General features: G+C 36.8%; 1 protein-coding gene and 1 long non-coding RNA gene across 3 annotated transcripts; both read right to left on the bottom strand.

The window, feature by feature from the left end:
- Nucleotides 1-36,546: 36,546 nt before the first annotated feature.
- On the bottom strand, nucleotides 36,547-55,936 carry LOC127073359 (chromatin structure-remodeling complex protein SYD). Of its 2 annotated transcripts, none has more exons than XM_051014511.1 (35): nucleotides 55,758-55,936; nucleotides 55,160-55,274; nucleotides 55,002-55,063; nucleotides 54,351-54,439; nucleotides 53,622-54,266; nucleotides 52,862-53,016; nucleotides 52,531-52,700; nucleotides 52,371-52,435; nucleotides 51,586-52,290; nucleotides 50,845-51,020; nucleotides 50,597-50,694; nucleotides 50,337-50,522; nucleotides 50,011-50,191; nucleotides 49,286-49,480; nucleotides 49,153-49,196; nucleotides 48,829-48,885; nucleotides 48,435-48,531; nucleotides 47,978-48,150; nucleotides 47,678-47,891; nucleotides 47,310-47,435; nucleotides 47,110-47,199; nucleotides 46,323-46,439; nucleotides 46,082-46,162; nucleotides 45,353-45,460; nucleotides 44,924-45,093; nucleotides 43,924-44,002; nucleotides 43,755-43,829; nucleotides 42,793-42,890; nucleotides 42,600-42,707; nucleotides 42,039-42,096; nucleotides 41,699-41,929; nucleotides 39,925-41,353; nucleotides 37,337-39,837; nucleotides 37,055-37,258; nucleotides 36,547-36,949 (listed from the first exon to the last, which is right to left on the bottom strand). In XM_051014511.1, the coding sequence occupies exons 2-35, from the start codon at nucleotides 55,262-55,264 to the stop codon at nucleotides 36,809-36,811; spliced, it is 9,033 nt and encodes a 3,010-aa protein (XP_050870468.1). In that variant the 5' UTR covers nucleotides 55,265-55,274; nucleotides 55,758-55,936; the 3' UTR covers nucleotides 36,547-36,808. The 2 variants fall into 2 exon arrangements, with proteins under 2 accessions (XP_050870468.1, XP_050870469.1); XM_051014512.1 differs by having other exon boundaries at nucleotides 55,160-55,313; nucleotides 55,758-55,912.
- Nucleotides 55,937-58,442: 2,506 nt separating this feature from the next.
- Nucleotides 58,443-62,051, bottom strand: LOC127073358 (uncharacterized). Its single transcript, XR_007785729.1, has 2 exons — nucleotides 61,583-62,051; nucleotides 58,443-58,805 (listed from the first exon to the last, which is right to left on the bottom strand). It is a non-coding gene; the product is annotated as an uncharacterized LOC127073358 (long non-coding RNA).
- Between the last annotated feature and the right edge of the window lie 10,038 nt (nucleotides 62,052-72,089).

Here is a 72,089-nt window from a genome sequence, read left to right as displayed (position 1 = left end):
TTCGTCGTCTAACAAAGGGGCACCCAATAATTCATTGCAGATATTGTTGTCTTTGTTAACTCTACCATTCACGGTCTTTCCATCTATACGGAGACCCAACAACATGTACATGTCCTCAAGTGTGACGGTACACTCACCAATCAGAAGGTGAAATGTGTGGGTCTCGGGTCTCCACCTCTCCAACAAAGCAAGAATGAACTTGTAGTCCACCGAGTACGAAACAATGTTAAGTAGATTTCCAAATCCACATCCTTTAATATATGGTTCTATTAAAGGATTGTGGGATACATATTCATGTACACGGCATCTAAAACGCTTCGGATCCTAATAACAAAAAAGTAAGAAAATACAATAAGAAGAAGAAATACATAATCAATAAACACAACTCTATAAGAAGTAAGAAAAACATAGATAACAAAGGTATAAGACTAAAAACAAAAAAAAAGTAAAAAGAGAGAGATAACATACAAATGCCGAGATATTCTCGAGTGGGCCTCTATGTTCATCACCCATAGTCAACAAAGACATGATTTGATTTTACAGAGCCTGAGTGTGGTAGAGGATTAGTATGACAAAGAAGAATATAATTGAGTATTGATGAAGATGATTTGATATTGTTGATATGAGAGGCTATTTATAGATGAATGAGTGAGCAGGTTTGCAACCTAAGAAGAATGGGATTGGTTGCATGCCATGGCAAAAGAAGACAATGGAATGACAAAATGCAGAAACCATGTGAAGAATCTTTGTTCTAGGCGCTTGTGAAGAATACACATGCAAAGGAAGAGGTGCCCTTCCTCTTAGCGCCTGCATGTGATTTTTCACACGCAAGGAAGATGCGCCCTTCCTCTTGGCGCCTTAGTGTAGGGCAATGGGAAGGGGTGCCCTTCCTAGTGGCGCCTTGGTACAATTTTTTTGAAGGGGCGCCCTTCCTCTTGGCGCCCAAGTTACTTTATAACGCCTAGGGAATTGGCGTCTGTTGGGAATATTAGGGCACATAGATTCCTTGGTTCAGAGATTCCTGGATTCCCTGGGCGCATATGTGTTCTTGTCACTCTTGTCACTACATGTTAGATTCTTTTTACTGCATGCATGGTTAAGTCTATACAGACAATGACCAAGTGATCAATGCAACGCTTTTTATGTTGTCCAGATGAACAACTTACCAATGCATTCAATTCTAGTAAAGAAATGTACATATTTAATATTTGAACAAAATGTCTTCCACACAACATTACATGATCAGTCCCCAATGTTGAAGGTGAAATATTTGATCATCAGTTGTTCGGTTTTTGTTTTCGAAAAACAAAGGTAACTCGGTTTACAATAAATCGACGATCAAATTTTTCAAATCTTAAACAAAGAATAGAAAAGAAATTGCAGTGCAGTAATGTGGGCTAAATCATCTATAAAAATTCGATTTGGTTTGCAGAAAACCAGGTAAAATTTTATCAGAAGAAGATTCGAGATGATGATGATGTTCAACATATGTTTGTCAGTCACGAACAATCCGGTTACAATATAGAGTTGTATATATTACCATATCAACAACAGGTGTCTCAGTATATTGATTAGTCACAAGTGTTTTGTGAGACTGATGACGAACAAGTTGAGGTGAATGTTCCAGATGACGAAGAAGAAGAAGCCGAGATCATGGTTAATTCAATGGTGAACGCTGATGAGGAAGAGGAGCTAATACCAGCAAGTCATGTATACTGCCCACCCCAACACATGACAAGGTTGAGTTTAGATTCAGATGAACCTTCAGCAGATGTATGATACAATCCTTACGTGCAGATGCAAGGATATTTGAAACAAGGAGACACATTTCGCACAAAAGAGGAACGTGTAAAAGCCATTAAGAAATTCCACATGCAACTATCAGCTGATTTCAGAGTTGACAGAACTGATGCATCGTGGTATAAGGTTTATTGTCCGAATGAGCACTGCCTTTTTAGGTTGTCAGCTTCGTACCGGAAGAGGAGCGAGTCTTTGGAGATTGGATAAATGGGTCCAGATCACACATGCATGCTGACAAACTCAATGCATGATCATCGTAAATTAAGCTCTCAGCTAGTATGCGATGAAATAATGTCTGTCATTGGCGACAATCCGTCGTTAAAGGTGAGTACAATAATCTCGCATATTAGGGCAAAGTACGAGTACACTCCATCATATAGGAAAGCATGGATAGCTAGGACAAAGGCTGTTGAAAAAGTGTTTGGAAATTGGGAGGAGTCTTACAAACAACTTCCAAAATACCTGTTGGCTCTAAAACAATATGCTCCCCAGACAATTGTCAAGTTGGAAACATTGCCCGCATATACACCAAATGGTACGTGTGCTGTTGGAAATAGAATATTTCATCGTCTCTTCTGGGCGTATCAACCATGTATCATAGGTTTTTCTTTCTGTAAACCAATTATACAAATTGATGGTACATGGTTGTACGGAAAATACAAAGGACCGTAGATGGCAGTGGCATAAGATGGGAACAACAATATTTTTCCAATCGCCTTTGCCCTAGTTGAAGGGGAGACTGCTGAGGGATGAAGTTTTTCCTAAGAAATCTCCGATTGCACGTCTCACCTCAGCCCAAGTTATGTTTGATCTCCGACAGACACCCTTCAATCATCAGTGCATATAATAACATTGATAACGGATGGCAAAATCCTCCTTCGACGCATGTGTTATGTATTAGACATATTGCTCAGAATTTCATGCGGGAAATCAAAGATAAGATGTTGGGGAAGAAGGTTGTCAATGCAGGTTACGCATTATCAGAATCTTCTTTCAAACACTACCGCGAGGAAATAAGATTGTAAAATGAAGATGCAATACAACAGATCGATAGTATTCCATTGGAGAAGTGGACTAGGGCATATGACAACAGTCAGCATTGGGGCCACATTATAATAAATCTTGTGGAATCAATGAACTATGTCTTCAAAAGAATTTGTAACCTACCAATAACCGCTTTGGTGCATGCAACATATTTCAGGCTAGGAGCGTTGTTTGAAACCAGACGCTCAAAATGGAGTTCAGTGTTACAATCTGGACAGATGTTCAATGATGCTTCAATGAAATTCATCAGACATGAAGTTGTCAAAGCAAACACACACGTGGTTACGGTCTTTGGTCGAACTAAAGGTTGGTATAGTGTTGCCAAGTCCATGGATCACAATGAGGGCATGCCGATGGAACAGTACAGAGTTGAACTAGATAGAGGTTGGTGCGACTGCGAAAAGTTCCAAGCCTTTCGTACCCCTTGCTCCCATGTAATTGCGGCATGCTCAAAGGTTCGAAGAGATCCATCCTACTTGCTATCTGAAGTTTACAAAGTTGTCAGTCTTTCAAATATTTATAAAATTAGTTTTTCTGTAGTGGCAAAAGAGGATTATTGGCCAGAATATCAAGGGGACATCGTCTGGCACAACGAAGTTATGTGAAGGAAGAAAAAGGGTCGCCCAAACAGCACCTGGATTCGAATCGAAATGGATACGGCGAACAAAATGGTTAGACTATGTAGTTCATGCCGTCAGCCAGGTCAGAATCGTAATAACTGTCCTAGTGTTGGAACGAGCACAACCAGATAAATTTACATGTACCTCTATTGCAATATATGAAAAACTAAATTTATTTCATATTAGACGTCTATGACGAAAGTACCATTACATAAACAGTAACACAAATAATTATAACAAATACAATACAAGAACTATGTAATTACAACCATTAAAACAATTTTGAACATGTAATGCATCATCCTACGAGCGTCTTGGTCGGTCTTAATATCCACCCACTTGCACACTTCTCCGTTTTGGTTGAACGTGGACACAAGCCATTGTATTCTTCTAATCCGTTCACCCTCTCCAATTTCTCCCTCTAATCAACTGTACAAAGTCCGATTAAGACGTTCAAACGTATATGTGTTCCAAAGTCGAATCTGTATCGGAGCCGCAACAGCGGAAAATATTACATCAGCATTTCATTTCTGAATGTATGCAGACATTCTTGAAATAGAGAAAATTGAAATTGATGGTGGTTGAACTAGAAAAATTATGGTATTAGGAGATAAGTTTGAGTGAAAAATATTGCATCCAAGACGTGGTATTTGTAGAGATGGAACATCAATTATACATAACATGTGGGTGCCTGAGGGATTGACGCCCACATGAAAGAACATGCAGGCGCCAGATGAATTGGCGCCCACCAACCAAATGCACCTACGCGCCACTAGCATTGGCGCCTCCTCATAAGGGCAAATGCATGCGCCACTAGCATTGGCGCCTCCTCATGAAGAGTCCAATACATGCGCCATGTTATTGGCGCCTCCTCTTAATACATTTGGGATGCGTCAATTCATCTGGCACATCATCTTCAAAACCTGATTATTTTGGTAATTTTTTTGAATTATTAGTTATTTTTGATTTTTTTTAAATGATTATTTTTAAAAAAAATCGTTTTTGTTTATATAACTTTTCCAAAAACTGTTTATCATCTTTAATTTTGAAGTCTCTGCCGTCTCTCACATAAACATCAATGAATAATTAAAATTTTAATTACAGAAATTTGTATTAATATTTTATAATATAGGTTAATGAATATGCGTTTTGTGTTTCAATGAATTTGTATTAATTTTTTTTATCTTCATATGTGCAAATTAAAATTAAAACTTTATACTCTAGATAGATTACTACGTCCAAATTAATCAATTATTTGAATTATGTATATTTACATTTAAATTTGAATGTTAAAAATCGATTAATTATTAATATGGTTGAAACCAAAATTATATTTCATATATTTTATTAATATAAAATATGATTTTAATCAAATCTATATTTTAAATATTATATTTAAAATAAAAAATCAAATAAATTTTTTTAAGACTATGACAAAGGTTTTAATTGGAAAAGAAAAATTGCAAGGAGAAGATGGTAACTATATAAAAATGTAGTTTTTAAACAAATTCTTTTATCACAGTCATAAGTATTAATTAATATAAAGACAAATTAGAATACTACGAAATCTTTTAATAATATAAGGAGTTTAGAAGAAAGAAGGTTAAAATTTGCTTCGACATAAAAGGAAGTTACACTTAATCATTTCATTTATGCTTTTATATTATATCAATTGGGTCATATCTCTATTCACTATTTTTTACTCATTATCTTGTGTAATAAATTTTAGATTGGAGACTTTGAAGATAAATAGAACACATAGAAGCATTAGGACCCGACTTTGAGCAAGGGCAAGACGGTCTTTAGCTCAGGCCTCAAAATTAAGGAGCTTCATTTTGTTTTAAAATAAATAAAAATATAATTAATATTATATTAACTAAATTATAAAATAAAAAATAAATATGAATTTATCAAAGTTCAGTTGAAATAGAGCAAATTTGAAACATACATGATAGTAAAGGATATGAGTTCAATCCTCTCGAGTTTATTTTTTTCTAATTAAAGTTGCATCCATTTTTCTAATTAGGTTGCAGATTTGATCCTCCTATTTCGTTTTATTTCTAATTACTATTCCATCTATTTTTTCTATGTCGCATCCATATTTTTTAATTACTGTTGCATAGTTTTTTTATTATGATAAATATTAATGTATTAAATTATTTAAAGATGAATAGAAAATATAAAAATTAAATGTAATTGAAGACTTAATATTTTTTCTTTTATTTTTTAATTACTGATTCTTTTTATTTTTTAATTGTTAATTTTTCATTTTTCATTTTTTATTTATAATTTTATTTATTAATTATTTAATATTCTTTTGGAGACATTAAAATATAAAGACTTAGTTGATGAATTTGTTTCAAAATAATATTTTGAGAAAAAAAGTTAAGTAATTAGAAAATATAACTTGTATGAGTTTTTTTTATAGTTTAAATAATACTTTGAATTTTCTATTGCTTGATTTTGTTAAACAATAATTTGCCCTAGGCCTCTAAAAAGTCGAGACCGGTCCTGGGAAGGATGAACACACAATATTTCATTCATCGACAAACTCGATAATAAGGTGTATTTACCTATTCTGCTTTATGTATTAAAAAAAATATTTGTTGCATTTTCATCACTCTTTCACTAATACTTTTATCATCTTTATTAATACAGGTTAAACGTCTAAAAATTTACTTTGTCAATTGGAGCTCCACAATAATAACAGATAAAATACAACTTTGGAAAATGGTAAAATGAGAAATAATTTCTCAAAGGATGGAGATGTTTTTATTTTATTCATTTAAAAATATTTATCCCTAGAGTATTTTTAAGGCATGAATTTAACTTTTAATATTAGTCCACTTCTGTAAATAAAACTATATATATTTACTAAGTCAATTGTTTTCTTTTTTATCAGAAATCTACGTAGTTCAAAAATAAGTCAGGGTTGTTGTTCTACAAAATCTAAACTAAAACAAAGTATATTTATTCTCCATGTGTACATTTATTTATGTCATTATAAACCATATTATATTCTACGAGTTACATGTTTTTAATGTATTTGTTTGTTAATATGACATTCCGTGATGTATTTGTAGTTTCTTAAAACTCTAAGAATTTGTTGATAAAAAAAATGTATGAATAATTGATTCAAATCTTTACAAGATAAAAAATACTATATTACACTAATTACTATTAATTTCACTATCTTTTTCTATTAAAAAAATTCTATTATGAGAGTCTTAGATTTTTTTCTTTACTACCTAAAAAATTACAGAGAAAAAGAATTTTTTTAAAATAAAGATTTAATGTTCGCCCTTCCTCTTAAAGAATGTCATTGATTAGGTTGACATAAATGTTGAATTGTAATTTCTTGTATTGAAGCAGGTTGCTCGACAAAGTAAGGAAGTGTCAAACCACCTATGCCTATTTTAGTAGTGTTAGCTATTTTGGGCTTTTATAGTTTTGGGCTTTGGCTTGAGGTCCAAGTTAACCTAAATCTATAAATAGAGTGAGTAACCCTTATTTTTGTAATAGAGGTGTAGAGTATTCATAACACTTGTAATTCACAGTATTTTACAGTTGCAAAGTGAATAAGAAGTTTTCCACAGTTTGTGGGCAGAGAGAAACTCTGCAGAATTTTATACTCTTCTCCTTCATCGTTCTTCACTTTCTTTCTTTCTCCATTGTTCTTTCTTTTCATTGCTATTGTGTGGGTAATAACAATCTTGTTCATCAAGATTGATTGAAATTCTCCATAGGTTTTAGGGGATTTCCAACATCTGGTATCAAGAGCTTCAGTTTAATCGATTCATGGGAAGAAAATCACCATGGCAACGAATCATCCAAACGGGCATTTTCCAGCAAATCTTCTGATTCTCAAGAAGAACAATTATGAGAATTGGTGCAAGCAGATAAAGGTTGTGTTATGTTATCAAGATCTTTGGGATCTTGTGAAAGAAGGAGTAGCAACACTTGTAGAAGTCGCGGTGGATCAAGAAAAGGCTGCATATAAAGAATTGAAGAAGAAAAATTATAAAGCTCTCTTTATAATCCACAAATATGTTGATGCAGATAACTTTGAAAAGGTTAGTGATGCAGAGTCAGCGAAAGAAGCATGGGAAATTCTGGAGAAAACGTTTGGAGGCGCGGAGAAGGTGAAAGAGGTGGGGTTATAAACTCACAAAAAAACGTATGAATTGCTTCAGATGGAAGACAATGAAAGCGTAACTTATTTTTTCACTAAGGTTACGAAACTGGTGAATCAAATCAAGGTATATGGAGAAGTGTTGACATCAAGATCTGTTGTTGGAAAGATCTTGAGGTCATTGGCTCCAAAGTTCGACCACGTGGTAGTAGCCATAGAAGAGTCGAAAGATTTGTCAAAACTTATAAAGGAAGAGCTTCAAGGGACGCTTGAATCTCATGAACAAAGAATGGCTGAAAGAGCTGCAGGAAAGTTGAAGAGTGATATGACTTTGCAGGCTCAATCAGAAAAAGAAAGAAAAGGAAAAGATAGTGGAATGGTAACAAAGGCAGAGGAGGTCACAATAATTCAACTGGTCGAAATCGGCAAGAAGGAAACTGGTCGAATCAGAGAAAACCCTGGAACCAAGGAAACCAAAGAGGTGGTGTTACAGGTAGAGGAAGAGGTGGTGGTCAAAAGCCAGACAAGAGTCACATTCAATGTTACAATTGTCAAGGTATGGTCATTATTTTAGTGATTGTCCAAAAAAGCAGAAGAATAAAGAAACTTATGCAAAGCTGGAGAAACATGAAGAAGAAGAGACGTTGCTGATGGTTACAACAAGAGAAGAAGAGAGCTTCAAGGACCAATGGTACTTGGACTCAGGATGCTCATCACACATGTCTGGAAGAAAAGATTGGTTTGTCAACATAAAACCCTCAATGAAGAAAATGGTGAAATTTGAAAATGACAACACTCTAGCAGCTGAAGGTGTTGGTGATGTTCTGATCATGAGGAAAGATGGCAAGAGGTCAGTAATTTCAAATGTGGTGTACATACCCGGCATGAAGAGCAATTTGCTCAACATAGGGCAGTTAGTCTAAAAGAACTACAAGGTGTCGATCGAAGACAAGATGATGAGAGTTCTCGACTCAAATGGAAGGTTGATCATGAAGGCTCCAATGTCTCAGAATAGAACCTTCAAGATTGAGCTTAATGTGATGGAGCATAAGTGCCTTACAGTAGCAGCCAGAAGAGATGAATGGATATGGCATTACAGACTTGGTCATCTCAATTTCAAAGACATCAGAGACTTGAAGAGAAAAAATATGGTTTCAGGATTACCAGAAATAGACATTCCAAACGAAGTGTGTGAAGAATGCGTGCAGGCGAAGCAGCATAAGAATAGCTTCAGTAAAGATGTAGGAAACAGGTCGAAGGCAATTCTTGAAGTCATATACTCTGATGTATGTGGCCCTCTCCAGGTGGATTCGATTGGAGGTAACAAATACTTTGTTACATTCATAAATGATTTCAGTCGAAAATTATGGTGTTACCTTATCCATAAGAAAAGTGAAGTGATTGAGGTATTTGCCAAGTTTAAATCTATGGTCGAAAGACAGAGCGTTCGAAAGATTAAGATTTTGAGAACTGATGGTGGTGGAGAATATGTGTCGAAAGATTTCGATGCATTATGTATGAAAGAAGGGATTGTGCATGAGGTGATTCCACCCTACACTCCATATCAGAATGGAGTCGCATAAAGGAAGAATAGAACCATTATGAATATGGTTAGAAGTATGTTGAAAGGCAAGCATCTACCCAAAGAATTATGGGGAGAAGATGTGTCGACTGCGACATATATCCTGAAGAGATGTCCGACGAAGAAGTTAGAAGGAATCACGCCAGAAGAATGTTGGTCTGGTGTCAAGCCTAGCTTGAGTCATCTGAGGATGTTTGGATCTATAGCACATAAACATGTGCCAAATCAGTTGAGAAGAAAACTTGATGACAAGTCGAGTCATATGATCCTGATAGGATATCATTCGACTGGAGGATACAAGTTGTTCGACTCAATGAATAAGCAAGTGGTGATCAGCAGGGACGTGATCATAGATGAGCTTAAGGAGTGGGATTGGACTGAGAATGTCAAGAAAGATTCAGTGATAATCTTTTATGATGAACCATCTAGTGAAGTCGAAAGAGAAGTTCGACAGGAAGAAGTCAGAGGTGAAGCAAGCACAACCAGACCTTAAAGAACAAGACACATGTTTGCAAGGTTGCAAGAATGTGTGATTACATCAGATGACGTGGTCAATGATGAAGGTGAGTTGGTATATTATGCTTTCTACGCAGATGTAGAACCTGTCAATGCAGCTGAGGCATTGAAAGATTCAAAATGGATGAAAGCAATGGATGAAGAGCTGAAGTCAATCAAAGTCAACAACACTTGGTCACTTGTCGAATTTCCCCAAGACAAGAAGGCAATCGATGTGAAGTGGGTATACAAAGTGAAGTTGAATCCTAGAGGAGAAGTGACACGACACAAGGCGAGACGTGTGACAAAAGGATTTCTTCAGAAAGAAGGAATCAACTTCGATGAAGTTTTTGCACCTATTGCTAGGATCGAAACAATCAAGTTGGTTGTTGGTCTAGCAAACAGGAACAACTGGCAGATGTGTCAGATGGACGTGAAATATGCATTTCTTAATGGCCCCTTAGAAGAAGAAGTTTATGTTGCACAACCAGCTGGGTTTGTGAAACACGGCGAAGAAAGAAAGGTGTGCAGGCTGCATAAAGCCCTGTGCGGACTTAAACAAGCTCCAAGAGCTTGGAACAAGAAGATAAATGGTTTTCTAAGGGAGAAGGAATTTGTGAAGTGCACAAGTGAACATGGAGTATATGTAAGAAGAAGCAAGAGTGAATTGATTATACTATGTCTTTATGTTGATGACCTGTTGATAACAGGTAGCTGCAAAAAAGAGATCGAAGACTTCAAAGGTGATCTCAACAAGGAATTTGAAATGTCATATCTGGGTGACATTTCATATTTCCTTGGCATCAAGTTATACAAGAGTGGTAGAGGTTTGATGATGCACCAAAGAAGGTATGCAGGAGAAATTCTCAAGAGATTTGAAATGCAAGATTGAAAACCAACTTCGACTCCAATTGAGCCCAGATTACTACTGTCGAAATATTCAGATGAAGATGATGTCGACCCAACCCAATATAGAAGACTTATTGGGTCACTTAGATACCTTTGTCATACAAGACCTGACTTAGCATACATTGTACGTTTGGTGAGTAGGTTCATGCAGAAGCCAAAGGTATCACATCTAGCAGCGACGAAGAGGATACTAAGGTATCTGAAAGGAACTCTCGACTATGGAATTTTGTTTCCTGCAGCTGATGAAGGAAAAGAATGCAAATTAGTGGGATACACCGACTCAAGTTGGTGTAGTGATGCTGAGGATCGAAAATCCACAGTTGGCTATGTGTTTATGCTAGGTGGTGCAGCGGTTGCTTGGAGTTCGAGAAAAGAGCCAGTAGTGACATTATCTTCGTGCAAAGCAGAATACATAGTTGTTTCTATTTGTGCATGTCAAGCAACATGGATGGTGAATCTGGTCGAAGAGATAACAGTGAAGAATCATGGAGCAATTACCATGAAGATCGACAGCATGTCAGCTATCAATCTAGAGAAGAATCTGATAGCACATGGTCGAAGAAAGCACATCAAAATGAGGTTCCATTATCTTCAAGAGCATGTAGCAGATGGGAGGATGAACGTGGAACACTGCAGAACTGAGAATCAGATTGTTGATATCATGACGAATGGAGTACAGGTCGAAGTGTTCAGAAGACTAAGAGTTATGATGAATGTAGATAGCTTAGACACAATGAATTAGGTGGTGTGTTGAATTGTAATTCCTTGTGTAGAAGAAGGTTGCTCGACAAAGTAAAGAAGTGTCAAACCACCTATGCCTATTTTGTAGTGTTAGCTATTTTGGGCTTTTATGGTTTTGGGCTTTAGCTTGAGGTCCAAGTTAACCTAAATCTATAAATAGAGTGAGTAACCCTTATTTTTGTAATAGAGGTGTGGAGTATTCATAAAACTTGTAATTCACAGTATTTTGCAGTTGCAAAGTGAATAAGAAGTTTTCCACAGTTTATGGGCAGAGAGAAACTTTGCAGAATTTTATTACCCTTCTCCTTCATCGTTCTTTACTTTCTTTCTTTCTCCATTGTTCTTTCTTTTCATTGCTATTGTGTGGGTAATAATAATATTATTCATCAAGATTGATTGAAATTCTTCATAGGTTTTTGGGGATTTCCAACAATAAATAGTATTTTATATGCTTGAGTTCTTGAATATAATTTTGAATATTTTTGTTTACTATTTTCAAAATGTAATAATATTATTAGCATGTTTAGACAAAATAAGTTTATTTTTATCTTATATTTATTTAATCTATAATAATTGTGTCTAAGTATAATTATTTTTAGCATGACATATATCAAAGAGAGGTTATGGTTTTATACTAATCATGTTTAAATAATATTATTTTTAATAGAACGTATAACAAAAACTTCATAAAATAGATATTCTTTCAATCACACTCTATTAGTTTAATTCAATGTTTTAAAAAGCAGACCAGATATTAAACCGATGAAATTTATGATTTAAGGTTTAGTTGATTCAATCGGTTGAACCTCCGGTCGAACCGTTTATTAAATGAACTAATAATATGAAACTAAATTTGATAGATATGTCACACATAATCATACGTTTACAAATTAATAAAATAAATATTTCAAAAATCTATTATAAAGTTAATACAACAATATCGATAATACATATAATAACATAACATAGTTATACACTTCATTTCAACCTTCATTTAAGAATAATTTGACCAACTTAAAGAATTATAATAAAAAAGTTAAACTAATTCAAACCAAAATTAAAATAATAGAATATAATAACTAAAGTAAAGTTCAAATAATTAAGAATACCTAAATTAAATAAGATAGAATACCAAAAATTAATAATACAATATACTTCATTAAACAACAAAAAAAATTGAATTTGAATTGAATCACGACAAAAAAATCTTAATTGACAACAAACAATATTGACTTGAACGACAATCAATATTGAGTTAGATATCGTGACTATGTTTAAAAGAGACGGCGTGATGATGATGAAGTGTGGTTGAAAGAAAAAATATAATAGAGTGACAAAATTTAGAAGTTTGTATGGTTGTAAAAAAAAAATATGAAATTCTTTTTTGTGATTGGGGAATGTATGTTAAGTTTTGATATTGATATATTAAATTTAAAATAAAAAAATGGTTAATTTTATGCATTTTTTTGAACCGGACGGTTTTACAAAATCGACTTTGATTCTTTTGTTCGAATGGTTTTAGACGGTTCAACCCATACTTTTGGTTTTACTCCGGTTTTGATCCACTAACGGTTTTAAAAGGTTGACTCAACCGGATTCATCTCGAATTCTCGATCCAACTGGTTGAATCGGCTTATTCGGTCTGATTTTTAAAATATTGGTTTAATTTTATTTGAGGGTTTCTAAATAATATTAATTAGTGCAACATACAATATAAACCTCATAAAAAGATATACACACATTTATCTTTCTCTATTGTGCGTATTAAAAAGAGCGGACAGACGAGCACGGGAGTGCCCGTCTAAACACTGGTGGATATAAATAGTTTATAACTGTTTTAAGATAATAAAAATCGATAATAGTAATTAATTTTAATAACCGATTATAATATATGAATTATATAAGTTTATGAATTGGTTATGAAAATTAATCTTCTGTGAGCATCCATAGTTAGTGCAACTATGACTTATTTACTCTACAAGTAATCTTATGAACATGCAATGATAGGAATGATAGGTAAAAATAATGGTGTTATAATCGATGTTTAAAAATTAGATCAGTTATCAAACTGATAAGGGTACTTGATCATTGGTTTATTGATCGAACTACATGGTTATGGTTACTGGTCAAAACACATGAGTAAATTGGATTAAATTGGATAATTCAATTTAATAAATTGATCTCTATAATAAAACTATTATTATTAAGCGAGTCGGGCCGAATGAATTTGTCTCTAAAAAAATTATGACATCTACAAAATTTCAGAAGTTCATTCTTTAAATTCATATTTTAAACATAATCATCACACACAACAAAATAATAAAAAATACAATTTTAAATAAATTTTGAACAAAGTTTAATTGCAACATAAATTGAATAACAAAATAATTGTAATGTCTAATAAATTTAATTCTAAAGAGGGAAAGTTATTCAAAATAAGTTTTGAATAAAGTCTACTTATATTTTGATTTTTTTTTTAATTATCAAAACGACATCATTTTGTCTGAGGAAAAAAGGCAAGCATTTTTGTTATAGAGATCAATTTATTAAACCGAATCATTTGATTTAATTTGATTTAGTCATGTAGTTTGACCAAAAACTCGATGGTTTGATCAATAAACCAATGATCCAGTATCCTAATCAGTTTGATTACCGATCCAATTTTTTAATATTGATTACAACACCATCATCTTTACCTATCATTATGTGTTCATGATGGTTTTGGCTAATTATAGTCGGTTCACACTGGTTCATTAACTTACTCGGTCTAGCAATTAGACCATACTGATGACCCCTCTGATTCCTGATACGACCGGGCGGTCCGATACAATTTTTAAAGTTGGTTGTAATTAATTGAATTGTGTTAATACTCAAATTGAAGTTACAAGACTTGTTAGTTAAGTGACAAGCTTAACTAACTTAACAAATTAACTAACAAGTTAGTTATACAACTAGAAACCTATGAACAAGCTCAACCAATGGATTAACTAATTAACACACCCATTAATACATAGTTCTAAATGAATATCAATCCTAATAGTTCCTTTAAAAATTCAAATTTGTCAATCTTCAATGTCTTTGTAAAACTATGTGAATGTTGCACTTTGGTTGGACAATACGTGACCTCAAGCATTCTCTATATACTTGCTCCTTCCATGTGAGATTGGATTATTTGTTAGATTTATAGCTAATCTATTGTTAATCATGAGCTTCAATGACTTTGCACTTCACATTTTAGCTCGTTCATCAAAGACTCTACTCAAATTGCTTGACAAGAAACAAATGTCCCAACAACATGCTTGGTTTCACAAGAGGATAATACATTTACATGTTGTTTCTTATTGCACAAAAATATGGTTTTTGCTTCATCGCATAGCTTAAAGTGATCCTTCTATCAATTATGTATGCATACCATTCAGAATATGAATATCCTATTAAGCATGCATTCTTCTCATTCATCAAAGGTAAAAATAGCAAGCCAATCTTCATTTTTTTTCTTTAGGATACCTCGGTATCCTCTTTGCATCCATTAAATGAGGTTTCATAGGCTCAATCCTAAATAAGTCGATGATGTTTATTGCATAGCAGATGCCATATGTGTTATTGCATAAGTATCTCAATGAACCTACACTTTGCTTGAACATGGTTTCCTCTACCCTCACTTCATCACTATATTCATCAAGTTTTGCATTTGTTTCTAATGGAAATCTGACTATGTTGTAACTTGTCCTTTCAAATATGTCTTATGTTGATGCACACCATGTCTTCCTTGACTTAACTACTACAAAATAAACCTTTTGTAACACCAATATTACAACGGTCTTCTGTTAATTGTGGTAATAGTTCTTTTTTGGACGCTTTTTTTTTGTATTTACTAAAGGACATTTGACAAAGGTCATAAGTACCAACCATAGTGAAATGAATCTATAGTGAAATGGTTTGAATCTCAGCACTAATAATTTTCCATTTATTGTGACATAATGGGTTTGACCTTGTATATCACCACGGTTTATATAATCAACCGTGGTGTAAATTGCAATTATTTCATCACAGTTTGTATTGTCAACCATGGTGAAAGGTGTTACTTATTTATATATAAGAAAAGTTCCAGCTTCAGTACATTACAGTTGTCTCTCTCAAAACAAAACCTTAACATCTCTTTCACCCGTCTCTCTCAAAATATGATCGTAACATTTATGTCACTCGTCTCTCTCATATGGAAACCCCAAACATATGCAGCCAACTCCTATTCTTTGAAGGATCCCTTTGTTGCATCAAATCTTAGCAAATGGCTACTTTACAGGTTCATCTTCACTATAGTTTTTTGTTTCAAAATATGTATCTATTATTATTTATGTTTCTATATCTTGTTTCATAATGTTTGAACTTTCTGCTTGTTTTGACTTGTGGGTAGGGATGTTTGTTTTAATAACGAAGACGAAGCTAAAGTGAGCATTGCAAACTTGTGAGAAAGACCCAGAATTACATAGACACGAGTTTGCAACTTTAACTTCAACTTCATCCTTCTTTCATTATGGATGTCATTATATGTATGTTTCTGAAACATTTTATAAGTTGATATGTTTATTTTATCGTGTTTGTTGTTCAAGGTTTGTTGTTGATGAATATTATTTTTAATCTTTGTTTAAAAGATGAGTTTATTATATCTTATATGTTTTTAGTATTTTTGCAATTCCTTACTGAATATATAACTTTTCATAATGCATTAGAAAATTACAATATTATAGATAAAATTATATAAGAAAACAAGTACACATTCAATTCTTGAAAAAAATTCTTCATCCTGTTATCTGCATTTAGTTCTTTAACAGTTATAACTTTATTTAATGCTTGTAGTTCTTCCATCACCCCTTTCTCCACCTATAATTTTGTTTATAAAGTAAATAATATTTTTCAAAATGAATTAGAGGTGAAGGAAGGGGAGATGGAAGAACTAGAAGCATTAAATAAAGTTTTAACTGTTAAAGAGAAAAATATGGATAACTTAGTTGAATAACTTTTGTCAAACATTAAACGTGAACTTATTCTTCTAATATATCTTAATTTGTCATGTTATAATGTTCTATATCAGATTGAAAGGTTATATGTTTAATGAGCATTGGTAAAATAAGAATTTTACATAATTTATAATAAACTCAGGTGTATATATCACAATAGTTGTTTATACAACAGTTGTTAAATATTATGAATTAAAGAATATCTCAGCGGTTGTTTAAAGTAATTGTTGTGGTAGGTAGCGCACTACATAGCTTATAATCATGGTCGTATGACTGTGGTAGAAAGCATCATACATACAATCATATCTTAACTCACAACGGTTGGTCCGTGTGGTGGTATCATTTTTTCAACTGTTGTGATAGGTGTTTTCCGTAGTAGTGCTTTCACAAATTTCATGCCAATAAAGCATGAGAGTTTACCTAAATAACTCATCTCAGATTCAACCTTCATTTTGACTTTTATGTTCTTAATCTTAAATTAATTGTTGTCAATGATGAGCAAGTCATCCACACACAAACATATCATCATGATGCTTGAGTTGTTGGAACTCTTCAGATATACACCATACTCAACCGTGCATTTTTTTAATCCAAGTTGGATAAAACAATTGGTCAGTTTTTTTGTTCCATGTTCTGGGACTTGCTTTATTTCATACAAATCTCTGTGCATCTTGTACACTATATGTGTATTGCCTTTCACTTCAATTTCAAGTGGTTCAGTGAAAAACATTGTTTCTTCCAAAGGATCATTTAGGAAGGAAGACTTGACATCCAAGTAATAAAGAGACCAGTTTTTGCTACTATCTTTTTGCACAACTAGTCACATTGTCTCAAGTCTTGCTACAAGAGCTATTGTGAAATTGATAGAATAATTAAAACCACTTCAGAAGAATTATTCAAAATTCAATCATACTAAGAAATTTGATGGATGGAACAAAGAACAATGGAAATCAGACAAATGGCCTCAAGCAATAAGAATAATAATAGGCGAGAACACAAGAAATTTCTTTACCCATATCCATCAAATCGATATACGTTTTAGGGAAATAGCGGCTCTCAAATTCACTATACTTCAAAAGTTGTTACAAGAGATTACAATGAGTTACAAGAAAATAGTATTTGCAATTTCCAAGAGCAAACCTTATTTTCTACCCCCAAGTGTTTCTCACTCTCCATATAAAGTGTTTATCAATCCTTATGATAACCCCAAAAGGCTTCCAAATCCCTCGGATATAGTTCTAAATAATTTTACCTTTTGCTTGTCACTAGGATTTCTACCTTATACAACTTCGGTAACTTGTTTTACAACGAATTAGAGAAATTCATATTTATAACTACCAAATCCTTAGCAAGTCCAAGCCCAAAAATATGTCAATACCAAAATATGTTTATTTTATTTTATTTCTCACTTAGGTTTTAAGGTGTCATACGGTGAACTGGACTTTTTGTGGTTTTAATCGCAATGTCGCGGTTAGCAAGAGTCGCCACCGACTTTTCTTTTATCCAATAAGGAAAGGTGGAAAAGAACAGGAAAAACCTTAATTTAGATTTTGGGTTCGGGAGGTACATTATACAAAGGGAAGGTGTTAGCACCCTTTGTATCCATGGTTATCCATGGGCTCTTAATTGCTCGATCACTTATATTATTTTTGTCTAAAAAAGTGTTTGTGAATTGTTTGGAAAATTGTTTTGAAAAGAGAATTTAACTTTGTAATGATTCTTGTATGAATGTATACAAAGTGGTTATCCCGTTTTAGTTTTGAAAATTGTTTAGAAAAATATAACTCGGTAATGATTCTAGTATGAATGTATACCAAGTGGTGATTTTCTAAAGGCATTTTGAAAGGTGTGAGGTGCAAAAAAAAAAATGTTTTAAGTTGTGAGCCAGCAATTAAGAGTTATACCGACCCAAGGTCTTTACGGGCATTTCCTATCCTTATGAGGGTAAAACTGTCCTTATTATTGAGAAATAAGTAGTTTTATCCTTTGGATGTAAAAGGGTCATCGTAGGGTCATCGATTGGTCATTGAAGGCAACAGTTATGAGGATACCTTAGCATTCGAAGGGACTATCATCATTTAACCGTAGGCAACATCGGAGGGTCATCGAGGGACAAAGTTGTATATTCGAAGGCAACATCCGAGGGACTATAATTTATTTTATGATGATTTAACCGAAGGGTCTTTGCTAAGGGTATCCCCACGTTCGCGGGACATGACCGTAATATCGTAATCGTAAGGCAACAAAGAGAGGTCCAAGATCACTTATTCAAAGGCAAAGTTTTACAATTAATTATATAATTAGGATGAAACTCCACATTAAAATTATTAAAAATAATTGATCTCACCTGATCAGGAGGGCCTTCCAGGGTCTTGGTGAATGGGTCGGAGAATGAAATGAGAGGGGGGTGTACCTGCAAGGTGCTCCAACGCTTAAGTCAGAAAAGGTACAGAATGAGATTATCAGAGTGTGAGTTAGAATACCTGCCCCTTTGCCATGAAAGGGGTATTTATATTGAGCCCCCAGCGCTGGGCCAAGGCTCCTAATGGGCTGGATTAGCTAGGCCCAAGGAGGAGCTGCCAGGGGACGCGTAAGAAGCGTTAAGACCTAGACCAAGGTCTGCCCCCTGGTCCAACCGCCCCTATCCCTAAGGAGACAATATAGGGGAGTTGGGTGACGTGGTGAGTGAGATGCCGTTATGGCTCTGCCCGACACAACTTAGGTGCCCGCGGCGTGGGTTGACGATGAGTGGATGGAGATCATACGAGGAGGACCCGCTCGTTGTCCGACACGTATTTAAGGGGCCGGGGAGACAATCTCCGGGCGGACGGTCGTTCACCTGACGTGTCCTCGCGGTCGCTTGGATACGGTCGTTTGGACGTGGGCTTGGCGAGCATTGGGCCGTGCCGTGCTAAGTGTCGCGGCCCAGTCCAGAACAGGAGCCCCCCAAGTCGAGTCTCTGAGCCAGAGAGATGACTTATGTTTCAACTAAGGGTTCCCCGAGACGAGGGGGAAGCTTGATCGTTAGACAGGTGAGGTCGTAACAGACCTATTCGTGACCGATCCTTTCTTCGGGAATGTCGGGGATGGAGGTGATCGGTTGATCTGCACCTTCCTCGTAGTACACGTGGGTATGGCGCGGGGAGGAGGCGTCTTGGTGAGTCGAGGAGACGGACAGGTGCTCGGGTCGTTTCAGCTTCTTATCTTTGATAGACGTGTCTCACGATTAGTGGCGTCGCTTCGTTTCGCGCGCAAAGACGGCGTAGGCAGGCTAGGCAATGATGACCTAGCGTGTTGGTCCACGTGCCAAGCCCTATAAAAAGGGGTTGAGTAATTTCATTTCTACCTTTTTTTCTCGCTCATACGTTCACCGGAGTTCTCCACCTTCTCTCTCGTTTGCTTGCTCAACCGTCTGGACCGCCGTCTCCGCCCGTCCTCCTATCTGAACCACCGTCTTCTGCTCGGACACCACCGTACCCTTTCAACTTAACTATGTCAGGTATGATTTTCCACTGTGACCCATTCTTTTTCCTTGTTGTTTTCTGTCAAACGCATGATAATGTTGTAGAAATGTGGTTAGGTTTAACTTGGGAACAGTGTAGTGGACTGTAGGTGTATATTAGATGGTAGAAAATAGGGTTGGGATCCTACTGTACCGGGCATAAACTTCATATGCTGGGCAATACTTGCATAGGCTGTATGAAGTTTATGCCCGGTCTCCATAGAATGCGCGCGCCGCCGAGTTGAGCGCGATTAGTGTCCGTCGCCGCTACGCCCTTTCACTTGACCTGCGGTGGAAGGGTGGATTTGATATGACGTCGAATTCACTCTTTCTGTCTGCGTTTCAGGTGCTACCGGGCGCTTACGACCGAGGAAGGAAGATTCTGGGTCCTCCACCGAAGACGCGACAATCGCTCGTCTCCCTGTCGGGGATGGGAGTGTCCGAGATGGTACCGAACACGCCTCCTCTTCCGGGCAGGTCGACTTCTCCTGGGTTGCGGACGAGCCCTTGGAGGAGGAATCAGACTTCTGTGACGAGGCCATCACTGCTCACGCTATGGTCGAGACCATAAGCCGGGAGGACCCACCAAACTGGTATTGCTGCGCCCCCAAGGAAGAAGACCGCATTTGTCATCATTTCCCGGGGAAGCAGTTCACCATGTATGAATTTGCTTTTCGTGAGGCGGGGATTAGACTGCCCTTCAACTCCTTCCAAATGTCGGTCTTCAAATGGCTCCGGCTGGCGCCGTCCCAACTGCATCCTAATGCTCTCGCATTTATGCGGGCATTCGAGTTAGTTTGCCAGTTCCTCGGCATTGGTTGCACCCGGGCTCTCTTCTTCCACGTTTTCCATCTCCAGAGGTCCGGTTCCCGTGGTCGCCACAGTTGGGTTTCTTTCAAGCAGCCCGTGCGTCTGTTCAAGACGTACGAGGATTCTGTTCGCCATTTCAAAAGTCGGTGGTACGTGGTGATGCCGATTACCCGGGCTGCCCTTCACTCTCTATACTACTATCAACGGGAACCCAACGGGGAGGAGATGCTGATGTCGAAGATACCGCTGAGGTGGCAGCGTGATCATTTCGATCTCTCCACGGCGCATTACCGGGTCAAGTACGCGATGCTCGGCGAGGAGGATAGGCTCGCGTACAAGAAGCTGGTCGATTACGTGCAGAGCTTCAGCTTGGCGTTCTGGGCGAATCGACAGGGCGTGCCCTACCTGGATGAGGCCGGGGAGCTAATCACCGAGACGCGTTATATCAATACGAAGGCTCTGCTCGAGTGTGATACCGAGGAGGAAGCTCTGGCGTTATTGAGTAGGCAGACTTTGTTTAGCTTTTTATTTCTGTTTATGACTTCGGTCGCTAATGTTTGTGTGTAATTTATTTGCAGGTGCCATGCCCAATGCTCGTGATCGGGTGCTGAAGCTAGCGAATCAGGTCGGCGCTCCTGACCGGGTGCCCAAGAAGAAGAAGAAAACTGTGGCCCGTGTCTCGGAGACTGCTGGCGATGCCGGGGTCGGTCCCTCGCAGGCGGCGAGCGTGATTCCTTCCTCTCCTCCTCGATCTAACCCGATCAACATTCCTGATAGCAGTCCGTCGCCAGCGGCTTCTCCCCTCCATAAACGGAAGCGTCCGGCTGGGGCCCTTACCAGGTCGTCTCCAGGAAGTTCGCATGGACCGGGCAGCTATCTTCTGCCTCCCTGCTATGTGGAACGGTCGTTCTTCAAGGCCGAGGAGTCGATTGCTGTGCCTGCGCCTGAGGCCAAGGCTATTCTGGACCAGGATGTTGCTGCCCGGAGGAAAGATCTGGCCCGGGATATTGCTGCCGTCATCCGGGTGATGGAGACGGCCATGGTTTTGACCGACACGTCGGTCTCCACCGCCTCGCTGGAGGAAGCCCTTTTGCAGGTTCGGACAGAGAAGGAAAGACTATCTCAAGATCTGTCGGACTACAAAGAAGAGCATCAGCTGCAGGAAGGGCTGAGCCAGAAGCTGGAGGAGGTGGAAAAGGAGAGGGACCAGTTGAAGGCTGCTAAGGCGAGCCTGGAAGAGCAGGTGGTCGACCATCAGAAGCTGACCGAGGACAACGCCTACCTACGGGCTCAGGTTGAGTCTCTCGAGGGAAAGGTCCGTCCTCTGGCAGATGAGACCGAGGAGGAACGGGCCCTTGGTTCGCGCGGTGAGCTGCTAGGGCATATTCGGACTCTCAACCAAGATCTCGTGGCCTGCTTCAAAGATGGTTTCGACAATGCTGTCGAGCAGCTCGGGCTTCTGAACCCTGAGTTGGTGACAGTAGGGTCGGCCTATAACTGCTGCGTCCGGGACGGTGAGATTATCTGCCCGTTTGAAGCGGAGGAGGAGCTGGGGGGAGAAGAAGAAGAAGAAGAAGAGGATGAAGAGGTGCTCCGAGCGGAGTCTTAGTTTATCTGTTTTTCTTTGATTCTAGTTATCATGGCCTGCGTGCCTTATGTATTTTGGCCTTCGGGCGTTGTAATATGGCCTTCGGGCGTACTTGGCTTCGGCTACTGTTTTTGTGACTTAATGTATGAATATTTTCGTTATCATTCATTGTGCTCGTTTGTGTCTGATACTTGTTTGTATGAATTCGTACTCTGCTCGACTTTGTTAATCTCCTCGGTTTAGGGAACCGACGGAGTGTCGGGCTTTGTGCCCGTGGGTATCGAAGCCCGGGTCCGTTGTTCGAACCCTGGTCCCGAGGCTTGGGTCCTCCCATCGCGAGCTGGGTGCCCTGCCAGTCTTGGTACTTCGACGTTGAGCCTTGGTCAAGATCCCAACCGTCGGGGAGGGTTGTGTTTGTTATGTGACCCCGGATCGTTCCCGGGTCTCGTGGTTCCTCCCTGGGTTTTGGGGACGAAGAGCGTGGTCGTACCTGCCACGTCTCCCCGTGGTGTATTTAGCTGTAATATTGTCTAAGTTTTTCTGCGTTCCATGGTCGAGCGAGTTGTTCTCCTTGTAGGTTTTCTAGGTAATAGGCCCCGTTGCTCGTTTTGTCGCGGACGCGGTAAGGGCCTTCCCAGTTGGCCGCCAGTTTGCCCTCTCTCGGGTTTTTCTGGTTTCTTCTGAGGACCAGGGTGCCGACCTGGAACTCTCTTTTTATGACTTTCGCGTCATGGCGTAGTGCTATCTTTTGTTTGAGGGTTGTTTCCCGGAGAGCTGCTTCGGAACGTATCTCCTCGACTAGGTCGAGCTCGGCTCTAAGGGTTTCATCGTTCATTTCCTCGTCTAGGGGCTCCTCTGTCCTCCTCGTTGGCGTCCGTATCTCCACCGGGATGACTGCCTCGGTGCCGTAAGTTAGTCGGAACGGGGTTTCCCCGGTGGTAGAATGTGGTGTCGTGCGGTAGGCCCATAGGACGCTATGTAGCTCCTCGACCCATGCCCTCTTTGCCTCGCCGAGTCTGCGTTTGAGGCCACGTAAGATTACCCTGTTGGCCGCCTCTGCCTGCCCGTTCGTCTGCGGATGCTCGACAGACGTGAAATGCTGTGTGGTGCCCAGGCTGGCGATGAAGTCCTGGAATCCTCCGTCCGTGAATTGTGTCCCGTTGTTTGTGACAAGCGCCTGGGGTATACCGAACCGAGCGAGGATGTTGCGTTTGAAGAACCGGAGAATGTTCTGCGCGGTTATTTTAGCCAGTGCCTCCGCCTCGATCCATTTGGTGAAGTAATCCACCCCGACGATGAGGTATTTATTCTGATATGATCCGGTGACGAAGGGTCCGAGGATGTCCATGCCCCACCACGCGAAGGGCCATGGGGAAGACAATGATTTGAGGTCGTTCGGGGGTGCGAGGTGCATGTCGGCATGTCGTTGGCATTTGTCACATCTTTTGACGTGCTCTTTCGAATCGTTTTGCATGGTCGGCCAGTAGTAGCCTGCTCGAAGGGCTTTTCGTGCGAGCGATCGTCCGCCGAGGTGTTGAGCGTTAATTCCCCGGTGCATCTCTCCAAGTATGTCGGGGACTTTCTCTTCCTCGACGCATTTGAGTAGTGGGATGGAGAATCCTCTCCGGTAGAGTTTGCCTTCGAGGAGTACGTACGAGCATGCGCGTCGTTTGACAGTGGTCGCCTCTTTCGGGTCAGCCGGGAGTTCGTCTCGTGTGAGGTAATTGTAGATGGGTGTCATCCAACAGTGGGCATCTCCAATAGCGTTGACCTCGAGTGGAGGCGGTAGTTTGTCGATGCTGGGCCGCGGGAGAATTTCTTGGATTACTGATTTATTCCCACCCTTTTTCCTCGTGCTGGCTAGTTTCGAGAGAACGTCTGCCCGTGTGTTGTGCTCGCGGGGTATGTGTTGAACTTCCCATTTTTCAAATCTATCAAGTTTTTCTTTGACGAGGGACAAGTACCCGAGGAGGTTGTCGTTCTTGGTTTGGTATTCTCCTCGCACTTGTGAGGCCACGAGCTGGGAGTCGGTGGATATTTTTACCTCTTTTGCTCCCAGGTCCTCGGCTAACCTCAGGCCTGCGAGGAAGGCTTCGTATTCGGCTTGGTTGTTTGATGTTGGGAACGCTAGCGCTAACGATACCTCTATCAGGATCCCTTCTTCATTTTCGAGGATGATCCCGGCCCCGCTGCCTGATGTGCTAGAGGCGCCATCGACGAAGATTGTCCATTTGTGGGCGCTTTCTGCTGGAGTCGGGCAGTGGGTCATCTCCGCGACGAAGTCGGCCAGCGCCTGAGCTTTCAAGGCTTTCCTGGCCGTTTCTTGTTCGCCGAAGGTGACGAGGAGCTCAACGTATCCCCACGGTCTGGTTGTTGCTCCGTTGAATCCTTGGAGATCTGATCCGACGTAGGGGGCTAAGTTGGTCTTGTCTAGCTTCAGAGTCTTGAAGAGGTGGACGTACATGATATCCACTGAGCTGCCTTCGTCGACCAGGATGCGTCGTACGTCGAATCGGGCCATCTTTGCTCTTATCAATAGTGGGATGGCCGAGTTCGGGGATCCGCCCGGGAGTTCCTCCAGGAAGAAGGATATTGGGTTGGATTTTCCCCGGTATTTTGTCAATGTCGCTTTCTGCTCGGGGGCAGTCAGTAGGAGTTCGTCGAACTTACGTTTGACGGAGAGGGCCGCGGATTCCCCGTTAGTTCCTCCTCCTGATATCACCAGTGTGGTAGGGAAGTCTTCCCAGGGACTGAGTGCAGTGATCTTGCCCTCGGGCAATGGTTCGGGGAGGAAGAAATCTTCCGGTCGTGACACGCAGAGGGCCACTTGATAGGGAGAGTTGTCAGGGGGTGTGTTTTCCCGGGGTCTCTTCTTCTCTGGCTCGTCGTGTCTGGGAGCTTCGTTCTTCCTCGTGTACTGCTTCAGGTGCCCTTCTTGGATTAAAATTTCAATCGCATCTTTCAGGTGGACGCAGTCTTCGGTCACGTGCCCGTGACTTCTGTGGAACCGGCAGTACTTTGATTTGTCGGTGTGGGGCTTTGGTGCAGACGGTTTTGGGAACCTGACCCTGCCCTGCTTAAATTCAGAGTTGATACATTCTGCGAGGATACGCTCTCGAGGAGCTGTCAGTAAGGTGTACTCGCTATATCTGCCCGCGGGGCCTCTTCCTTCCCGGAGCTCGCGAGGTCTTTCTTCTCTTCGTTTGTCTCCGTTGCGACGGGAAATGCTCGTGTCCTCGCGTTTTGAGTGCTCGGTCTCCCCAGCGTTACGTCCGCTGCGGGCATTGTGTGCCACCTGCTTTTCCTCGTATCTGATGTAGGCCTGGGCTTTATGCAGGAGCTCGTTTAAGGTGCGGGGAGGCTCGATCCCCACGGCTCTGCTAAGTTCACTGCCGGGTAAGAGACCTCTCTCGAGGAGATACTTCTTCATGTGCTCGGTGGTATCTACCTCGACAGCTTCCTGGTTGAATCGCTCGATGTATGAGCGCAGTGTTTCATTCTTCTTCTGCACTATGGCTTCAAGGGTCGCCTCAGTCTTGGGGTGACGACGGGAAGCTGTAAAGTGCCGGGTGAACATGGACCTCATGACTCTCCATGACGTAATGGACTCAGGGGCCAAGCTTTTGTACCAGGCCATGGCCCCTTTCCTGAGGGTCGTTGAGAACAGTCGGCATTTGAGGTGCCCGGTTATATCATTGCGGTAGTCGAGCATCGCGTTGACGTTGTCGACGTGATCGTCGGGATCTGTAGTCCCGTCGTAGACAGCTAGGTTTGGCGGTTTCTCCATGCCTTTGGGGAGCGGGGCTTCCATTATTGCCCGAGATAGGGGGCAATGCAAATCTTCCTCGTCGCTCCTTAAGGGAGACAGTTCGTTGTTGTCGGGGCTGTGCCCGCGCCTTGGTGATGTTCTCGCTCGACCACCGTCACGACGGGCGCGTGCCCTGCTGGCGTGGGGTTCGGGAGAGCGACGTCCTCGCTTCTTCGTTGGCTCCGAACGTTGTTGTATCCTACTCACCGGCTGGGGCCGGGCCTCTTGTCGTTCGGCTTCGAGGGCCATGATTCGTTCGTGCTGCTGGTGGAGCATAGAACCGGCCTGATTGAGGGCATTCACCATGGCAATCATTACGGCGTCTCCTTCAACGGGAACGGGAATGGGATGAAATGTCTCTGCCCCTAAATTGTGGGCGTGAGAGGCATCTCCGTTGTTTTGGGGCTCTGGAGACGGGGTGGATGGATGACCGTCCCGAACGTCCGCTTCATGGGATGGCGGGCCGTCGTCCATGTTGTAGTTGACGAGGGGACGGCTGTGATCGCTATGTTGTTCTCCGGCCATGTTGGAAGGGCAGAAATAAATGAGCTTTTGATCCTCGTTTGATGAAGATGGGGATAGCTAGTTCCCACAGACGGCGCCACTGATCTCACCTGATCAGGAGGGCCTTCCAGGGTCTTGGTGAATGGGCCGGAGAATGAAATGAGAGGGGGGTGTACCTGCAAGGTGCTCCAACGCTTAAGTCAGAAAAGGTACAGAATGAGATTATCAGAGTGTGAGTTAGAATACCTGCCCCTTTGCCATGAAAGGGGTATTTATATTGAGCCCCCAGCGCTGGGCCAAGGCTCCTAATGGGCTGGATTAGCTAGGCCCAAGGAGGAGCTGCCAGGGGACGCGTAAGAAGCGTTAAGACCTAGACCAAGGTCTGCCCCCTGGTCCAACCGCCCCTATCCCTAAGGAGACAATATAGGGGAGTTGGGTGACGTGGTGAGTGAGATGCCGTTATGGCTCTGCCCGACACAACTTAGGTGCCCGCGGCGTGGGTTGACGATGAGTGGATGGAGATCATACGAGGAGGACCCGCTCGTTGTCCGACACGTATTTAAGGGGCCGGGGAGACAATCTCCGGGCGGACGGTCGTTCACCTGACGTGTCCTCGCGGTCGCTTGGATACGGTCGTTTGGACGTGGGCTTGGCGAGCATTGGGCCGTGCCGTGCTAAGTGTCGCGGCCCAGTCCAGAACAATAATATATTAAAAAATTAATACATTAGAAATTAATACATTAAAAAATTAATTTAGGGTGAAACTCCACAAGGGTATCCCACAAATAAAGTGGAATACCTAGCCAATAACCTTTTCCTGGGATATGTGAACCTTTACGAAACTCAAAAAAAGAAACATGTCAGAACACCAAATCAGGGTGCAATCGAAGATTACACCGGAGAAATATCACAACAATAAATAGGATAGGATGAATAATGCATGGCTATGATAAAAAAACATAAAAAAAAACAGACTAGAAGAATCAGGTACTGTCTCGTTCGCCTCTGCCTCGCCTAGCGAAGGCCACGGATTTTGAATTTGAAAACAGCCCCATGTTAGGAACTTTGAATTTTATGGCATTTTATCACAGGAATAACATGGTCAAACATTCAGGGTATTCAGGCATATTTAAATTCCCATACGAAAGCAAATTATATATCAACATTTAATCATGATGCATTATATATGTAGATATGGCCAATTGAAAGTATAAACAATAGAGATACGCAAACCTGTTTGCCAATTCAAGGTTGAAGGGATTGACCACTTGTAGTATCGGAATAAGTTAGGCAGCGGGAATTGGACGGCGATGGCTTCGGTGCAGATGGGCTGCCTTCAGGGTTTCTTTACTCTGAATTCTCCGGGTAGGCAGGGTTCCTATGCCAAAGTTTCTATCCGTCTTTCTCTGTTCTCTCTCTTTCTTTTTCCTCAAGGTTTTGTTCCAAGGAAACCTCAGAGTGTTTTGCTTCTCTTCCTTCTTTCTCCAGTAAATCTCCCAGTGTAAACTCCAAGTCTACTCCCAGTGTAAACTCCAAGTTGTTTTCCTCTACTGAAACTTCAGTATTTATAGACTAATTTCGTGGGTAATGAGCTTGGAATGAGGGAGACCCAAGTCCAAAATAATTTGTTATATTTTATTTATTTATTTATTTTAATTATTTAATTAATTAATTAATTAATTAATTAATTAATTAAATAAAAAAAAATCTTTTTTTTTTTTTTTTTTTTTCGTTTTTTTTTTTTTTTTTTTTTTTTTTTTTTTAGGAAAGATGATGGGTAATTTTTGGGGTATGACATAAGGCATACTAAAATAATTATCCATATTGACTTTAAATTGATGAGGATGTCAAATTAACCACCAAACACCTTGTTGCTCTCTTTCTAAAGCTTGAATCACTCATCAGTAACTTTGATCAAGTTCAAGCCACACTTGAACCTTGATTTTTTCACTTGCTTCCAAATACATTTTTTCTTAGGTGATCTAACAAGTCCACAAGTATGGTTTTTCAACCATTTTTGACTTTCTTGATTTTGAATGACTCCTTAAAGGTCCCTATTTCTGAATTTTGCAATCATTCAACCACATTAAAAGCATAACATACAAGGTTAGCATAATCATTCCTTTGGGATGGTATAATCTCCCTCCTTACTTTATCATGATTCAAATGATAATCAGAGAGACGTCTGTAATCATTCCCTCCCTTAGAAATTTATCCCTAAGCACAAGATAATGACATTTTTTCCTTATCCATCATTTATGTCTCTCTGCTTGTGTTAGAGATCCAGACATCGATGCATCACCCTTCAATGCTTCAATGCACTTCTCTTGAGTTATTATTCCTTTCATCTTTATCTTCCATAACCCAAAATCGTTATCTCCAAAAATTTCTTAATCTCCCATTAAGAACTCATGTTGCTCACTTGTAAAAAATACACCTTTGCCCATTGTGGGTGCCACTTGTCGTGAAATTGATAGAATAATTAAAACCACTTCCGAAAAATTATCCATGGTTCAATCGCACACACAAAAAATTAATGTATGGGACAAAGAACAATGGCAACCAGACAAATGTCATTAAGAAATAAAAATTAATAATAGGTGAGAATATGGAAATTTGTTTACCTAGTTTGATCAAATAGATTTAAGTTTAAGGGAGAGAACGATTCTTCAAGTTACTATACTTCAAGAGTTATTACATGATATTACAATATAAGTTACAAGAAAATAATCTTTCTAGTTCCCCAAGAACAAGCCCTATTTTATATTCAAGTGTTTCTCAATCTCTCCTATTACAATATAGAGGTATTTCTTAAGTTCCTTTGATCACCCAAAAAGGATGCCAAATCCTTAGAATATAACTCTAAGGAATTTTACCTTTTGCTTCTCACTAGGATTTCTACCTTATAAAAATTTTACAAATTATTTTACAACAAATGAGATAAACCCATATTTATAACTACAAAAACCTTAACAGGGTCGATGCCGAATATATGTCATTACCAAAATATGTTTATTTTATTGTTTTTTTCACTTGAAGTTTTAAGTCATATTACAACAGAAGCAAACACTTCATTATAGTCAATGCCATATATCTGCAAGAAACCTCTATCCACTAACCAAGTCTTATATTTTTAAATTGTACCATTTGGATTCATCTTTACCTTAAAGATCCGCCTCAAGACATTGGTTTTCTTTCTTTTAGGTAAATCAACCAACTCCTATTTGTGATTCTTTTCAATTGATTTACGTTCAACAATTATGCCCTCCCTCCATGCTTCACTTTTCACCGCCTCGTTATAGCTTATTGGTTCAGAATTGGCTAACAAAAAAATGAATGAATGGTTTAAATTGTTTTGAATGTGACGTATGTGGAGGTATAAGAATTGTGAAAGAATGATAGATTGTTATGATATAATTTAGTTCCAACAAGTGTCAATGTATTCGACATGTTATCCCTGCATCTTGTAAGTGATACTAAGTATTAAAAAGAATTGGGATGATATTTGTGACATGTTAGGCGATTCCTCCATATCTCCCAATGTTATAGGGGGTGGTGCACCGAGTATGTTCCAACAAATAAGGTGTTGAAACATTGCGTTATCATTCCAATATATGGATGAATTTAAAAATTCTTCAAGTCCCACATTGCTTAGATAATATTATTTGGTTAGTTTATTTCAGTGTATAAGGAAAGTACATGCTTCATTCCAAAACACACCAAAAACTTATTTTGAGTTTTTTCTTCCTCACTCTCATAATTTTGTGTCTTTCGAATTGTCGAAGTGTCAACTTCTCCTTATTTCTTTCTACTCGTTGAATTTTCCAAGTACTCTATTGAATTCTCTTTTGAGAATTATTTTAATTTCTCCTCAGTTGAGTTGAGAAATTATAAAATATTAATTTTTGGATTCTCTTTTGAGAATTAATTGAATTTCTCCTTAATTGAGAAATTATTTGGAATGGTCAAATGACTGTTACTCGATTCTCTTTGAGAATTATTTGAATTTCTAATCATTTGACAAATTATTATGACTGGTCTATATACTAGATAATGTGAGTGATATTTATACCATATTTGACTGGTTTTTGAACCATTAGAGGGTGTATTTATAGATCAATTATCTACCGTGCAAATAGTAATCGTATAATATAGAACTGAGTTATTTTATCCTGGAGACGGCGTGATTGAGTGACAACTAGTGAATAAGAAAGTTAGTTAAGATGCTTGTTAGTTGAGATCCCTTTGTCAAAAAAAACATATGTCAATTGTGTTGATCCACTGTGATAGTACCGTGACTATTGCAAAAATTGAGAATCATTATTATAATAGTAAAAGACGTCAAATTAGAAGAAAGCATAACAATATTATATATTGTATCTCTAAAGGTGTTGTAAGAGTGAATCATGTACGCATTGATGAAAATTTAGCAGATCATCTGACGAAATGATTAGTTAGAGAGAATACGTACAATACAATAAGATGTGAGTAATTCCTATAGAAAAATGAGTTGCTCATGATGGTAACCCGACCTAAATGACTGGAGATCCCAAAAAATTGGTTCAATGGATAATAACAAATTGTGAGTTATATGAGGTAATCATGCTAGAGTAAATAAAAGAAACATGAATCCTAAAGCGATAAGAGGATGATATAATATAAACTCTTAATGATATATATACTTTGTATGAGGGAGTATATAGACTACAGAAGTACTCTTGATAGACTCGCCTATGTAATTGTAGAACTTAGGTCGATTCCTATAAAATTTTGATACAGAGTTTCGAGAGCCTTCACTAAATCGGAATACATGTGCAGAGCCACCAAAACACGAGCAATTAGGATACACCTTAATAAACGTTGTGTGCGAATTTGATGTTTGAGGTAGAGTTCAAGACAATTGTGTCACTCTTGTTGAATCAGAATCTTACTTGCTACGCATAGGTTCAAATCGTAGACACCTCTTCTTATTCACAATCTGATAAATGTTTGACGTTTCTTTTGGAATCATTATTTTAAATTCAAGTGGGCAATTGTTGAAACATTATGTCATTATTCCCATATAGGGATGAAATTAAAAATTCTCAAAGTCCCACATTACTTAGATAACATTCTTTGGCTAGCTTACTTCATTATATAAGGAAAGCACACTAAAAATTTATTTTGAGTGTTTCCTTATTCACTCTCATAATTATGCGTGTTTCAAATTGTCGAATCGTCAACTCCCCCCCCCCCCCTTTCTTTATTCTCGTTGAATTTTTCGAGTACTTTATTGAATTCTCTCTAGAGATTATTTTAATTTCTTCTGATTTAAGTTGAGAAATTATAAAGTATTAACTTTTTCATTCTCTTTTGAGAATTAGTTTAATTTCTCCTTAATTGAGAAATTATTTTGAGGGGTCAAATAATCGTTATTGAATTCTCTTTGAGAATTATTTGAATTTCTTATTGTTTGAGAAATTATTACGATTGATCTATATATCAGATACCATGAGTGATATTTATACCATATTTGACTGGCTTTTGAACCATTAGATGGTGTATTTCTTGATTGATTATCTATTGTGCAAGTAGTAATCGTACAATATAAAATTGGGTTGTTTTATCCTAGAGACGGCGTGGTTGAGTGACTGTTTTGTATAACTTGGATAGTGCCACGAAATATCTTAAAGAGAGTGAATGATTCCGCAACTTATCCCAATAACTTCTTTTATGGCTATTTTCAAAATCCAAAAATAACATAAGGCGACTTTCCTTGTCAAATGACGTGTGGTCAAGTTTATAGGCTGAAGAATTGATTTCCCTCTTGAAGACCTAACTCAATAGTTAGGTCAAAGAACTATATTAAACATGTATTATTAAATAAAGGTCATCACTTGCAGCATCAGGGTCTGCACTATTATAAATGTGAAAGTGATAGTTAATAGAAGGGGAAGAAAAAATTGGTGAAGATAGACTTTTGTATAGGAGATAGTAGGTGGACATGATTGTAAGATAGAAGTTAAGTCATTAGAAGGTGTAAATGATCATGTGACAATGGATATTTACCTAAAAATGGAGTCAAGTGATGGAATTAGAAGGTTATGTGAGATGATTAGTTAGTATGCGAGTTTATTCTCATTACATATAGCATCTTTGTTAACTAGAAGGTCGGGTGAGGTGAGTAGTTAGTATCATATCCCAATTTTGTTCGGGTATTTTAAATTCACCTGATACATATCTATTTGTCAAGTTTTACATTTTTAGCCATATAAATTTTTACCATCAAATAAAGTCATCATAATCATTCATATATACATGTATATTTTAAAGTCAACATAAAGTCAATATTTTACATGTTGAAGAAATTGACTAAAATTGTATTTTTTTTCATTATGCATTTTGAAAAATAATTCATGATCATTTGATTTATCATTAAAATATCCATTTGAATTTTATTGATCATTTTCATGTATCATAAAATAAAAATCAATGTTTTTAGAAGCCACAAAATATCTCTCATTTATTACATCATTATTTCATACATATATTACATCCTTATTCCATACATATATTACATCATTATTCACTATTTAATTAAATAAGTTTCTAGAATGCACTCACACTATTTACATGATTCCTAAACTATCCTTTTTAGAACATATAAATAAAATCATTCTCATTCACAAATCTCACTATCATTCACAAAAATCAAGTCAAAACTCTCATCATTTTTCTTCAAGTCATTTTTTTTCTTTATTGAATTTTATTTTAAGTATGCTCTTATGCTTGTCATTTATTTAATTCTATTCTATTTTTATTTTACTTCATTTATTTAATACATTAATCATCACCTTTTTGTATGGAAACTCAATTGGTTTTAAATCAAGAGTTTAAAGTGTTTTTGAACCTCCAAGAACAAAAGTGATTAAATATAATTTAATTTTTGTTTATTTAATTTTCTTTGCATTATTATTCTTTTTGCACTTGATTAGTATATTAATCACCACTATTTTGTATGGAAACTCCATTGATTCAAAATCAAGAGTTTAAAATGTTTTTGAACCTCCATGAATAAAAAGGGTAAATGCAAATTGATGCTTGTTTTACATAAATAATATATCCAATAGCTTCCCAATATCACTCAAGCATAATTCATGGTTTGTTTGTCATGAGGATGAGTAAGATGACCAAATCAAGCAAGTATATGCTACTGCATTTTTGTTGATTTTCAAAATTTATTATTGTTTATTTGCTTGTTCTAAATATATCATTGTATTTGTGAGACCGGGTAAATAAATTTTCATTATTTATTTACTTAATTCCGTGAAAGTTTGAAAAAGTTATGGTGTTTTTACGTTTTCGTTTGACAATTTTTCTTCCATTTTTGTTGCTACGAGAATAATAATCAAATGTTGGGTTGGGAAAGATGAAGTCTTCCACACATCCCTAATTGTTCGGCGTACCCCGGTGAGGCCCCCTCCTTTGGGCTTAAAGCATTTTCCTAACTACATCCCCAATTTTTAGTCTGTTTTTGTCTATTGTATATACTTTTTATTTATTGTTTTCTTATTATTGTTTTATTTTTTATTTTATTTTTTTTATTTTCTTTAATTATTTTAATTATTTTACTTCTTGTATTGATAGTTAGACCCTCCCTATTATTATTTCTTTTATTTTTTTTTATTATTATTGTTTTATTTTTTAGTTTATTTTATTGTATTTTTAGTTGATGCATAATTGTTAATCTAAAAAGATAGAATTATCCTTAAAATTAATCTTTCAAAAATACTAAAATCAAATATATTTGATCAACATCAAGTACATTTTTCAAAATCACACCAAAATATTTTCAAATCAAAATCAATCGTTTAACATCCATTAACATTCACAAATAAAATCAATCATTTAAAAAATCAACTTGGTCAACACCAAACTCTTTTCTTTAATAAGAACCTCATATCATTTCATACCATTTTCAAATCATTTCTCATCTACGCGAATCAAACCTCAATCAATATCGAGTATTTTATCCAAATGAAACTAAACCACTTTACATATATTTAAACATCATTTCATTAAAGATGAAAAATGGGATGGTCTCAAATTTTCGATTCCTCTTCTCAATTATTTAGATACGAGTTCTCTTACTCGACTATTCAAATAATTATCATCTCTTAAAATTTTATAATTTGATTCACCTTAAAACATTTTCATAATTTAATCAAATTCAAACCATTTTCACAATAACTTAGACGAAAAAGAAAGTAGTCTAGAATCTTTTATTCCCTTCCTCGAATACTTGGGTATGAGTTGTCTTACCCAATCATTCGAGTATTTGTCGTTTATCTAAAATACATTAACAATATCTAAACTATTACATTAAAAACGGAAAAGAAAATGGTCTAGAGCCTTCTAGTACTCGTCGTCCACTCAAAATACCTTAATAATATCAAATCATTTTGTAATTAAGGATGAAAAGGGAGATGGTCTAGAGCATCTTATTCTTCTCCTTGATTGTTTGGATACGAAGTTGTCTTATTCGATCATTCGAGCAATCGTCATCCAACAAAATACTCAACACATCAAACATATATTTTTCTCGTCCTCGTGCGGTCGAAAACCTTTTCAAAAGAACATTGTTTATTCTCTTCTAATGCGCATATAAACTAGTGCTTAAACCTCCACCGAGAATAGACAAGTCAATGTTTAGCCATTAGAACGTGATCTAAGCACTTGTTCATTAAAAAACACAAACCAACAAAATGTAGTATTCCTCCAAATTATGAAACTTTGAATTTCTCATTGTACCCAAGGATACATAGGAGCGAGACCCGCAATCTCCTCAAGCATCCTAATAAAAACATTTTTGTGATCCCCTTTTTTTTCTCTTGTACATTTTATCATTTGAAAAAAACAATTAACATAAGTTAACATTCAATCGCAAGTTTAACTAAATGTTTCTTGTTGAATATAATGTGAGGGGTGCTAATATACTCCCCTTGCATAATCGATTCCTGAACCTGAATTTGGTTGCGACGATCATTTTCTTTTGTTTTAAAATGTTTTATCGATATTTTCTCTTTCTTTCATTGGAATAAATAAAATTCGGTAACGACTCTATTCGAATTATTTTTTTATGTGACTTCGCGAAGGATCGTATTTTTCGAGATACGACAGTTAGTACGAGAGTTTATTCTCATTACATATATCATATTTGGAAATGTAAAAGAGACTATTAGGAGAAAGGCATTAATAACCCTTGTGGGAGGTAGAGTATCCAACGAACATGCATTTTTGGGACCTGTATTGTAGCTTGTGATTTATGTATGATTTGAGCAAAGAGATACTATAACAACCAAAGGTTTTTAGAAAGAAGTAGTATGGTGGTTGTTGAAAAAACAGTGTATGAAAGACCTTGGTTAAGATCAATTGTAGGGAGCATGTTGATCGGGTGAGTAAGAGATATTCCCAAAAGGGTAGTGGCAAGGATTCATTAGCAAGCAGAGTAAGACCAAGTTCAACTACTTGATTGTGCTTTCTCTTAATTACAACAATTTGATTGTGCTTTCTCTTAATTACAACAATTTGGTGGTGTGTATGTGTGTGAGGACATATAATGAGATGAAGGACACTTTTTTGAGTTAGAAGTTAAGTAAAGGGCTTGAGTTTCCCCCTCATCCGGCTAGTATGGGCATTGAGATTCAACCATGATTTTTGAGCTATTGGATGGTGGTGGGAGCATCAGTCTTTTTAATAGATAAATCAAGGAGAACATGGTTTATGCATCAATAATTAAGATGTAGCATGAGAATTTAGTTGTGGATGTGAAAGGTGCGTGGACTTATAGATCATACTATAAACAAGTTCAAATGGTGCAATATAGACTGTCCAAGAGAAATGAGAAAGTAATCCATGAGACAACAAGTGCAAAAATCATTTCTTTGATAAGAATTAACCTCATTCAATTATTTGTTGTGATAGTGTTTGCAAAAATAACTGATTAGACGAGTGTTGAAAAAACAGTAGGAAATAGATGTTAAATTACAACATATATATGTACAAAATAACCCCTGCTTATATATTATATATATACAATAACTGATTTCATTACTTAGTTTCAGATTCTGGGATTTCTCCCTTCTCATACAAACTCTTCTCTTCTCAAGGGTACTTCCATTTAGAATATGAATTTTGAATAACTTCACACACTTTTCATTGCTGTATTTATCAGTCTTTCTGTGCATTTTCTTCTTGCTCAACTAGACCTTTCTGTTTAGTCTAAGTTGTCATTTGATTCAATTCCATCTCCTACAGCAGCCTGCATTCTAGCCGTGCTTCCATCTATATCTTTCTCAGATAAGCCTTCGTCTTTTTCAACCGATGATGCCTCAATTTGATGACCAATCTCAGTTTCCTGCAATGTAATAGATTTTATTTAATTAGTCCCAGAAAAATTGAATTCGTGAAAATTGAAAGGATACTACAAGTGTGCTAATATTTTCCCAATGTCATGAAATACCTTATTATCATCCATTTGATTATCTTCTCGTTTTGTAGCATCAAGTGGGTTGCGGAGGATATCCCTTTCGGATAATACGTCAACTTTATCTTTCTCCATCGCCGACGAAGGTAATTCCATGGTTTTGGATGTCAATCCAAGATCAACCATCTCAGCTTCAGAACACACTGATTTTTCTTGTGGTAAAGGATTTACAATGGAATCCTGCACATACGAAGTCAGTATAAAATTGGGGAGAGAATTACCAGAATCGAAAGTGTGAAAACATGCAACATGACATACCTTGGTGCCATCCCTTGAACTACCCTCTGGAATCAAAGGATCTCTTTGTTTGTCTTGAACATCAACATTATCTTCCTTCACTGGCGAGCAAGAAGGCAGCACATCCATGTTTTCAGAAGAAAGCCTTTTTGGATCATCCCCGGGTTCAGAAACCTGAGCAGCATCTATTTGACCGACGGTCACTGGGCAATCTTCAGCCATTTTATTGATTTTCAAGTCTCGGTTATCTGGCATAAGATGGCTAGATTGCAACCTATCAGAACAATTACTCTGATCGGTATTAGATCCCTCCATGTCATTCTGGGATGAACTCTTCAATGTATCATCTCCAACCTCAAAGTTATCACCCCGCTCAATTTTAGACTCTTTCAACCCATCCGGTGAAGTTGTGGATGAATCCATTTGATCGTCACTTTCCACTTTATCAATTTTTGCTTCCTCCTGGACTCCAGAGCAGTTAGCCACAGCCTTCTCCATTGACACCTCCAGAGGGACCGAGACCCTATTTTTCTCTTTTACCAAGGTTGATGGGGGCAGAACTGCAGTTTCAGACGTAGTTCCTCCCCCGAGACTATCAATCCCAGAAACACCCACTATATTGGTCACAATAGTTTCACTTGAGGAATCACCTATATCCCTTCTTTCCTGACAGGGTGACTCTGAAAAGCTCTCAATCTTAGAAGTCCCATGCAGATCAACAGGTTCTAATGTGTCTGGATGCTTCTGAGCTTGAACAGCTTTGGGGCTTACAGGACCTTCCTTATCAGAAGCCGACTCTGAATGCTGTTTCATGGAGGGTTCTAATGCTTTTGAAGATGGTTCAGAAGGTGATGCAGGATCCAAGCTCAAATTCAGAGGTGCGGTATTATTTCTAACATGGTCAGCAGATGTCACTTTTGGTAGATCACTAGAAATTTCAGCCTGACCAGCACAAGCAAGAGATGAAGATGGCTTAGAATGCTCCAATTTTTCATTTGAAGTGTTCTCTGTAATATCAAGAGCTTTGTGTGCGGATGAATGACTCTGAATGCAGATATCAGCCTGACTAGACTCGGGGTTATTACTACAAATTTCAGGTGCCAATGGAATTGTTGGGCATCCTTGGCCATTAATATCAACTGAAGACCTTGAACACTTCTCTATAGAGTCAGATTGGCTTTCAAGATTATGATCCACTAAAGGACGTTCAATAACAGGAGAAACGACAGATGAACCTATATGATGGGGGGGCGTCTCTATACTCAACTCAGTAGAGCCACGACCAGTAGGAGGTTTCTCAGAAGAGCCATCAACCTTTAGGTCATTATTAAGAGGAGTTATATTAAGAGCCTCCATTTCACTCTTAGAAGTTGAGTGCTCAATATAATGTTGTGTCTGATCAGCCTTTTCTTTAGCTTCACCATAACAATTAGTTTCAGGCTTACTGACAGTCGGCAGAGCTGTGTTCTCAAGAATTATTTTTTCACCAAATGCCAAGCCAAGTTGTTGTTTATTCCCACTCCCTGGCATGGTTGTTGTCGGGCTCAGTGCTCCAGCAACTGGCGCATCTAAACTTAAGTTTTCTTCCGGATTCTTCATATCGGAAGCCACTTCTGATTGTTTTTCATAATCATGTACTTCAACACTATCAGTATGACACGCTGCCCCAGCAGTTTCAGTAGCAGAGCATGCTTTATCCTCTACACTCTGACTACCAGAGGCATCCACGGAAGCCTTAGGCTTTGGCAAACAAGTTCCAGAGAAAACTTCCTTCATTACCCTTGCAACATCATTGACGTTATGTATTCGGCCTAAAGCGGCAATCTTATCTGAAGATACAGGTGCACTGTCAATCCTTGTTGATGCAACTTTCTGTTGCTTATTTTGGGCCGGATTGGTGGTTCTCTCTTTTCTCTTGGAATCATTAGCTACTCCACCGGGCAAAAGGATCTCAAATGCCTGAGCTTGAGTAATATTTGAAGTGGCTGTACCCACCATTGAATTCACCTGAGCATGATGACTTAATTTAGGATCTTGGCCAATAAGAGCATCAGGAGCAACGGGTAAAACTGGAGTTGTTTTTTTTCCCCGGCGCCGTGGTGGCTCCAGTCTGTTTTGAATTTTACGACCTTGCCTTTTGACTGACACAGATTCATGTGTGCTTGGATTGGATTCAGAGCCTGGTGCCGAAGGAAGAACAGTGCTTAATGTACTGGGAACAATCTTTGCAGCCACAGGATCTACAGATTGACTAATGCTTTCTGTAGTTGCAATACCGGTCGAGGAATTGGTTAGAGGGTCGACAACCAAAGGGGAAGTTGTTAAACCTACAACTGTTTGATGAGCTTTATTATCTGTATATTGATCTTTTGTAACCTCAGTAATAGGCAACGATGTGACAGATAAACTTTCATTCCCTGAATTAGTGCAAACTTCAACCTTAGAAGGGTTAATTTCAGAAGATTTAATCATCACAGAAGAATTGTGAACATCAGCATTCCTAACCTTCTCTAAATCTTGCCCTGCAAAAGAACTCCTTAGTTTACCTCCAAGGCATTTTTAAAAATAAATGTGATGTTAAAATCATAAACCAGAAATGCACGATGTACCTGGAGAATTGACTGTACTATCTTTACATGAAGGCAGGATCTCTGCCTGCTTGGCTAAATCATCTGATCCTTCCAATGATTTTAAATCCTGATTACTCTGTGATGCTTGATCTTGGATGATACATTTTGATTCTTGAACATTGCTCTCCTGCAGGTTTTTTAATTCACTGGCTTTATCGCCTGATACAACGCCAGATGAAGTCGGTAAATTATAAGTTGGATCCCTGCCCAGAAGACCTAAAACAACTGGAACAGGAGATGACATTGTTGCCTGTTTCTTTCCCCTACGCCGAGAAGTTCCAGCTCCAGTTTGTGACTTTCCAATTTGCCCTTTACTTTGCATCTGTACAGATGGATAACTGGGAGCAGTTTGAGCCAGAGTAGTAACAGAGGGCAAAGGAAGCGGTAACTGTGAATTCAAAACAACCCCAGCACCCAAATTAGTGTTTCCACTGTTTGAAGCGGAACCTGAAATGGTAGTTGGAGGGTGTACAACAGCAACACTAGGAACAGTTTCACTCTGGGGAATACCCACAACACTAGGAACAGTTTCATTCTGGGGAATACCCTGGCCTGAAGAAGGACTCGCTAATTTATCTTTTAATTGCTCGTTGACCTTGACATCAGGACCAACAGAACCATCAGGCGCAGGAGGCGACATCATAACCTGCTTCTTCCCTCTACGTCTAGGCAATTCACGACCACTCTGAGTTTTCTGCCCATGTCCTTTTGCTTGAATAGGTACAGAAACAGAAGCAGCAGCTGACTGAGAAGGCAAAGGAATGGCAGGCGGTGCGTTAGCAGACACTTCTGTATTAGACTGGTGCATAGATTCAATATCAGTGGGCGGAGGAGTTGCACTCGACAGAGAATTGGGTGGAATATTAGGCAGAGGAGTGGCAGGAGGTACGTTAGCAGTCACTCCTGTGGTAGACTGCTGCATAAGTTTACCCGCACCTGTAACTTCAGCAGAATGACCAACAGAATCAGGAGCAGATGATGTTAAATGTCCAGACTTATTTCCCTTCTGTAACTGCATATCTACTTGAACAATTCCAGAAGTTACTGGAGAGATTAATGCAGCTGGTGACTTAACTAAAGCAGTTCTTTTTGGTCGTCCGCGGCCACGTTTTGCTGGTGGTGCTATCTCTTTAACATGCTGTACCGGCAAAGTCGCAACAGATGGCAAAATCGGGGCCAGTGGAGGAACAGCAGCAGTTTGTGGGGCAGTACCAGCAGGCTGTGGGACAGTAGCAGCAGGTTGTGGGACAGTAGCAGCAGGTTGTGTGATAGTAGCAGATACAACAGAGCTGGAAGCATTGGTTTGATGGCTCATCTCTTCCACTTTTACTATGAGTGAATCTGATGTTTCTGCCTGACACATCTTCTCAAATTCCTCTTCTGTCCATTGCTCTTCATAGGAACGTACCTATAAAATGTAAGATGGTGGATGGGGATTAGTAACTTTGGTGCACTTTAGGTGTTTTATGTGAAAAATAAATAAAAGAAAAACAATAATTACAAACCCGGTAAGAAATTACATAGTATACCTAACACACAACATGAGTGTTTTCAATTACTTTTTTCCAATAAAGTTACGGGGAGGTGGAGGTGAAGTTATACATATCACTATTATGCAAGACTACTACCCATAAGGAATCTCAGATGATATGTAGGTATAATGATGACACATAGCATAACATGCAAAGAGTAAAATGCAGACAAGAAATACAACTGTCGGAACAATCCAACTGAATAAAATAAAAAAGGCAACCTCTCTTGCACGTTTTCCCCTGCCGTAGTGTTGAGTATCAAGGCCCCCAAGACCTCCTCTCTTTCGTTTTACTCCATTAGAGTCTACCTCACCCTTAGGCACATCATCATATATCTTCATTGCTTCATTGAACTGTTTCAGGTCTTCATCAGTGACAAGTCGAGAAGGAAGGGGAGGAATAACATCGGAGCCATCAGTTGCATGTTCAAGCACCAATTTCTTCCATGTAACCTGGAACATATTTTTTGGGAGGTCCATTAAGATGCTTCTAACAGAAACAGAAGGTAAAAGCTATATTTATGCGAATGAGAAAAGCCTGTGCAAACAATAAACAGCATACCAGCTCATGCTCTTTCCTGTTTCTGTCAACAGACTCAAACACGTCTAACTCTGCTTCACTGCCAACAGAGATAAGATTTTAGTCGTCCTTCTCTTTTTGACACAAAATTTGGATGGATTGGGTATACAAGCTAGAAACTATAATATCTTTGAGACAACATAGACTGACATAACAAATTGAAGCTATAAAGACGATTACAGCAGTAACAGACCAACAGTTGTGATGCTAGAAGTTCAACCATCACAACCAATACAATAGACCATGCAGTTAAAGAGATAACATGCTTATATAGATACATCAGGAAAGAGTGGCATGCTCAAATGACAATAATACAACAGGAATCCTTCCCTATAATTAAAATGAAGGTAGGTAAGAGTCACATGCATATCTTACCACAATTACTATCAATTCCTAACATACCTACCAATTTGTCATTGCCAAAAATTGGCATAAGTTCAAATATCAATGGAAGTAGAGAAAGGAACTCCCACATTAGAAAATAACCAGCCATATTAAGCCACAGATAGAAGCAGAAGGTAAAAGCATAAAAAAGATGTGCACCTTCGGGCTAAGACATCATTTAAAGCATCATCATCCAAAACAGGGGCATCTTCTTCTTTCTTACACTCACGCAGAAGGGATTCCAAGTATTCCCTTCTATCTTCAGCACTGCAATAAATAGACAAAAGAAAATTCATAGCTGATTTTAAATCTATGTAATAAAGTAAAGGTGAAATACATCACCGCAACCAACCTTGTATTATTGTCAAAAAATCCAGCAGTAATGCTCTGATTAGCAACGCCAAGTTTGTGCTCAGCTGAAGCTCTAACTTGTTCTTCAACAGTTTGTACCTTGTTAAATTGTAAGCAAAAGAAACTTTAGCATGTGTCATAATATGACACTACATTTACAGTAACGATGAAGATGACATGATTGGGATGAATACAATTGTTCCCAGTGAATTTGAGAACCCCGAATCTGTGACATCTCTTCACTGCACTTCCTTATACAAAAAACATCCAACCAGCTACTACTAATACGGTTACCGGCCTACTGACTCTACTAGCAATAACTCTTTCAGTTACATTGCATCCAGTTAGTTGTTCCTGCTTTTCCTTCTAACATATACCCTCTTAACTATTGGCTTGCTACATAATGACAAAGCATTAACCGGAAAACGCTATAGATGCACTGCATGTCCACAATGACATTGAAACAATTTCACTGGGCAAAAGACAAGTCCCAATTTAAGTATTTAATTATTATTAAATAGTTTCATATAAGACTTGAACTTTTGAATTTCTACGTGTTCTAAGACAGTATCAAGCACATATGAAACAATGATCACCACAGAACAGGTATTTAGGTTATATTCAACAAGAGATGTGACTTAAAAAAGTTTTAATTAATTCTTAATTCTCACAATGAAGTAAGAAGCATAGATATCTCAAATATTGTGAATTGTTTCCAAAGTACACGTAATGTTGAAAATCCCACATACAAGTAGTGCTTAGAAGTCTTGGGCATTCCTCACCTTATAAGCTGATCTTGTGGAGATGTGTTAGGCCCAAGCCCAAACTCTAAGACTTAATTTAAACTTAGACTCTAACAATACTTATCAAGAAAGTATTTGTGCGGCTTTGGTGTAGCATAATTTATGCAAATATATCAATCCCACCAATAACAAACAGTAACTCAGAACGAATAGTACTAACTGTTTCAAAGCGGAGAACAAGAACATCCCTCTTTTGACCAATTCTATGAGCTCTTGCCTGGGCTTGCAGATCAACCTGAAAAACATACCAACAACGACATAATAAGACTAATAATAAGCAATAAAAGCAAACAAAACATAAAGAAAATCATTTTTAAAAAATTCATTGCCTGGGGATTCCAATCAGTGTCAAATAAAATCACTGTGTCAGCAGCTTGAAGATTCACTCCAACACCACCGGCTCGAATGCTTGTCACAATAGATGAATGTCAGCAACATGGGTAATCAAAAAAACAAGATGAAATAGGCCTGTTTGTTATGTACTTCAGATTTATATCTTACAATCATGAAACAAAATGAAGAAATATCAATGCTTCGATACCAACACCCCCCCCTCCCAAAAATTTCTAGAACGCAAGAGATATTTCCAACATAATCCTATGCAACAGGTTTCAACCAGTGTGAGACTTATTGACTTGAATCCAATCATTTCCATTATTAAATATGATAGAAGTTACTAACTGTGCTTATATTTCATTCCAAAAAATATTAGATAATTTTGCTTATATTTAATTCCAATGAGAGTATTAGGTATAAGTACCAATTATACTTATCATCCCTAGGAACCTAAGAATTGAGAAGTACTTGGTTTTCATTTTCTTCAGGTGCATCTCAACAATTTCCCGAATTCTGATTTAGAAATATAGTTTTTTGATATTCTTTACATCAGATGGATTTGATAAGTTTTATCTAGTCGGATTCATTTTAAGCAAAATCCTTCAGTCATAAAACATTTAAATATAAAAGTTTCAGTTTGGCAACAGTCCCCATATTACCTCCCCTCTTAGCACTGCAATAAAAATCTTGAGTTCATCAATGTTTAGTTGATCTTATATCAGAAAAATGTTTATTCTGTCCGTTAATGTGCAAAAAACAAGATGAAGATAGATTTATCCTAAAATAAGTAGTACAAGGTTAAGTTAGTCAACGAAAAATCTACTTTCCATTGTGTGATTCCAGTTACAGCATATAGTGTCAAATTCCTTGGAAATAAAACCCCCAAAAGATTTTCAATTGACAAGTCGAGTAAAAAAATTTCCTTCCTCAATTTTATATTTCAGTTGACTATTTCACAGCCACACCAAGTACTTTAATAGTAATTAAAACTACCTGAGTAAGAAGATAAAATATGGGGAATCAGGTTTGTTAAATAGGTCAATTAGAGCACCACGATCACCTCCAGATGTATGCCCGTCCAACCGGAGGTATCTATACTGTTTAGAAGTTAGGTATTCTTCCATAACATCCAGAAGCCTAGTCATCGTCGAAAAGAAAAGAACCTGTAAAAGCATTAGCAGTATGATGTGAAACATTAAGAATTAAATTTTCAAAAGATTCACCAGAAGATAAGAATCGGTGTAATTTCATAGACTTGGAAAAGGGGGCATAAACTGTCATACACATTCCACATCTAAAGGAAAGAGACTAGAATAAGTTTACAAAATATCTTTCATCACAGTTATAACAACCTATGTCAATACCGATGTGAAAGAAGTTAGATGTAGTAATCCAGCAACAAACATATAGGATTTTACATACCCGGTGATCTGTTGCCTTCAGTTTAGGTAATAAACGGTCCAACATCTCAAGCTTCCCACAAAGTCTAATGATTGGTGGCAGATAATGCTTAGGTATATAGTTATCTACCTGTAAATGGAAAGGAAAAAAAAAGTCATATAGTACATACATTGTAGCATACCCGTTTCGTCCCACCTTCAAAATAGTAACAGATATAGAATCACACAAAACTTAACCTCTAGCTGCAGTAGTCAAATAAATGTAAATCTTCCTTTGGTATCAGATTTGCAAGCAAAAAAAAAGGAAGAGATGGAACATGATGAGGTTTTTGCTATGCCAAACTAATGGCCTGTACTCACACAACTCACTAAGATCAGTGAATTACAAGGAGTACTGCTCAACACAGATGTCCCCATTCCCTGTCATGTCCGACAGGAGCATTTTCGGTTGGGTCACATGTTAGGGCAAGGGCAAAATAAAACACAAACCACTTTATACCTCACCATACTTTGCTTATTTTAGGATACTTCTTGTTGTCAGGTTTTGCCCATTTATCAAATGATCTTGAAGATGCTGTCTCAAAATTTAAATACGAGAACGAAGTGTCTTTCAAACTCTCAAATTCACAGAAAGAACAGAAGCACTATCCAATCAAATTCACAAAAAATGATCTTGAAGATGCTGTCTCTGAGTGAGTTGCACTCAAAAACATAATCCAATCATCAATAAATATGTAGGATATGAACATACCTCCTCTGTGTGAAGCTGGCTGAGATATGGATGATTGCAAATATTTCGAAGCTCCATGACAGAGTTGTGTACTGACCGAGCCTGGCAATTGGGAATGTAAATTAGACAACTAAAGTAGTTACATGTGTGCGGAAAGCTATTTTAATTAAAAAGATAAAAAGAGGGAAATAAATTCTTAGTCCACTATCAAATGGTCAATTACATCATTTAACAAAAAAGCAAAAAGAACTATAAAGGATACCTTTAAAGTGCCAATAGCACCAAGATTATCTTCCACTCTCTTCATCAAAAGCTTTTGATACGAAGAAGCCTCACATCTTATAAGTCTCTCAATCTTCGAAGGAAGCTGATTTTCAACCTAAAAGAAAACATCGGGAACACAAGAACAGTAACACATGATGACGATTTCAAAGGCTAATATCGGTAAGGCAGACAAGTTATATTGCCGATTTCAATATCATATTTCCAAGTCATCCTTAGTGATGAGGAGTCAAGATGGTGATCACGGTGGGATAACACATAAGCAATTGCATCAGAAGGCTTAAATATGGAGAATACATTTTCCACATATATAAAACCATTCAAACTTACAGATACCATGCATCAAATTCTATATTACACCAGAAATGGAACAAAACTCGAATAAATTCAAAAAAATGTTTTGAAATTGTTTATGTTGTCTGACTGAGCATTTAAAAATATTAGAGCAGCACAGGCAACTGGATGCTAAAGATTTTTACCCATAAAACATTTTGGGAATGGTCACGAATACAAAACACAGAAATTAAGGCCTCAACCCAAAAAAAAAATGAATATGAGAATGAAAAAACATACAGCAGGATAAGCATAATAATATACAATTATTAATAATTTCATTTCAAGTACTACTAGAATGGACAGCCGATTAAAAGAATCATAACTCATAAGACACAGGTGTGTGTGTGTGTGTAAGAAAAGAACAATGGTCATAGCCTAGTTTGCGAAAATTCAAGAAGTCGGAATTAAGTTTAAAGCTGAGTATTAATGACCTTGTGTTTAAGCCTCCGAAGTACAAATGGCCTCAAAACTTGGTGCAGACGATTTATGATCAAGAGATTCTCCTCCTCAGACAGTAAAGCCTAGTTACAAATAGAAAATAACAAAGTAAGCATACAAAAAACAAGGAAGCTTAAATTAGAACAAAAACTCTGGTCAAGTTCTATATTGACGGGATTGGTTCATAACTTACTTCATCGGGTGAGTTATCTCCAGTACTCTCAAATGGCTTATTAAACCATTGAGAGAAGTCCTCTGATGAATTGAATATGTTAGGCAACAAGAAGTTAAGTAGTGCCCATAGTTCTTCAAGATTGTTCTGCACATAAAGAAGCAAGCAGTTACAGACTATAAATGTTACATAAAAAGGATAAAATGAAACAAAGGGCGTTGTTATATGAGCCTGGAAGAAGGCCTGAGCAGAAACTGTCATTCCCAAGATAAAGCACAGCAAATTTTTGAAGATTATAGAAAAAATTCAAATGGTAAAAACAGAAATGCTAAAAATAAACTGCAATGACAGCCACAAGAAAAGAAAACAAATGAAGAAAAAAGAAAAACCTGCAATGGTGTTCCAGTTAACAACAATCTGTGAGAGCTCTGGTAGTGTTTCAAGTCGGCATTCAACTTGCAAGAGGCGTTCTTTATGCGGTGGCCTTCATCAATTATTATATAGTGCCAATGTACTTTGCTTAGCTTTGGTCTATCATGCTTGTTCATCAGATATTCATATGTTGTCAAAAGAACATTGAATTTCTGGTGAATAATCCTTTCCCTAAAATATGAAAGAACTAATAAGGAACATACACAAGAATAAGTATCAAACAGATGAAGGGGGGCAATATTGTAAAAATCAATTACTTGAATAACCGACGTCTCTCCTCCGGCGGTCCAGCATAGACAATTTTGTGAATACTAGGAGCCCAAAAGTTTATCTCTGACTCCCAACCGGGTAGAACTGAAGAGGGTACGACAACAAGGAATGGTCCTCTATCATTTTTGGTTTCCATCAGGTAGCAAATTAGAGAAATCACCTAAAAAACAAAATGACAGTAAGATTTTATCTATACAAGTCAGAAATGTTCTTCTGATCTTTCTAGGACAGAATATATATATATATATATATATATATATATATATATATATATATATATATATGCACTGTAACATAATCATAGAACTCTAACAAATTATCCAAAAGGGATCTATCGTAAATGACATACTATCAAATGCTAATAATGGAAAAAGGACAAAAGGAACAAAATAGGAACCCAGTTAAGTATATATATAAAGCTTATTCGTTAACAAAATTGATTACCTGAACTGTTTTACCCAGGCCCATTTCATCGGCAAGGATTCCATTCAAATGATTGTTATATAGTGAAACCAACCACCTCAGACCATTCATTTGATATCTGAAGACAAAATTTGAAATCACAAGGAATGTAAGTCAACAGACCAAGCAAACAAAAAAGAATGTAAGCCCAAACTCTAAGCTCATGAAACTGAATTATCTATGAAAACTAACAAACAAATGTAAAATGAGAAGGATAGAATCCCCCTGCTGTGACAGAGATGACCCTAAATTACAACAGTAATCCGATAATTCAACTAAATGAAATAAAATAGAAAAACTGGATCTCCAATGGAAAACACAAATACGCATTGTGTAAATTATATGAAAGTAAAAAAAAAAGACAGTTTTTACATACTCCCTTAATTTTCCACCATGCAGAATAGCTGGCTGCTCTGCTATGCTCTCCTTTACACTGCAGGAAGAAAAAAATTGCTTAGCATGAATCAAGTCATCAAAACTAATCGAAATAGTATTAGCATGCAATTCGAAAACATATTTCTGGATTGATGGAACCAATAGACCATGAACAGTTGACCATTTAAAATCTTTGAAACTAAAAATAAACCACCAAAACTCATCAGTGTTCTGTGCTTTTCATCTTTTAATAATAAAAATTCAAGATGACCGTCTTACACTACCAAGAAACCTTTTAAAGAGTACATAAGAGCAGAACAGATACCTGTGGGCCATCTTATAATACTTCTCGTTACTTTCCATGTAATGCTGCAAAACAGAATTCGAAAAAAATCACCCACATATTTAAGAAATAAGACTTTTAACTTAATAATGGGGTGTGTGTCTAGCGAACTTGCCTTTGCCTGATCACTTTCATCCTCGTCAACCAAAGTAGTTTCACTATTCTCAAGAAAATTGGTACTTCCTGCCTCATCAACATCTAGCCCTAAACGTCCTGCAGCAGTCTTTGCTTCCTGTAGCTTGGACCCAAGCTTTTGAAGGTACTTTTCAGTTGCTTTAAGAAGTTGCTTCACGCGATCTGATTTTGCATCCTGATGTAGCAATGAAAACGTTATTCAATGTAAGAATGCAAACCTATGAAGCACGGACTTCAATGCATATCTTGTATCTACTAACAGGGACAGGTGCACATAGTATACAATGGGGGCTGCTGCCCCCACTTACATAACTTTATGTTTAGCAATTGTAATTTTTTATACTATTTGTTTAGTAATATTTTATTAATTTAATTTTTACTCTATCTAATATTAAAATATAGCCCCTACTAAATTAGTTTTTTTCTAAATATTGGTATAAAATATTTTGTATTCATGATGTATTTATTTTAGTTAATTTTGATTTTGTACACAACTATGACAATTAAAAGTAATTTTTCTGTGAAGACTAGAATTTCCAACGATGTAAAAAGTAAATTATTTGATCACATATCTAAATATAAATATTTGTAGAAGCATTGAAAAATAATTATCCATACAATAATTTTAAAATATATATTTGCACCCACAAGTCAATATTTATGGATCCGTCCATGTCTACTAATATAATAAGAAAATAAACCTACCTGTACCATTCGAAGATAACCTTCGACGTCGTTTATTTTTAGCAAATTAATCTTCTCCCGCTGAATTCGATCAATTCTCTCACGATGAATACGTTCTTTTCTTTTATGGAACTCCTTTACATATTTATTGAAACCCTTCCACCGTTCTCTCTTGATTTTGAATACATCATCAAGTCTTTCCCTACATTTCAAGAAATAAATTAATAATGCAAGTATTTAAGGCAAAGAGTACAGATAATAGTGAATTATAATTATCCATTTACAATGCATTGGAAAAATTGAAGAGGTGGAAGAAGCTTGTAGATAAAGGTAGAAAAGGCACATACTTGTGAACTTCTATCTCACTGAAAAACTCCTTCTGCCTCTCACGAATCCGTTTCTGTCGCTCTTCCTTCATTTTCTGCTCATACTTTTCAAGTTGTTTGACTCTCCTACCATGCCTATGTTTCTTAATTGATTTCAAATGTTCCATCTCATTTGTAATTGGTTTAGAAAAATCGTTCAGAAAATCACTGCCCACAAAGGAAAAATATAATGTCAAATTGTGAGTTGAAGAAAATATCAAACTCATAAGAATATAAATTACCTCCGAAGTCGGCGTTGGAGCTCTAATAGTTGAAGTTTTTTCAATTCTATGACACTTTTTGTTTTAGCAGAAATATCTTCGCATGAGCTCACATTTTCCTATATCACAAGGAATGAACCGCAGATGCAACATTCAAATTATTGCCAACCATATAGTGTGTGTAGGCTATGTGCACAAAATAAATTGAATGTGCAAGTAGAACATATTAATCACTGAACTAGAAAAACTAAGTTAAAATTAAAACAAACCTTTAACTTGTGAAAGCATTTAGTCATTCTTTCCTTTGCTTTCTGCTGTTTTTGCACCCAATTTTGGCCAGCTAGAAGCCTCTTTCTCTGCCGATCCATAATACATCTCTCTGACATTGTAAATCTTTTAGAAGACGGAAAATCAGTTGATACTAACCTCTCATTCCCTCCTTGCTCTGTCGCAAAAGAGATGTCATGTTTAGATGCATAATCAACTGGAACAGTTTTGATAAATCAGCAAGTGTGATAGAAACTAGTACCAAAATACAAATTAATTGTAGAAACTGACTTTTATTTATGGCAGAATATGTTTAGAACAGACAAGTAATTACAAACACTGCAGAAAATACACGATTCACACGTAAACTAATAAACTAATCAAAGAAATTCAAGAGTCTTGGACTCTTCCTCCAAGAATTCAAGAGTTTGGCCTCTCCCTCCCAAAACCGTTCCAAAACTATTCCATAATCAGTTTCTCCTTTCCTCTCTCTATTTATTTTAAAACAGAAACACACATAACCCATAACTGCTACACATAGCTGACATCAATAAAAATAACTACCCATAACTGCCATAATAAGAAGTCTAACAAATTGCTGTTAATATTCAGAAATTCATTGATCATTAACACTTGAAGTGACACAAAAAAAGATAAGCATCAACAAACTGATTGCAATAACATGACATAAATGAGCCTCTTCAACAAACAAAAAACATGACATAATTGACTATGGCTTTCACCTGCAGAAACGTTTTTGCCCAATACATTTCCATCCTTCATCACAGTTACTCCATGGGAATTGCTATCAATCCCGGGAACAGGTTTCCAGTGCTCTTTTAAAGAATAAGAAGTCAATTGATTAATAGAATTGTGATTCCAGGAACCAGAATTGTTACTAACATTCTGAAACTGACTAGGAATGTTTTCTCTTCTTTCTATAGGCAACTCATGTTGAATAGGAGACACGTGTGGATTTGAACCAGTCCAGTTATTTGGGCCTATAACAGAATGTTGGTTAGCCCTTCCAGCAGTCAGGATACCATTGTCACCATCATTCAAATGACTGTTACCAACTACAATACCCCTTGTACTTGAAGAATCTTTCTGCTGATATTGAGTGGCCGAAGAAGATTGGGCAGCCATTCTCTCTTGGTTTCGTCTTTCAACATCTCTTTTTGCGGCTAGATGTTTCCTGTCTTCTGAAGGTGTCTGGATGTCAGAATGAAGGTTACCTTTATCTTCTAACATTCTTGGGCTCTCAGTTCCCTTCGACAAAGATTCAGCCTCTATAAATTTTCCAGCAGAAGAGGACCCTGAGGGGTTTTTATCAGTCTGTCTCAGATTGCTCGAACTTCCAAATGGCACTATGACCCCTGGTGTGTTACCAGGTTCATTAAAAGACTGTGATTTTCCTTTGGGTTCATTCAGATCCTTATTAGAACCATCTGTATTAACATCACATTGCATATACCAGTTAGCCAGTGAATATCTTTGATATATTATGTAAAATATAAACATCAGTCACCTTCTCTAGAAAAGAAGGTTCCAAATGCGACATCAAGATGTAGTTTCTTTGGCGGTAAACCATTTCTGCACATAAAACAATAGTGTTTCACAATATAGCTCAAAATAAAATTCTGTCCATCTTTTCAAATAAAAAAATGAGTTAGCAGAACAATATCTACCTAAATGCTAGAAAAACAAGGCACTGAGCTCGAAGCTGTTTCAACTGGTTTTCTTTGAAAGGCATAGTAGATGATGCAGCTGCTGCAGGAACTGGGGATTTTCCTGTATCTCTAGGGTGAACACCTTGTCTAAGCATAGTCATTTCTGAGCCACTATTTTGCCTGCCAGTCTGCCAATAAAATTATCAAATCAAGCAATCATATACAAGCCATAGTTAAAAAGAACCACAGAAGTAAATAAGTTTAAACTAAATTAAACGAGTTAAGCAAGATGAAAGAAAGTAGAGCTGTGAGACATACCTAGAAGCAAATATTAATGAATAGCAAGTACCTGAGATATTTTATGTCCATCAGACAAAGTAGTTGAGCTCCCCCCATCACGATCAAGAGGACCACCATATTGCATTGAACTTGAGATAACTGGTTCGTTCATTGGAGACACATTAGCAGGAACCGCCATCCCTCCATGAACCCTAGCATAAGCACCTGAAATTCAATACGCTTTTCTATGAATAATTGTGGGCACGGAATTCTAAATTACCATTTTTCCTAGTAAAATTGATTCAATCATTCTCTCCATGATTTAACATAATGCATTCAAATATAGAAAGAGAAGTATCCCATAGCATTCAAAATTAACTTATGAACAGCAGTCAGGCATATGACATTCAAATACTTTCAGAACAGCCCTTACGGGTATAATACCCAATCTTCACTCGAATAAATTCTTCAATCAATTGATTCTGTTAATATATAAAATGAACTCTTCTAGAAAGTCTTCTCTCAAATTTCACCAACCAAATAGTAGGGATTGGCGTTTAAGTAAAATATTATAGATTATTTTCAGTTCTTAAACCCAGGAGGATGGTAGTTTGATCAAGTTGAATCATGAATAATACTTGAAAATTTTACCAATTCCTTACTAGAACACCAAAGGATGGAAGTGAGAACCCCTGCATTGGAATTTTTGCCATCATATTACCAGAAAGAACATTAGAGAAAACTAGGGAACTTAAGGTTTTTCAAAAGGTTGTCCATCTTTATTTTGATTCATGCATCTCTAATCACGTGTGTAAAAGGTAAAGAATCACCTTGCTGCTGCTTTCCTGGAGCAATATGTGCAGAGGAAACTTCCACGTCTTCTGGATACTTTGAATTTGGAGCCCGCGCCATTGGATTGCCAATCTTTGTCAAATCAGTTTGCTTTGCCAATAAAAGATGACCTTCTTGGTTTGCCCTAATCATTGTTTTCATGTTACCAGAAAAAGTCGAAATATTTTCCATTTGAGTATTATTTGGAGCCACATTGAAGTTTGTCATTTCACCACTTTTAGCTTGAATACCATCTGATGGTTCGGCCTTGGTCATTTTCCCCTTCCTTGAATTAACACCAGTGTTGCGAGGTTCTACTAGAGAAGAACTGTCAACATGCATTTCCCCAGGTGATGTTGAATCTCCCCTCTTTCTTTTTGGGATAGCTTTCTTACCATCCTTTTGATTCACCTGTCTGTCTTGTGACTGTGAGTTAGCAGACCTAGAATCCAAACTAGTTGGACTTCCTTGATCAAAAGATTGATTACTCCTCTGAGCTACAGTTCCTTGATAATATTCAGGAGCTCCGCCAGTTGGAGCAATTGGTGGTCGACCAGCAGCAAAGGGTTCCATTTTGGGAGCCTCATTCTCAGCCAAGCCTGCTCTCGAATCATTTGCACCACCCGCTGCTTGTGAAGAAGATCCTGCATAAATCACACGTGAAATTAAATTAACTTCAAAAAATATCACAAATACTCTTTAAGCTAAATTAAAACAAGCATAATTACCTATTTGAGGACCACCGGTCAAAGGAAGACGTGATGACTTTAATGCTTCAATATCAAGACCATGTTGGTTGATGACAGTCTCCATCGCCCTATAACAGACAGGCAACATTAAGTAAGAAGAAACACTGATATGCATGAAATTGAAAATTGGATCAAAGTAGCAATACAGACAAAACATGGTTTAGTGCTAAGAATGATAAGTATGAGCTTCACTACAATCACCAAGGCACTACAGAGAAAATTAAATCCACAAGATGATTTAATAATTAAGTTTATGATTTATTTGCAAACTCAAACAAATAAATGTGTTCCCGTGGAAGAAGCCGTGAACTTCAAGTATATTACTCAGGCTGGACTACAGAATGTGGCTAAACAAACTCAACCACTCTTCTGTTTTGAAAGAGGCTCGAAAGCCCAACAAACATCCATTGCTCTCCGTTCACCAACACCACATAATGCAATTCAAAAGACCTTTACCATTGGTTATTTCATTTTCCATCACACCGATGATTGATATCTTAACTTCTGTGAAAGGATAATTTCAGAAACAACTCTCAATTTTACTATCTTAGCTCACTACAAAAGAGCCCTGGTAAATAATTGAATTCCTATATACAAACAAGTTGGAGTGCTAAATTGCAGATATTTTACCTAGATATAACTTGAAATGGCATTGAATTTTCCTTCCCGCTCGATTTCATATGTTGAAGTATCTGAAACACTCGCCAAATTAATTGCAAGTATGTCTAATCTATACAACAGGTCGAAAGATAGTTAAATAAATTCATTTAATAGAAAACAACACACACCACATATAGTTTAGTAGCCAGCTTGGCTGGCTCATCTTTAGAATCTTGAATAAGTTTATGCAGAAAATTGGCAGCCTCCATCTCGACATTCTGTGGAGATGCCATCTCCTTTGAACTGCAGAAGCAAAGTATTGTAACGCAAACTCCAAATCAGCTGAAAAATCCAGGATAGTCTCAAATGTGTAACTTTATAACTAATAAAAAAGGAAAAAACTTATAAAATGCTCATATGACCAAATTCAACACAAATGCATAAAATTTATATCTTTTTCCTAGTAGCCTACCTTAAAGTTTAAAAAAAAAAGTAATAAGTAATCATCCCAAAATAATATATAGAATAACCCCATTTTTCCTATCATAGTAAAAAACGAAACCCAAAAGGAAAAATCCTGCCTTTTTACAAACATCCTAAAATAACACATCGTGATTAACACTGTAAATCACGAAAAAGCACCTAAAACCTTGGTGAATGTTAGAAAAATAGAAGAAAACACTGAAATCGGCGGATCAAAACAAGACCCGGTGTAAATTAGCAAGTGGGTGGAGGCTTGCAAGGTGAAACGGTATGTGGACTTGACGTCGATTGAGAGAGGATTACCGGATCAGAGCTGAGAGATAGCGTCTTTACAGAGAGATAGAGAGAAGTCTCAGAAAGGTTTGGTTTTTTTGGTGTGAATAAAAATAAGAAACCCCAAACAGAGCCCAAAGTCTCGCACGAGTACCAGCTCTTTTCGTGTGAACTTGTTACGTTTCTTAGGTTTTTTTTCTTTTTTCACAAAACCATTTTCTTTTTTGTTTCACTTCGCTTTCGCTTAAATGAAGATACAATTATGTTAATGTGAAAATAATCGATGCAATTTATAAATAAATAATAATAATAATAATAAAATACTGATAAATATAACACTACATCGTCCCTTAAGGACAAGGATTCGGTAAAAAGGCGAAGAATTTTCAACATTTTTGTCATTGGCGAGGTACGTCCATTAACTCGGGGCGAACCCTTTAGCTGAAGGCAACCTTGTTCATGAGAGACGAGTCCCCTAGTTGAAGACAACCTTATTCAAGAGAGTCGAGTCCATTAGTATTGGGGTGAGTCCTTCAGTTAAATTTTAATTGTGTAAGCCAGTAATTGAAAGACAAGGAATTTGTCAAATGTCACCTATTTAGGTAAAAATGTCAGTTGTGGATGACAATCAATCATTCAACTGGTCACACTTACTTCCATTTAATGTAAGCAATGATGGTTTGTTTTTGAGACCTTAAACATTATTGGCATGTGTTAAAATATATGCAGAATTTTTTCAAAGTTATGGGGGTGTCTAAAGGATCCCTTATGGTTCCAACTCCCCTATAAAGAATTTATTCTATTATCTCATTTGCTCAATTCGCTTCCTACTTTTGCAAGTTCATATGAATTGCCCAACTCTTCATCGATCATGCTTTCTCATTCACAACCTTCTTTCAAGTATGAATTTCCTTTTTCTCGCTTTTTGTGGTGAGCAGGGTTTACGAAGAAACATTCGAAATAGGACTTAGGTTAAGTGTGGGGTCGTAGATTTTGAGGGTATTAGTTACCTCTTTTGATGATTGTGACGGTAGTGGTGGTGATTTCTTTTTGTCCTACTATTTTATCAAGAACAAGGAGACAGGGTCTACCCCCTCCATCGTGTCCAAAGACGTCGAAGATATTGGATTGTGTTATACTTCTAATGAAAAGATCCTCCATTTCCGATCAACAATAGAGGTTTCCTCTTTAGAGGATGAAGATCGGGTTATTCTAAAGGTCCGTTCATCGTCGGAGATGGGGGCCACATTCGTCTCCTCTGATCCTCATTCTCCATACATGTACTTTTAACCCTCTTTCGTCAAGGATATATGGTTATTTTCCCTCTTTCTTCCTTTTCCATAAAGGTCTTAAGGGTTATCAATGTTGCGCTTTTCTAACTGATATTAGGGGCTTTGAGATGGTCTATGAGGACCTGGACATTACTCCGACCGTGGGAGTAGTTTTCTCCTTTTACACCACTAAATCAACAAAGGGTATATGGGTATCTTTAAGTGGTCAGTCGAGGAATACCCTTTGTATCCCATTCCAATCACTATAAGTATTTGAAGGACAAGTTTGCCCGCGTGAAAAGGGTTAGATGACTTTTTCGAGAAGGGGGGGATGGTGCCCCTCTCTTTCCATGTCTTAGACGAATGACCTTAAGGCAATCACGGGATATGAGAAAAGGTGTCCCTTACCCTCAAAGACAAGAGGATTGTCTGCCCCATATGAAAATTCGAGGTTATGGATTATTATGAAGTTATTAGACTTTGGTTGGGTGGCGACAAACACCTCGCTGCTTATTTAGGCAACTTATATTTTGTTTTCCTTTACATGCATTTTTAGACAATATATGTGACCTTTATGCATTGTTTTGTATATCAACTGGTGAAAAATTTTACTAAAGAGAGGAAACAAAGGTGGGAAAAGATCCAGTTGTTCGTTCGGACACCAACAATTCCCATAATCACTCTGAGGGTTTTATTGTTAAAAGAGGATGAAAAGGCAAGCTGATGACCTGACTCCAAACTTGCCCACGTGAAGGCTCAGAGGCTGTATGAGGGTTCTTCCTCTATTACTGACATTGCCTCACCTACTTTTAAGAATGAGACCACACATGCACCTTCTATATGTGAGGTTCCACCACCTTCTGCGATTTTGTAGAGTGATGTTGATTTTAACACCATTCGATTCAAGAGTTCTCACATTACTTTTTCCAAGGAATTTCCTGCTAACTACTGTCATACCCCAAATTTTTCCCTACCTTTTTTCCTTATTTCATCTGCATACTCTAGTCATCTATCATAAGATCATTCACTTACATTTTTCAAATAATATTAGTGATTCAAATGTTTCTTCTTATTCGAGATACAAGGCATTATATCATGGTTGGCAAGCTTGTGGATTTCATTATGCTCTACCTTGATTATTTGGACACAACAAATTAGGGGTTGATCATTGTTCTTGGACTAAGACTTTTGGAAGTCCTAATTTTAGTCTACACTTGGTGATTATATTGATTACATCACGGTCCAAAGGATTGAGAAGTCATACTCTTTCAAGATTGACTTTAGTCAACAAGTCAACCATGCAAGGTTGACTTTTATTGACCATTTTCTTTTAAAGTTTTACATGATTAATGGATCGGTTTTGTTTCTTTTGGTTTAAGATATTCAATTCACATTCATTGCAATTCAAGTTTATTCAAGGATTTCTAGTATATTCAAATTCAAGTTTGAGGGAAAGTCATTCGTCTTGGAAATCAAGTTACATTGCATTCAAGAATTATGTTTCATTACAAGATCTTCAAATACATTACACAAGGAAGCCAAAAGTACAAAATTACACAAAAAATTACACTTGACATTGGGGGGACTTTTGATCAACTGTTGACTTTTTGGTTACAAAGTTGACCAAAGTCAATATGATCCTAAAGTCTACTAAAACTCTTTTGTCTTCGTCCCCATAAATCTCCATTCCTGTGCCCAAAATCTATTCATAAGAGAACCTTAATACATGTCATGACAAACTATAATGGACTTCATGAGAAATACTTCATACCAAGCCATGATTACTCTACCAAATGAGCATTTGCCCCTGCAACAATACCAACCAAGTCATGATGCATACAAACGCACAATACCATACACATACTCATGCATAGCCATACAGAAAACAAAATTACTATGCTCGATTCACACTTATCACATGGCAATGCATCCAAACAAATATAACATGTACATCATATTAACAGTTCAATTATAATCTCTAATTCACTAACAGCTAACACTTTACTTAACATTCCTAAATATCAAAACATAACCCCAATTGATTTCTAACCAAATGTCATGACATTCACATAACAGTTCAAGCAGTCAAAATCACAATCTAACATTGCTAACTCAAATCACTTTCATTCTAACAAGTCAAACCTAACCAACATTTTCCTCCAAACTAAGTTACTAACCTGCAATTGCCAATCACCAACAGCTTAATAAGCTAACCCCTAGTTGATTAAAACTTACATTCATAACAACTTCAATAATTAACTAATAATTCATTAAACATAAACATTTGATTATACAATAAGCTTTCCTAACAGTCCAACCAATTTCAATCAAATAGTTCAACCTCTTAACTCTAACACAATCCTAACAATTTAACTTGTATTCACTTCACTAACCACTAGGGGTGTGCAAAAAAATCGATTATCCATAACCAAATTGGTATCCAAATTGTTCTACTTTTAAAAAGCCAAACAAAATGCTAAAATAAAAATTTGGGTATCCATTTTATTATCCAAATATAAACCGTTACCCATTATAAAAATTTGGTTTTGTTATTGGGTATCCAAATGTTACGATGCGTTACATTTTTATATTTGTCTGTTTTCATGTTTTATCACATTATAAATTAATTTTATATTTTAAATTTTTTTAAATTTCATAAAAAATTATTTTTAAAATAAAATTCAGAATTTTTTTTTTCTTTTCACGAAAAATATTATATTTGGATTTTTTTTTCAAAAAAATTATATTTGATATTTTTTTTCAAATGAAATTATTATTGTCTTCTAAATAAAAAAGATATTTTTTATCAAAAATATTTTGTATTTTTTTCAGTAAAAAATGTTTTTTTTTAAAAAATTAAATTTTTTTAAATAATTTTTTTAATTTTCAAAAAGGTTATTTTTTCAAATTTTCAGAATAAAAAAAAGTTTCATTTTCAGAAAAAAAAAAAAATTTAAAAATTTAATTTTTTATAATTACAGAATAGAAATTATTATTTTATTTTCAAAAAAAATTATTTTCGATTTTCATTTTTTTTAAATAATTTTTTTTCAATTCTTTTTATTTTTTGGAATAATTTTTTTTAAGATGTTTTTTTCAGAATATAATTTTATTATTTTCAATTTTTTTTCTTTTTTCTTAATATTTGATATTTTTTTTCTAAAAAAATTGTTTTTTTTATGTTTTTAAAATTTTTTTAAAATATATATTTTAAAATCTCATAAAAATTGTTTATGAACAATTATGAGAGATTTTAGAAGATTGAACAATTTTTTTGATGATTTATTTATTTTATGAACAATTATGATTTATAGAGATATGATTCATAATTATTTTATTTTATGACCGTTTTTATGCAACACACCATACTTGGGATTATTTTTAATCGAGATATTATTTGTGGTGTTTATAAAAGTCAAATTTAAAATAATTTTTTAAAATAAATATTTTTTTACATAAAATAGTTTTATAACTAGTGAAAATAAAAAAGTTAGTTAAAAGAAAATAAAATTATTTTTGATATAAAATTGATTTTTTAAAAATATAGTTTTAAAAACTGTTTTTTTTTTATAAAATTGGTTTTGAAATTGATTTTTTTAAGAAAATAAAAAATTGGTTTTAAAGAAATTGATTTAAAACTATTTTTTTTTAACTATTTTTTTTTGTTAAAAACCGGTTTAAAACCGAACCGATCCACTTATAAACCGATTTTAAGAAAATAAATTGATTTTATGAAAATGGTTTTAAGATCCAAACCGAACCATATATATGGTTCAATTTGGTTTGGTTTATGATCCATACACACCCCTACTAACCACCCTAATTCAATTCTAAGAATTCATTTAATTCAGTCATAATTCAAACATTCTATGCCAGTTCATAACAATGCAATTTTTCATGACAGTTCAGGTTTCATTGACACAATTCAATCTAAATAACCCATTTGACAATCCAACCTTCAACGAGTTCCATAAACAATTCATTCAACTTTTAAACAATTTAAAAGTCAATTAACAGTCTGCTAAACATATTCACTAACTATCATTAACATTTCAATACAACTAATCAATTTCATTTCACTAACAATTCTCACCCTAATGGAATTCACTAACTGTCAAAAACCTAACTCAACTCATTGTTAGCTAACAGTGTCAATCTCCTAACTAACCTGCTATTTAAATCAATTAACATTAACATGTGCCCTGATTGTAACTACTTTGCCCTAACCTCTGCCTAATTCAATTACAATCTTTTCCACCTCAATCTCTATATAAGCTACATTATATCATCAATCTCAGGGACCATTTTTTAACTTTGCAGATCATCACTCTCAAATCACTCTCTCTGCAATTTCTTTGCATTCACTCGCATCTCCCTCACCACACTCAGAGCTCGACCCCACCATTGTTGATCAAACTTCACATTAAAGTTTGTTGTAACAATAGTTAAGCTTTATTCCCATACTCTACACACTTTCCATTCTTCCTAATCAACAATACAACAAATTCAACAGTCCAACTTATTACACTCAAGAGAAGAGGAAGAAGAAATTATTGCAGAGAATTGAAGTGTCAAAGCATTTACTTATTGTATTTCTCCTCTGGCTTTCTCGGAAGCTTCATCATTTTCATCTTCAACAATTTCCAAGGTAAGCATTCTCCTTGTAGGTAGGCCCTTCAAATTTTCACTTCGTTGCTCCAATATTGTTACCAGGATGTAATGTTTGAGTAGGTAAACCAAACCCCTAAGGTTTGAGTTCAGATTAGTGGGTCTTGGTAATTTAATTTTGGATTTAGGACTTAGAGTTCTTGATGTTTGTTTGAGGGATAAGATGCTTGAGTGAGTTTCATAAGAAATTGATACAAGAAGTGGAAAGAGGATAGTGATATGGTCTTAATGGTGGTGATTATGGGCCAAGTTGGGTTGCTTTGCCGCCTCTTGCACGGCGGAGTGATTTCCGATTAAGAGAGTTAGAATGAGAGGGAGAGAGTCATGGATGTTGAGTTTGAAACGTGAATGGTGGAGTCTGAAGCTCCTTTCATCCCTTGCCCCACGTTCATGGGCTTCACAAGCTACTAAGCCCAAGGAATTTGCTAACAACACTTCCAAATTGCTGACACCCCCCCCCTGTTTCTGAATGCAACAAAAAACATAACTTGGGCCTTCAGTATGGGCCCTACGCCACTTTTACTTGGCCATACACCTTTTTTCCTAAACACACATGTGCAGACTGGTCCTCTAATTAATTAAGCATTGTTACTTTTTTCTTTTAATTCTTTTGCCACACATTTTTCATACATATAAACATAGTTTTAAAAAATAGTATGATTCCTAGACTATATTTTAAGTAAGATTAGTTTTTAATTTAAGCTTAATTGCTAACTTCTTTCAATTTCATTTCATGATAAGTTATAGGTTGGGATTAACTTTGATTAATTTCAATTGTTATTACCATTGTTTTTCTCTTAATTCCATGTGTTTGATATGTTTTTTAGCATGAATGTTATCCTTGATTAGTTGATCAAGCCCATTCTTGATCAATTAATTACATTTGGTATTAAACTTGTCTTAGGCAATTCATAAACAACTGCATGTTCCCTTTAGGACCCCTACTCATTCAAGTGATCATAAGTCTCTTGGTCACTTGGTTGAGTTAGACCTTCACACTTATGTTACCTTTGATCCATCAAGTCAAACTCAAAGTCCAAATTCACATGCAATACTCTGAAGATAGAAGGACATCAAGACCTGGTCATATTGAGTTCCATCCATTCAAGCACTATTTCTCATCCTTTTCAAAACAAATAAGAAGATTATTCTCTTTCAAAACACATGTTAGTTATGATGCAAAATTGCATGTCACAAGCCTTAAGTAATGGAGAATGAATAAAAGGGAGTATTCTTCTCCTTATTCTGAATATCTTTGGATACGAGACGCTTGACCTAGTTGTTCAAAGTATTCACCTTCATTCCAAGACTTTAGTGCAATTCAAATAAAAAAAACTTTCGAACTTTCTTCCCCACATACAACACTCGAGAAATCAAACATCCATAATATCTTTTTCTTTGGACCAAACATTACATTCTTTCTATACCTATACACTCCTGAGGTTAATCACCAGTCATTAGTTAATCACCTCCTTCATGGGTTAATCATCTTCTATAGGTTAGACACCTATCTCTGAACCATACTCAACACTTGAGGTTAATCACCAATCATTGGTTAAACACCTCATGTATGGGTTAATCACCTTCTCATGGTTAAAACCCTTTTCATGCACGTTTGCCTTATTAAACCCGATGCTTAGGCAAGCCCTCTCTTTTATAGGTCTTGATCTCTGGATCTAGGCAAAATCCTACACTTTGCATTGGCCAATCACCAGTTATTGGTTAAACGCCACACTATTTGGTTTAAACACCACTTTTATTTTACCCCTTGGCTAATCCTTAGTTATTGGTTAGAACATCCACATATTTTGTTTAAACATCACAAAGACAGAGAAAAACAAGAAATCAGGGTTTGAATTATTTTCACAATAATCAATAATTTTAGCAACACTACACACACAAATGTAAAAGCTAACAACACAAGAAGTTTATCCTGGTTTGCTTGAAAATCAAAGCTACTCTAGTCCACCCGACCAAGGTGATTTCCCCTTCAATAAAGACTTAATCCAATAATCTCAATAGATTACAAAAATGTCTAAGAGTTTAACAATCTCTTAGTCATCTTAAGTCTACAGACTTAAACAAGTCACTTGAGGAATATCAACAATTTTAGAGAAATACAAGTGTTTGCCTTAGTGCTTTTAGGTAAGTAGTGTAAACACAATTATGAACAATTAAAAATGTTAAGTATTGTAGATCGAGATGTATTGTAGAATTATGTTCATCAGTATGTTATGATGAGGCCTTTATATAGTACTTTTGAGATGATACCATTTGAGGGAAATCAAGGGAGATTTCTTGCCAACTAAGGGAATTTATGGTATTAACTTTTTTGTCCTTTCCGTAGAAGTCTTGGAACATAATCCATAATTTCCTTATAAAGATTTGTACTATACTTAGAATACTTCTTGATTAAGTTTCTGATTTAGTGAGTCAGATGATTGTTGAGTGTGAATAAGAGTGAGCAGAGTCAGAGTATTTAGATCAGAAACTTGCAGTCTATAGAGATTCTCTTGAATAGTCTTCAGATAGTTTTCTTGAATAGTGTTCAAATATATTTTATTGAATAATCTTTAGATATATTTTCTTGAATAGTCTTCAGATATATTTTATTGAATAGTCTTCATATATATTTCTTGAATAATCTTTAAATATATTTTCTTGAATAGTCTTCAGATATCAGAGTTGATTTATAGTATCAGATATGTATCTTCGTGCTGGATCAACTTTTCTGGACTGCATCAGATGCCACATGTTAGTTTCCTCATATTCATTTTATCTTAGAAACCTGCACACTTAGAGAAAATTGTTAGGGTACCAAATTGTTTTATTCTTTGTTATCATCAAAACTTAGAGATATACTGGAGAACCAAAATCATGTTCTAACAATCTTCCCTTTTTTGATGATGACAAAAACTTAGACTTTTGATGAGACAATGGTATTTTACAAAGATACAAAGTTAACTGAATCAGAGTCAGATAAAGTATGACTCCCCATGAGATTAGCAATTTCCCCTTGAGTCTGATACTTAGAATTTTTTTAAAGATATATGTATCAGAAAAAGGTTATGGGGTGAGAGTTTCTTACCAGGTCTTCTTAGGTTGCTTGACTTGTTTTTATTTGTTTCTCATATATTTATTCAGTTTTCCTTGTTCACGTAGATATTGTAAAGCAATTAGACTTCATAATTTATTTTTAATATTAGCATGTAAGCGGTGCATTATGAGAGTTAGATATATTATTTCATCAGAAAGACTACTAATTATTTCTCCGCTTTTTTGTCAGAACCAAAAAGATAACAAACATAAGAAGCAATCATAAAAGGAAAAAACACTCATTGATAGAGAAGGAAAGTTATAGAAAGCAGAAGAAAACGGGGCCTTAGAGGCAAAAACTCTTAGAAATTTACAAGAAAAATAAAATCCTAGAGTGCCTAAGGGTTTGGAGGAGGAGGCATCCTTTGAAGTAGTTGAGCAAGAAGGTTCTGGATGTTGGAGTTGACTTGATCCCACTAGTCGAGTTTGGCTGTGACCAGTTGTTATTCTTTCAGTAGCTCTTCTAAAGTCTTGAGAACTAGAGGAGCTAGATCAGATGTTGAGGACTCACCTCAAGTCAGGGCAACCTCAGATGACTTCGCAACCTCTTCTACAACTATGTGAACAGCTTATTCAGCTTTAGCTTTTGCTTTAGCTTCAGCTTCTGCAGTAACAGCTTTCTCAACTTCTTCCTTAGCGACAACTTCAACAACAACTCTCTCTTCAGCTTATCTCTTTGCCCTCTCTTCAGCTTCCTGCGACAGACGCGCCTCCATCCTTTCTTTAGCACCTCTGATGTAGTCATTTATGGCTTATTCATAATGTCCTTTTAGCTTAAAGAGTTCAGATGTCATCCATATGAGAAATCCAGTCCAGTGAGTCCTTACTTCAGAGGGATTGTCACTTAGCTTGGATTCTTCAGATAATTGCCTGAGTCTTGAAGCAAAGTTCTCTAAGAACTTGGCAAAAACCTTATCGATGGTTGAAAATATGAGGATAGGTTTAGAGGGTTGAAAAATGGGTTTATAGGGATTGTGTATAGGTTTAGAAGGTTCAGAGATGGGTTCAGAAGGATGTGGAATGGTTTCAGAGGGTTTTGATGTGGGTTCAGAAGATGGGAGCAAGGGTGCAGAAGATTTTGGTACATACTGAGTCTGTTTAGATTCAGCTGTGGCCTAAAGTTGTGCAAGAGTGAGGGAGGTTGGGTCAGGGATGTCTTAATGTTCAGAGTTAGAGGTTAGGTCATAGTAGAAAGGGGAACTAGGTGTAAATGAGGGAGGTGATATGGGTTTGTTTAGAAATATGGCATCAGATATGGGGAGTGAAGTATTTGTGAGGTTGAATTATTGTAGTGGATGTGAATATGTGTTTGGTTCAGAAGTTTGAGGTTCAAAAAGAATGGGTATGGAGATGGTTGGTTCAGAGGGATAGATGATGGGAGGTGGTTGAGGTAGAGAAGAAAGGATCTTCCTAGAACCAAAAACTAAAGAAACTTCTGAGATATGGGACTTACATGGTGTTGAGAAGCTCATAGGCACATGCTGCTTCTGAGATGCTGAAGATTCGCCTAACTTCAGAGTCTTCTTCTCCTTCTTCTTTTTCTTCTTCTTCTCAAAGGGATCTCTCTTCCTTTTCATGAAATTTGGTGGTTGATCAGGTAGTTAATCCAAGCTGAATCCAGAGATGTCAATTCCCTAGGCTTCTAGATCCTGAAGATATTGGGCGATTACCTATGAGGGATCAATCTTAGAGAAGAGATACATCCCATTGGATATCTCCCTCCGATCCTTCAAAGCTTCCTAGGAGGTGTCTAATATGGGTTTGACTTTGGCCTTGTCAATTAACCTCATGCTCTTCAGATTCTTGGTATTTAGAGGCTTCCCCACATCCACCGTGACGTCTTCCGTCATATTGAGAGAGATGAGGTGGTCCACCAACCCATTCTCTATCATAACATCAAAAATTAATCTTCCCAGTGAGATGTAATTTTTAGGCTTCATGTTGTTTTTGGTATCTCTGATGGAGTCCTTCAGATACTTGAAGAGGAAGGAGGGAAGGTTCAGCTTCAGCTCTTTATGTAGACAGTACAAAATGCATTTCTGGTCTGTATTGATGTAGTCAGAGGAGCTGGAAGCAGGACAATGATGGATTGTACCCAGAATGATCTTTAACCAAACTTTCAGATTTTGGTGAAGTTATTTGTTCTTAAAAGTTCTCCCTTCTGGGTTCTGAGTGAAAATGGTAGGGATAACTTCCTGGGACATATACTTTCCCATAGGGTTGATGTTGTATATCCTTCTTCCCCATACTGTTTCCATGTCCAGAAGCTTGGCAATTGACTTCTCTGTGATCATTTTCTTGACGCATATAATGTAAGATACGATGCAGTGATCATCACAGTCAACGAACCTCCATAATTCCTTCACCAAGAGTGTCTAGACTGGACCATAGAGATGTTTGAAGTAGTTTTCCCACCCTTGGTTTTCCAGATCTTTAGTTAGATCCATGCCATTCTTCTTGAGGTTATCGAAATCAACCAAAAGTTCACACAATACTTCTAGTTTCTCAAATGGTGTGGCAAGATTGATGTGAGGAGGATGATCAAGAACATGAGGTTCTCGATATGAGGTTGTTGAAGGCGTAACAGTTTGGGTTGTAACTTGTTGTGGAGCTTCAACCTGTTGCTTAACAGTGTGCATTTCTTGTGAGTATTTGAATACCTTTTGTTGTTGAGGATCCATGTTGTTGTTGTTGAAGTAGATGAAGTTGCAAGAAGTTGAAATTACAAAGAAATGAGAACAATGGTTTGTGTAAGTTGTGAAAGTGAAAAGTGTGAGTGTGGTAATCATGGTAATATATATACAAGTTCAAAACACATGCAAAACGACGATGTTAGGTTAAAGAGGGGACAAAAGTAATTACAGTTGTTGAAATATGAGTTGACAGGCATGGGGAGAATTAAATGCAACTAATGTTGATTGTTTAATCTCAAAAATATGCACACTGCTCGAGGGGGTCTCAACAATTTGGCTCTTGAGTTATGAATTAGACAATTGTCTAGAAGATCTAAGGTCACACGTTTGAAAGACCACGTGTTTATGTTTCTGGAGTCAAGAAAAGTAACAGGTTTCTGACACAAAGGGTTTCTAATCCAGATAACATCTAACTTGTAGAAGTATCAGAACCAAAAATGCATGAACAACATATGTTTAAATTAGAGTCTATTTCAACATTAGAGAGAAGAGGCATATGTTTTGATTCATTATGGGTAATCTGCCATATTTAAATGTTTCAGAATAAAAAGAAATATATCTTTATCTAAGGATTTTGTAAAGATATCAGTCCATTGAGGGTCTGTATCTATGAATTTTAAAATGATTATCCTTTTCTGAATATAGTCTCTGATAAAATGATGTTTAATTTCGATGTGCTTCGCTTTGGAATGTAAAATTGGATTCTTACTTAAACATATAGCAGCAATATTGTCACAAAAGATAGGGATGTTACTCTCATAAATTTGAAAGTCCTCAGGCTGATTCTTCATCTAGAGCATCTGAGTGTTGCACAATGAGGCTGAAATGTATTACACTTCTGCAGTTGACAGTGCAATGGTTAATTGTCTTTTACTTGCCTATGAGATGAGGTTTCCTCCCAGAAACTGACAATTCCCAGATGTGGTTTTGTGTTCCAACCCATCTCCGGTGTAATCTGCATCACAATACCCAGAAAGCCTATACTCTGATGTTTTCTTATACATTAGGCCTATGTTAGGGGTTTCTTTCAGATACCTAAGGATTCTCTTAACAACGGTTAAGTGAGATTCCATTGGATCTGAATAATATATCTGGACGTGTAGCAGTCAGATAGAGGAGAGAACCTATCATGCCATGATAGAGTTTTTGACAAACCTTTTGACTTACCTTTTCTTTCTCCAGAATGTGAGTAGGATACATATAAGTCTTGGCTGGTTTGCTTTATGACATGTCGAATTTCTTCAGAATATCTTTTATGTATTTGCTTTGATATATGTACGTAGCTTCTGAAGTTTTGTTGATTTGAATCCCTAGAAAGAACTTTAGTTCTTGCATCAGACTCATCTCAAATTCTACCTGCATTAACTCAGAAAATTCTTGGCAAACAGAGGGGTTAGCAGAATCAAATATTATGTTATCAACGTATATTTGACAAATCATAAGATCATTTTTGATGTTTTTATAGAAGAGATTGGAGTCCACCTTGCCTTTGATAAAGTCATTCTCCAAAAGGAATGAACTGAGTCTTTCATACCAAGCTTTGGGAGCTTGTTTCATACCATAAAGAGATTTTTTTAGTTTAAAAACATGTTCTGGAAGTTTTGAGTTTTAAAAACCAGGAGGTTGATGGACATACACCTCTTCAAAAATATAACCATTCATAAATGCGCTTTTGACATCCATCTGATAATTTAATGGAATAATTTACAGCAAAAGATACAAGGAAACGAATAGATTCTAACCTTGCAACTGGAGCAACGGTTTCATTATATTTAATACCTTCCTGTTGATTATAACTTTGTGCCCTCAGTCGTGCTTTGTTTCTGACCACTTCACCCTTTTCATTTTGTTTGTTTTTGTAAATCCATTTGGTTCCAATCACATGGGTTCCTTTGGGTCTTGGTACAAGATCCCAAACATCATTCTTGTCAAACTGATCAAGTTCTTCTTTCATTTCCATAATCCATTCTTTGTCTTGAAGAAATTCTTCACAAGATGTTGGATATATCAGAGATACTAGTCCCAAAAGTGTTTCTTCATAAACTTTGAATGTTGATCTTGTTCTAACAGGTTCATTCTTGTTTCCCATAATTAGTTTTTTAGAAACATTTTGTCTATTTCTTGGTCTTTTCTGATTAACTGTGACTTTAGGTGCTTCTGACGTTTATTTTTCTGCTTCGTCAAATTCTTTGGTCTTTTCGTCAGAACCTGCAAGTGTTTTCTCCAAACCTGCAAAGTTCTCAATTAGCTTTGACTTTTCAGAGTCAAGCTTGTCATCAAATATGACATGTATTGATTCTTCCACAATTTGTGTTTATGTATTATATACTCTATATCCTTTGGAACGTTCTCAGTATCTCAACATAATACACTTCTGTGCCTTAAAGTCAAACTTGTTCATATTATCTTTAGTATTCAGAATAAAACAAGAAAATCCAAAAGGATGAAAATAAGAAATGTTGGGTTTTCTTCCCTTGCACAGTTCATAAGGAGTCTTTTTTAGAATAGGTCTGATAGAGATTCTATTCTGAATGTAACATGTTGTATTCACAACTTCAACCCAAAAGTGCTTAGCCACATTAGTTTCATTGATCATGGTTCTGGTCATTTCTTGGAGAGTCCTATTCATTCTTTCTACAACTCCATTTTATTGTGGAGTTCTAGGATAGGAGAAATCATGGGATGTTCCATTAGAGTCAAAAAGTTCTTCAAACAATTTGTTTTCAAATTCTCCACCATGATCACTTCTGACTTTGATGATCTTAGAGTCAAATTCATTTTGCACTTTTTAACAGAAGCTAGTGAACACAAAATGTGACTCATTCTTGTTCCTGAAGAATTTTAACCATGTCCAACGACTATAATCATCACCAATGACAAGTCCATACTTCTTACCATTGATTGACACTGTCTTAATAGGTCTAAATAGGTCAATATGTAGAAGTTTCAGAGGCCTAGAGGTAGAAATAACACTTTTAATTTTGAAAGTTGTTTTAGAAACTTTTCCTTTGTGACATGCTTCACAAAGAGCATCTGAAGAAAACTTCAGCTTGGGTAGGCCTCTGACTAACTCAAGTTTATTTAGCTGAGAAATCCTCCTCAAGCTAATGTGACCCAAACGTCTATGCCACACCCATTACTCTTTATTTATAGACATTAAACATTTTAAGTTTTGATTTTTCAAATCTGAAAGCTTTATTTTGTAAATGTTGTTCTTCCTCTTTCCAGTGAAAAGGACTGTGCCATTTTTCTGATTGACACCTTTGTACATTTTTTTATTAAAGATTATATCATAACTGTTATCACTTAATTGACTTATGGATAATAAGTTATGCATTAATCCCTCAACATAGAGGACATCATAAATAGAGGGAAGAGATCAATTACCAACTGTTCTAAATCCTCTGATTCTTCCTTTCTGATTTCCTCCAAAGCCTACGAAGCCAACATCTTTAAGTTCTAGGTTTTGGAACATATGCTTTCTTCCTGTCATGTTTCACGAGCATCCAGAGTCCAGGTGCCATGATTGGTGTTTTAACTCTGATGCACATGATATCTGCTATATATATTATTTTATCTTTTGGTACCCATAATTTTTTGGGTCCTTTAGGACTAGTTCTCCCAGAGTTTCTGAAAACTTTGGGTTTTCTAGCATTATTAAACTTTCGTATTTGTGCAAGTGTATAATGATAAGAAAAAGGAGATTTATATTTGTTTTCTATATAGGCAAGAAATTCACTAATTGTGAGTCCCGATATTCCATGCTAGAAAAAACTTATTGTGCTCTGACTTGGGCTACCAAGCGTTTCCGTCTATGATGAATCACACAACTTGGTTGATATCCGAGATGGATTTGATTAACTATACCTTTGAAAAACCTGCATTGACTAGAAGAATTGTTTGTTGGCAGATGCTCTTGTCCGAATATGACATTGAGTTTCACACCTTGAAAGCTATCAAAGGAAGTGTCTTGGCCGATCATTTAGCTCATCGGCCAGTCGACGATTATGAGTCTATAAATTTTGAATTCCCAGATGAAGATGTGATGTACTTAAAAGCCAAAGATTGCAATGAACCACTGCCAAATGAAGGGCCAGAGTCAGGTTCTCAATGGGGTTTAATATTTTATGAAGCAGTTAATGCTTATGGTAATGGTATTGGGGCAATAATCATCACTCCTCATGGCTTATATATCCCTTTTACTGCAAGATTAACATTCAAGTGTGTCGCATCCGCGAAAAAACAACCGGTGGGCTGAAATAAAAACACAACACAGAGCCGCCACTGCGCGTTATTTATCCCAAGATAGGGAAAGGAAACGCTCAGAGAAACCTGGAAAGGAAATGGTCTTGCGACCAAAGAGAAAGGGTAAGAGAGTCGGTTACGCAAGGGGAAGGTATTAGCACCCCTCACGTTCGTCGTACTCGACGGGATCCACGCTCTAAGAAAAGAAAAGGTTGCTAAAACATCACACACACACACAAGGAACACAGGTGGGGTTAAGGGGAAAAGAGCTCGATAAGACATCGCATCTTATGCCTACGTATCTCGTCTGGAACGAGAATCAGAGCTGCCGTAGTTCGGCTCACGCACGCCAAACAAGACACACCGGCAAACATGGAGCCTGAATGCCA

The sequence above is a fragment of the Lathyrus oleraceus genome, chromosome 4, assembly GCF_024323335.1.
Source record: "Lathyrus oleraceus cultivar Zhongwan6 chromosome 4, CAAS_Psat_ZW6_1.0, whole genome shotgun sequence".
Taxonomy (NCBI): domain Eukaryota; kingdom Viridiplantae; phylum Streptophyta; class Magnoliopsida; order Fabales; family Fabaceae; genus Lathyrus; species Lathyrus oleraceus.
This window is presented reverse-complemented; position numbering and strand designations above follow the sequence as displayed.

Excerpts from the sequence above, each read along its gene's own strand:
- LOC127073359 (XM_051014511.1), bottom strand. The coding sequence starts at position 55,264 with ATGGCATCTCCACAGAATGTCGAGATGGAGGCTGCCAATTTTCTGCAT. Across the intron at positions 49,197-49,285 it reads ATGAAAGTGATCAGGCAAAG|CATTACATGGAAAGTAACGA; the intron begins GCAAGTTCGCTA and ends TCTGTTTTGCAG. Across the intron at positions 48,151-48,434 it reads GCCTGGGTAAAACAGTTCAG|GTGATTTCTCTAATTTGCTA; the intron begins GTAATCAATTTT and ends TTTGTTTTTTAG.